This window comes from Emys orbicularis, chromosome 22 (assembly GCF_028017835.1).
Source record: "Emys orbicularis isolate rEmyOrb1 chromosome 22, rEmyOrb1.hap1, whole genome shotgun sequence".
In the NCBI taxonomy this organism is placed as follows: Eukaryota; Metazoa; Chordata; order Testudines; family Emydidae; genus Emys; species Emys orbicularis.
The window spans coordinates 11,243,247-11,313,527 of NC_088704.1; the positions used below are offsets into that span (position 1 = coordinate 11,243,247).

At 47.6% G+C, this 70,281-nt stretch overlaps 3 protein-coding genes across 4 annotated transcripts; 1 reads left to right on the plus strand and 2 right to left on the minus strand.

The window, feature by feature from the left end:
- Positions 1 to 2,514: 2,514 nt before the first annotated feature.
- On the minus strand, positions 2,515 to 16,036 carry MFN2 (mitofusin 2). 2 transcript variants are annotated; one of them, XM_065421165.1, is made up of 19 exons: positions 15,988 to 16,036; positions 15,000 to 15,138; positions 13,367 to 13,545; positions 12,569 to 12,704; positions 11,770 to 11,932; positions 11,307 to 11,431; positions 10,886 to 10,994; positions 10,691 to 10,798; positions 10,046 to 10,199; positions 9,734 to 9,801; positions 9,427 to 9,548; positions 8,934 to 9,060; positions 8,507 to 8,611; positions 7,809 to 7,911; positions 6,354 to 6,574; positions 6,048 to 6,203; positions 5,018 to 5,214; positions 4,428 to 4,562; positions 2,515 to 3,493 (listed from the first exon to the last, which is right to left on the minus strand). In XM_065421165.1, exons 3-19 carry the CDS (start codon positions 13,539 to 13,541, stop codon positions 3,424 to 3,426), a joined length of 2,274 nt encoding a protein of 757 aa, XP_065277237.1. In that variant the 5' UTR covers positions 13,542 to 13,545; positions 15,000 to 15,138; positions 15,988 to 16,036; the 3' UTR covers positions 2,515 to 3,423. The 2 variants fall into 2 exon arrangements, with proteins under 2 accessions (XP_065277237.1, XP_065277238.1); XM_065421166.1 differs by lacking the exon at positions 6,048 to 6,203.
- A 3,213-nt stretch (positions 16,037 to 19,249) lies between these two features.
- Positions 19,250 to 40,691, minus strand: PLOD1 (procollagen-lysine,2-oxoglutarate 5-dioxygenase 1). The gene is made up of 19 exons (XM_065421286.1): positions 40,610 to 40,691; positions 35,101 to 35,192; positions 34,231 to 34,364; positions 33,154 to 33,317; positions 32,236 to 32,348; positions 30,194 to 30,257; positions 27,630 to 27,727; positions 26,740 to 26,841; positions 26,455 to 26,586; positions 25,612 to 25,733; positions 24,618 to 24,722; positions 23,479 to 23,604; positions 22,585 to 22,726; positions 21,923 to 22,036; positions 21,516 to 21,581; positions 20,843 to 20,947; positions 20,136 to 20,282; positions 19,712 to 19,837; positions 19,250 to 19,405 (listed from the first exon to the last, which is right to left on the minus strand). Exons 1-19 carry the CDS (start codon positions 40,689 to 40,691, stop codon positions 19,250 to 19,252), a joined length of 2,190 nt encoding a protein of 729 aa, XP_065277358.1.
- A 6,423-nt stretch (positions 40,692 to 47,114) lies between these two features.
- Positions 47,115 to 53,498, plus strand: KIAA2013 (KIAA2013 ortholog). The gene is made up of 3 exons (XM_065421229.1): positions 47,115 to 48,114; positions 49,986 to 50,839; positions 52,757 to 53,498. Exons 1-3 carry the CDS (start codon positions 47,115 to 47,117, stop codon positions 52,772 to 52,774), a joined length of 1,872 nt encoding a protein of 623 aa, XP_065277301.1. The 3' UTR covers positions 52,775 to 53,498.
- The last annotated feature ends 16,783 nt before the right edge of the window (positions 53,499 to 70,281 follow it).

Genomic DNA, 70,281 nt, shown 5'->3' on the forward strand with positions numbered 1-70,281 from the left:
ACATCTGGGCCTGCCAAGAAGTTTTGCTGTGAAGAAAGTACAGTGGAGAACTCCCAAGTGGTCAATATGAAATTATCAACAATAGGCTATTAACAACAAAATGATGAATAAGAGCTATTCACTGTTACTCCAAAGCACGTTTTCTTCAGAATTTACTGACCTAGCTCATGAAGATTTTGTATCGAGATAGGTAGGACAGACACACAATTTTTTCCCCCCAATTCATTTTTATTTTTGTTTCCAATTTTAACTGCATTGATACAGGAATAATTCATGCAAATGTATCATCTTAAATACAGCAGAGAGAAAACTCACTGTTAAGAGGATTTAGAAGTTCCATCAACTCAACACAAAAAAATACCAAGAAAAAAAAAAAAAAAAAAAGGTAAATTAGCAGCAATAAAATAAAGTGCATTTAGCCAAACTTCTTTAATCTGAACCTGGAAGAGTCTGTTCTTGCAATCCTTTGCTCTCATACACAAGAGTTGATCACTCCCCATTAGGAGGCAGAGGCGAACTGTCTCCATAGTGTACAGCAACAGTGTGAACTCTTCCACCCGTCTGTATTAAAGGAGTTCCGTTGTATTTTGCTTTAGTTTTAGAAGAATCAAATTAATTGGCAATTATGGTTAACTTGGATTCTGTTAATATAACATGCATAAGGCAATCTTCTCCAGACTCTAGTGGCTAGGGTTAGATACTCTTAAGAACATTTATCTGCCTGCGTTAGCAATTTTGCTTTAAAAAAAAAGGTTCAAGTAATTCTTATCTGGCCTGTAGAGCGAGGGGTTTCACTGCCATAGTGAGAATGCCCAAGTCACCAAAAATCTCTGAAGAAAGCATTAGCAATATCAACTCAATAGCAAGATACCCTGTTTCGCTTCTACCAGCCTCTAAAGGGGGTTCAAAGACCACAATATAGTGTCTGATTTGAAGCCTATGCCACTTATCAGATTATCGCCTGGGGCCTGCACAAAGATCTGGCCACTTGAAGTGGTGAACGTCCCAGAAAGTCACATTGGCACTTTCCAGAGTCCCCATGTAACACAGCATTATCCTTCCTGCACTTGGGAAGGAAGAATTTCCTACTGCAGCAGGGATCTGCCTATTGTTTTGACTCATCAGCAAACCAAACAGCCTGCTGTAATGCTGGATTAGCAGCCCTGCAGTCCAAAGGGTGGAGTTTATCCAGAGGCTGCTGCTGCTGCCTCTGCTTACACACACAATGACCTGGAGAAACCACCTCCAGAGGCAAGAATTCAGTCTCTTTGCCTATTCAGTCTTTGACCTCAGGAACAAGTTACTGCAAGCTATGATGGCAATTGTGGTGGGAACGCACATTCTTTAGGAAACAGACTAAATTATTCCCATTCCCCAAAGGCTACTGAAGAGCCATCAGAAGGCCAGGACTTTCCAGTTTGAGTTGGATTTAAACCAGCAAGCTAGAAGTGAAACGTTCCATTATCCCATAGCTAATCCCCTGAGCCATCCCCTGGCAGAATCTATTCCCCTCTCTTCCATCCCAAAATGCAACTGACTTGCTTCTTGTGACAAGAACGTAACAGAACTCTCAGTCTGCCAACACTCTGCGCTAATCCACTGGAAAATCCCAACTCCTAGTGCTTCCAGGTTAAAATAACCTAACTGGCTTAATGCTACTTCACTATTTATCCTCCCTCAGACACTGGATAACATCTCCCTCCTCCTTTCTGGGACTAGATGAGAAGCAAGTACGCTGGTTACTGGCACATGGCTATCGACATCTGTACTTGAGCAAGAAATCATTCTAAAGCCTGTTGATACCATTTTCAAGTATCATTGTCAATATGACAAACTCCCTTCAGTCTTTCTAACCTCAGCTGGGACCTCCTTAGAGTTATCCCACAGGGACTCATTCTGGATTCTTTGGAGACATCTCTGACTTCTAGAGACATGCCATGGGAAAAAGAAAAGCCCCATCACTACACATGGTGGATAAGCATTTTCCACCAACGGGAGGGGGAATCTGATCCTGCTGCTATTGAAATCAGCGCGAGTTTTACCCCCAGTTTCAATGGTAACTGGGTCAGGCCCACATTGTTCTGAATATGATCAGAATTAAAACTGCAGTTAGGGCAAACCCCAAAACTAATCTGTTTACAAATAAGGAAAAGCTTAGAAAGTTATGGTGACCCATTGCTTCCCTGGCATGGAATTTCCATACCAATACACGTCTCCTTGGCTCCATATAAGCTGCACTGGATCAGCCCATCTTCATTCTGTTGTCTATCTACAAAAAAAAACCCCATCCAAACTGAACCATATTAATGCAGACAGGAACATCCTATGGAAGCTCTACATGAAGCAAGATCTCTTACAGCTTGTAATCTACCCTGTCCTAAAGGCCATGTAGTGATAATGGAATTCCAGAAGCTTGCATCCCAAAACACGCACTTTTAAAAAACACATTTGTCTATATATTTCATAAAGTAGCTATTCACACCCTGCCGACTGGCCTGTCGCAGATCCTGCTTATCTTCCTCAATAAGATACCAATTTACCAGGTCACCAAATGCAACTCCTAATTCCACTAACTCCACAATATCTAAATGACAACAGTCAGTTTTGTCTCTGCCATGATTTGTCTCTCAAGTAACACAGGGCTAAGCAAAGAGCTCTCTTAAACTGAAGAGCCTGCAGGAGGAAGATGCCCAAAACCCAAAGAGACCAGGAGAAGAAATTTACTACAGCAGGATCCCAACCCCCAACCAAAAAAGGATTTGTTTTCTGCTCCTGGGTCTTATTTGCACTAACACTTCTCCTTGGAAAGAAAAAGAGCAGCAAGTCTCTCTCCTGCTCTCTCTCCCGCAAGTCTCTCTCCCACTGTATTGCAATTGAAGAGTAATGGAGAAGTGTGGATAGGTCTCTGCATGGGCTGTCAGAGTGATATATGGGCCTCTAGATGCGTGGGGCGGGCGGGGGCGGCAATGGTCTGCGTTTAGATGACTAGCTGCTTTTCCCACACATATCGGATCTTGTGACTTTGTACCTCAAAGGATTATCAAGATCCATCTTTACCTATTAAGGTGATAATTCATCAAGGGGGAAGTTTTGTTAGACTAAATCTGAACTTGATGAACTTTGGTGACTAGTGAGATTTTTTTTTTTTCAACAACTGACAAACTACCCTACTTCATTCTGCATTACAAAAGCCTCCTGTAAGTGTATGAAGCAGAAATTCTGCCTAATCTCCCCGGCAGGCAAGAAGAGAGGTGTGTTGAGAGGTTGGACATGATACGGGAAAGAAGAATCCCATTGTTCACACGGGGATAGACCACGCAACAACTTGCTTTTGCTCGTGCTCCTTAGGGATTCCATCACCCACCACGTTCTCTGCAGCAGTTAAGAGAGCACTGAAGGGAAATGGTTTTTTGCCTTCCCACATTATCTGCTCTGCTGCAGGTACTGATGCGTGAACATGTTGAGTTCACTGTCCAGCCAGCCTGCTTTATTCCTGCAAGAAGGAAGAAAAAAGTCTCAGTTAGGCCTATGCACTGAAATTAGTTAACATTCACCGCCTACTCCAGTCTGAAAAGGTATGAAAGGGATGCACGAGTGGCAAAGAATGGAGAGAGCTGCCACAGAGTCCCATGACTAGGTGCCGCTACTCTAGGTCAGGGAGCTTGCATGGACAGTGATCTATAAGTTTTGGGGTTCAAACCAAAATCCTAGTTGCAAGTTTAAAGTGATCTCATCCTCTGTTTGTGGGAGTGGAATATTTGAGAGGGGAGCTCCCTGCCCATCTGGAATGAAGGTGAACAGCAGAAACTCACATGCCCTGCAATGAGGAGGGGAAAAAGGCCATTTGTCTCATTTTAGGAGATACGAGTGGTCCTGAAGAACCTTGTAGGACCCATAGTTTTCTTGGGTTTGTGATGATCCTGACCAGATCTAGAGTCAGAAGAAAATGGTGAAGTCCCAGATATCTGGCTAGTGCCAGATGACTAAAAATGTCTGGCAGTGGGGGGGGGGGGGGGGGGGGGGGGGGGGATAAAAAAAAAAAAAAAAAAAACCACCAGTTTTTCCTACAGAAGGAAGGAAGGGGCTGAAGGGTAACAACCCAACTGCTACCAAAGCTCCAGCAACATCCTGGAACCCTCTCTTCTTACAGGCTGAATGAAGGAAATGCCATCTATACGAAAGGACATACAACAGATCTATGTACAGAGGCAATGTAAGATCTGGTCCCTTAGGAACACTCATTGGCTACTTGGAAGATACAGAGATCAATGACCATGTTTACTTCACTTCCAAGCAGGAGTAAGGCACATTCTGACCTGAACAGTCCAGGGAAATCTCTACATTACATGTAATTGTGACTCCACTAAAGATGGCACAGTATACAGACAGTTCTCCATGAATTTGCTGTCAGGAAGCAAAGATCTCACCTGAGCAGTTTTGCTTTGCTCTGCAACGAGTCCAAGATTTCAATTTTTTTATTCATGACAGCAATTTCCTGCTCAAGATTCTCCCGTGTGACATCCACCTGCTGACACAAGTGAGCAAATGTCCCAGCAAGCTCCCTAAAAAAATGGAGAGAGGAGGGAAGAGAGAAGAGATCAAACTCAAAAGGTATTTACACTGTGCAATGATTTGATTATACTACCTCCAGAAAGCATAGCTTGACACTCTCTCTTCCTATTCCAGCTTCAGAACATTTCACCGTCAGTGGGCAACAGGGAATTTACTGCAAGTTCTGGACAGTGGCATAGGAACTTCAAAATTTGATACTCCTGAAGAGTTAGTGCTCATGTTTAAAAGCACCAGGTTACTATGATGACAGGTGCTTTAGAAATACATGTGATAAAGTTTCAATGCATGCTCATCCATCACTGTACATTTTTAGACCTGGAGTACAGACTACGTACAACAGACCAGTCATGTGGTAGCCAGGGTGACAGCTGGCCTTACGTGGCTTAATGTAGAGTACCTTGAAAATGGTGTTGTTTAAAAGATTAGTTGAATTGAGGCAACTCACTGTTGGACTTGGTGGCTGCAGTTGGAGCCCGTGTAGCTGACAATGAGCTGCAGTTTCTCACTCGCATACTCCACAAACTGGCGTTTGAAGGCTCTCTCCTTCGCTTTCATAGTCCAAGTGAGGCGCTCATATACATAAAGGAGCCCGTAAAGGCCAAAAGAGAGAGCAATCAGTCTCCAGCCCACAGCCTTCCAGACCTGCAATAAGCACAGTAGAAAGGTGGCATAAGTCATCAGCCAAGAATGATGCTAACTTCTTACAATGGAACAGAAAACATTTGAAAAAAGGTCCATAAGTGTAAGGGATCCCTTTCCTCTTCACGGTATCCCTGTCTCTGAAGTGTAGGCAATTAAGCAAGAGCCTTCTTAAAGAGATCTTCCATACCTCGACAGTGTGCTATATGGACTAGGGCCTTGGACTCTAGCTCCTGCTCTAGAAAGGATTTGCTGTGCAACTTCAGCACAGTTTCTCGACTTCTAATTTTGGATTCCCAGCTTGAGGCACGTAGAGCTTATTTTCGAAGGAGCTAAGCACCCACAACTCCAAATCAATGGGAGCTGCGGGAACTCAGCACCTCGGGGGGGGGGGGGGGGGGGGGGGGGGGGGGGGGGGGGAGAAAACAGCCCAAAATGTCTGAAGTTGGGAATCCCAAAAGTGAAAGTACACAAAACCAGAGACTGATTGTGAAAGTTTCAGCCTTCACCTCTGTCTTCGCTTCCCAGTCATTGAAATGGGAATAATACTTCTTACCACCCAGGCTCAGAAGAGTAGTAGTTAATGTTTGTAATGTGCTTTGAAAGTGTTATTTTATCTTAACAGCCCCGAATCCACCCCCAAACTTCAAGTGCAATAGTTCAGTGGATCTCTCCCTTTTGATGTTCCTTTGGATACAACACTTCGCTCTAGGCTCCATGATGGACGAATATCACATCAGTTACTGACTGAAGCCTGCAGTCTAAATAACTTTCCAAATCAAACAGCACAACTAGCTCTGAGAAACAATTGTCTGTACAGAGATTTTTCAACCCACCACTCCACCAATCACGAGGATCCCCATGGAAGTTCTGGAAGTCAGTGATGCCAATCCAGTCACCATAGACACCATGAGCTCTTCCTGGGTCATAGAACCCTGGGGTAGGGGAGGCAGACTGGGATTCGCTGGGGTTAAAGGTAAAGGACGTTGAATCTAATTAGAAGGGAAAAAGAAAAAAAGCCGCAGATAAAAGGGAGAATGCAAGCCACAGCTGTTTCTTTCAGAGCTTTGACAGCCACTGAAGTCTTCAGTGAAACCCAGTATCTACTACTGACCCACTGAACATTTAATGAGATGTCATACCTGGTCATTATAGCCCATCAAGGCCCGGCGACTGTTCTTTGGTCCCAAAAACCTATTCACAAGCATTGTCCACCCAAGAGAAAAATGGAATTCAACGTCCTCCTGGAAGTCGGCACAAAGCTTGTCACAGTTCAGGTCATAGCTGAGTGTGAAGCACTGCCGGGGGATCAGCATGTCTATCTGACCCCGTAGAGAGACTGGGAGAAGGGGCTTTAAACCATCTGCAGATGAAAAATGGGAGAGGATAGGGAAAATGTCAGCATAATTGAGAAGTACGAATGGGCTTGACTGGAATCAAACAGGCTCTCAGTTCTGTGCTCACCTTGTTTATCAGTTAATTGGTGTTTCAAAATAATAATAATAATAAATAATAATAATAATAATTTTAAAACAAACAAACAAACAAACAAAAACCACCAAAACCTGACCCAGAACAACTGGTAGGATCTGAAATTTATTATGGCCAAATATGGCACTAAGGTTCCACAGAGCAGTCATTCTCCAATTTTCCATTTTATAGACCACTTTGTGAGAGATCCTTCTGTGGAACCTTCCCTTGCTGCTTCTCTCCTCTTTCCCCTATCACTTCCCCACAGTTACCTAGAGCAGAGGTTCTCAAACAGTGGTCCGTGAGCGCCATTCAGGTGGTCCACAGATAGTTCCCTCTAATCTGTGGACCACTGAAGTCTATGATCTGTATTCTGAGAATCTCTGTTATACAGAAGTTGCCAGAGGTATTGTTTACCCCTTCCATCAATTATAGAAATTAGCACATGCTCCGACATTAAAAGAGGCAAATGCATCAAATCTCCACCATTTGGTTTCATTTAGAACAAATGACCACTTTGTTTGTCTTGACCACACTAAACCATAAACTATGTTTCATAAAATAATTTTGAAACTGCTTCAAGAAAAGTATGATTCCTACCAGCTGTGGGCGGGAGCTTTGCTAGAGCAACCGGCAAAAAGCCCCTGCAGTGGGACTAACTGAAAGTATTGTAAATTGTGCACATCACAATATCAAACCTTTTTGAGGTAACATGGAGAAGATTCCTATTCCTGCAATGAGGTGTCTTTTCCAGAGCATCTTGTCACAGCAAGATCTGCAAGCCTTTTAGTTAGTACCACTGCATTTTTGCTGCATAAGCCTCATCAAAAGTTCTATACAATTTCAAAAACAATAGAACAAACTGCTCCCAAGCAGAGGAGGTGGGTGTGAAGTTTCAATCTAGAATGAGTTCCATGACACGGAAAACCCCTGAAAACAGGTATTTAAGAGGGACCATGCAGACGCTCTGAACTACAGTGTCACTAAACAAGGCACTATTAATTGAGAAATTGCAACCAGTTCATCAGCCCTCACAGCCCATCTAAACCTGCATGGACACAATTGCCATGCTAGACTTATTGTCATTTGTCTGTAGTAAGGGCTGGTTCTTTACATGCTGTACTGACCTATCATTTCTTGTTGCATGGTTTGCAGGGAAGCAGTGATGGCATTAGAGCATCGATCTGACATGTTACGGCCCAAACCCTCCTCAATGTGTCGATGTAGTTCCTGAAACAGACAGAAAACAGAGGCTGACACTGAAGCAAATCCAGACACAAGATGCATCCTTATCCAGACTGCCCATTAACTGCAGGTGCTGGAATCTCCCAAGACAGGCAATTCTTCAAAATATGAAGCATAAGTTCTGTCTGCCCCCAATCCCGCCATCTGTTAATAGTAGTCCAGTATTGCAAGAGGGAAGTGAGGGGACAAGGAAGAATAGAACTGACCATATGCCCTCTGCTTTGGTGAAAATGCTGCTTACATTTCATCTACACCATACAAAGTGAAACAAGATACTAAGGTAACTAGTGCCTTACGGTCATGCCCTGCAATTAAATACTATATACTTTTATACCAGTCTATTACTACTAGTTGGAACTGGGGCTTTCCAGACTTTTTCTGGGATGTAATGAAACCCTCAAAGCACAAGAGACAAATATGAACTAACAATTTCTACACTACACAAAACTGTGCCTACCCCCTGTGCACTTGAAAGTTGGGTATTTTGAACAGCTGGTGGCAATTTCTGAGTCATCAGAGCAAGAAGCAAAATTGTTGAGGCGGTTGGTCCAACATGTTAAAAGCCAGTGTCGTTACTCACATTCTTGTAAACTTTGAGGACCACTGGAGATGGGTGGAAATCCATCTGGTAGTCATCTACCAACACTGAGAGCCGCCTAATCTCTTCAGCCATTGCATTTGACACCTGAAAGTGCAACCATATACTGTATGTACAGGGTTATCTGGAACACTAGCAGAGAAAACTCAAGACTATTCCCAGGACAGCTGAAAAAAGCTGTTCAAAAAATTGATTTGCTAATAAGCAGCCACACACAGATAAACCGGTTACCCCTACAGCAATGTCTCCACCATGTATGTTTTAGCAGAACCCCCGTGACTTCAGTACTTATTCAGTATGTTGTGTTTTCTCAGCTCCTAATCCGCCTCACATCTTCCAATCAACCCTTCACACCTTTCCTTTCATCCCTCTGATTGGCCTCTAGGCCAACAAAGCACCTGTTCCTTACCTGTCTTTCTACCTCTTCTGTGATCTGTTTTATTTTCATCTTGTAGTCTTGAGTGAGCAGCTCCAGCTGTTTGTCAATAAAACCCAAGCGCTCCTGTCGTTCCTCTCGCATCTCCAGGCAGTAAACCCTGAGAAAAGAAGGTGCCTATCAGAAAGAAACACTCGCACATTTCTGATCTGCAAGCTAAATGGAATCCCAGAGGTAAGACATTGGGGGGGCGGGTGGAGCAGAGATTCTCTTTCCCAGGGACAGGCAGTAACAATATCTAAGACATGTTACACACAAGTAACATACAGGAGAGATAGGAGGTTTCTCCATAATTATACATTAGATGCAGGAGTAATGGTATGTGTCCTCCTGTCCCCAGAAATTTTGTATGCTATATTGTGATTTTAAAAGCAAAGGCCTGATACTCATGTTTCCCAGACTCCCTCCCAGAAATATTCAGTGCAAGCTTCTGTCTTGTGTGCACTGAGTCTCTGCAGCTGCTCACCTCTGCTCCTGGGCAGCAATATGCAGAGAGTCCATGATAAGGCGAACATCTTCAGCAATCTGCTTGGCTCTCACTGTGTGCTGCTCAAACTTGGTTTTCACTGCAGACTGTGAGATACACTCCTGTGCACACAGAGGCAGCCATCAGAAAATCAGCAGCGACCAGAGGCATTAACATAGACCTCTCTCCTGCATCATTTACTGTCAAGACACAGCGTCAGCCCAAAGTTACAGGCTCCATTCTCCACCCCCCCACCCCAAGAGGACTGTGACTTAAATAGTAGCTTGGGCCGAATGATGGTGCTTACCTCAAATCGTCTCTCGAAGTTTTGAAACTCAAACATTCTTACTTGAAATCCTTCTGCCAATGCTCCACCTAGGAGGACACAAGGTCACCAGGGCAAGTTTACAGAAAGTGAACAGAGAATTTGAAGCACCAGTAGGAAAGGCAGAAACATCTCTGGGGCTGGTTCTACTGACCTGCCAGATACCTTCTTGTTTAATTTTGGCTTCTCTTCCCTCCCCCACTTTTTAGTTAAATCACCAATTGATTATTTGGGATAAGAATCTCTACCTTCCCGCACAAATGAAATGAAAGACAGAGCTGGTAGTTTGCCTACCTCCTTCCGGCATCCCTTGAGCTTTCTGGATCCTGGCATTTAGCACTTCCTTCGCTGACACAAAGAAGATGCGGTCCCCAGCCTGCGCTCGATCCACCACACCCAGTTCATCCACTAGAAAACTGGTGCAGCGCTCCATGTGCTGTCGACGGACCTGAAGGATAACACCCCCCCACACACACTGTTTTAAAGTCTGCTTGATAGTCCATGCCATTGCATTCAACGGGACCAGGCAACCAGATGCCCCCTGCAGGCCCTATGTAGCAATACCAGTCTACAATAAAAATATTTTGCTGTTCTAGCTCCTTTGTGGGTCTCAAAGCACTTTTCATCCATTAAGCCTCACGAAACCCCTGTGGGATAGTTGAATACTCCAACCATTTTACAAATACATAAACTGAGGCATGAAGACATTCAGTGATCTGTCACAGGTCCCCAAAAACGTCAGTGACAACAGGAACTCAGAAGTCCTGCATTCCAGATCCTTGCTCTAACCATTAGACCATACTTTCTGCCAGATGACTCCTCATTATGGTAAACAAAGTCCAAACTGTAAGAGAATCATCCTCTACTACCATTAGTCACTCCGCAGCTCATAGAACGGATCCCAGTTTGAGTGAACACCAATTTAAATATGGCACAAACCTCTTCCATGTATTCAGGTTCTGAAGCTGATGCATCCCAGCGGTTATTCAGGATAAAAATGTTGGGGCGAGACAGACGCTCGTTCACTTTGTGGAAGAACTGCTTCTCCTAAACAAAGAAATCACATATCAATATGCAAAATGTCAAAGCATTTACCCCAAACCAGCAAGCATTTACAAGTGGAATTCGAGTTACCGTTTGCATCAGTGTGGACTCAGAGTTTGCCACCAACACAAATACATCAGCATCCAGACAAAACTTGTCAATCCAGCTGTCCAGCTCTGTGGTTACATCAATGCCAGGGCTACAGATAACAGAAAAACAGATGTCACGAGAGCTGTGAAACTCCAAAAATACAATTAGACAGACATTCTCCAAAGAAGAAGAAGAAGAAGAAGAAGAAAGAAGCACATTTCATTTTCTTACAAAAGAGGCATTCAAAAGGTGTAGCTGCTGAGCACAGCTAATGTCCATACTTGGGCTACATTGTATTCTGGGACTATTTAGTTCAGGAAATGAAAGGAATTATTAAGTGGCACTCCATCTGCATTTCTCAACTCTGCTTCCAGGTCACTTCATGACAGAGTCTCTGCATGGGAAGAGTGAAGTCTCTCACCTGTCCATAAGCACCAGATCATCCTTTAAGAGAGGACATTTGGAATTGGGCCACATCACACTGACCAGGCTGCCAGCATTCAGAAATTCATTTTGATGGAGAGCATGAGCCAGTTGGTTGACTGTCTGTCAAAGGGAAGGGAGGGAGCGAGAAAAGATCGACAGGAGTATGTTATTAATGTCTGTTAACTGCTAGAATAATTATCTCCCCACCCTGAAATATTCACAGGCAAGAATAAGTCAAGACCCAAATGAGAGTCATTTTCTCCCTTTACTGAAAAAGGGGCTTTCCCATAAACCTGCACACGTGTCCCTGCTGAGAAAGGTCTCCATCGATTAGGAACTACTCAAGGGCAGGATTCCTCACACACATTACTGAGATTACCCTTAGCAAGAGAAAATTCCTTTCTGAAATCTCTTAGATTAGGACAAAGTCCATCACCATATACTAATTAGTATCTTACCTTGACACTCCTCTTCTCCTCTGAGCCTTCAGTAAGTAGGAAGGCATCGTGACCATCCGTCCCCTCCACACGCAGGAAACAATTAGTGGTGTGTCCAATCCCTGAGGGAAGGACTTTATCCCACAGCATGGCATTTATCACTGTGCTTTTTCCATTGCTTGTCCTGGGGTTAAATGCAGAATGGTTCACTGGGGCTCCCAAGACACAGCTGTGCTCTTTGCATATTATAGCCACTCAAATCTCATGTCCCAACCAGCTCCAGAAAGCGTTAGGTCATATATTAGAAGCATTCTATTGGTATAGGAATACTGAAATACTACACCAGAAAAGCACTCCTAATGTGGATGTTTTGTTCAGTATAGATTATTCTATCTCCCCTGGGCAAAACAAGCCATACCACTAATGGTGCAGTTTTGCTGGTATGTCTGAGTGTATTCTTGGGGCTTCTGCCGGCTCAGATATGTTGATCGGAGATCACACCGCTTCACACTGTCAGAACTGCGCCAGAAGCAGCTCCTCAGTGTAAACATGACCGTAGTGCATTAGCTGCCATATGCAACTTGCTGGTGAATCAGTCCTAAAGGATTTATTTGGGCATAAGCTTTCGTGGGCTAGAACCCACTTCTAAACGGAGTGAGAGATTCTAAATGAAAGTGAGAGAATACCAATGATGATCAGACTTTTACATTTCAGGGTCTGGACAGTTTGTGTTCCTATAAATACTTTTAACTGGCCATAATCCTAAAGATCCCAGTTGCTTCACTGAGAAGAGTCCAAGCAACACAATTATCCAACTCACCTGCCAAAAAAAGCCACTTTCATGTGTCGCCGTGCCAGCACCTCACTAATGCCACTGACTTTTGACAGATATCCTTTGACCTCCAATACCTGCTCTTCTGTGGTGACAGGGTCAAGTTCCACATTCCTGTGTGTTTCTAAAACGCAAATAAATTGTCCCCCTGAATTTCATAAGTAATTTACCTACAGCAAAATAAATCTGAATGAATCTAATCTAAGTCTCTGGAGTGTAGTTCTATATTTATTTGCATGGCAGTCAGACCCTGCTTGTTTGAGGGCCACACAAACAAGTACACCTTGCCAATGCCCTGAAGCCTGTTTCACTGGCTGTTGAACAGTGCCCCCTCTCTTAACTCTAAGGGTTGTCATGTAAAAGAGTGCCTTGAACAGCACACAGCTGACATTTCACACTCCAAAGATCCTTAAATACACTGCTGTGCATTTCTTAATCTGTTAATGCCAGAAGTTGGCACAGGTGACATTCACATGTTGCCAGCAATGAGATGTCAGGGCTGTAAGAATCAAGGGATTAAAAACAGAAAAAAACAATGCAGCCTAGTACAAGACTAATTTCCTTAATTTTTTTTTTTTAAATATCAGTTCAATGATAACTATAATCTGAGATCAACTTGAACATTCAGAAGCCTGTACCTTTATCCAAATTTGATGCAATTTTGTCTCTTTTATACGTATACAGGTCTAGTGATTGCATTTAATCTAGCGTTTTTTGTGTGACGTATCGAAATAAACAAAGCACTACTGTACACATGATGGCGGGCTACTCAGGGATACAGCTTACCTTCCAGGAATGTGGAACTCTCCTGGATATATGCAGCCAACTGTTCAAAGATGCCATTGATTTTCTTCTTTGCAGTGACAAAATGTTTCAGTGGAGAAGCATTTACCTCGGCCATGTGTCTTTTATCCTTCTTTACAGCAACTATGGACTTGGAGCGAGTGAACAACAGGGACATTGCGCTGTGGGGAAAAAACATCTAATAAGATACAATTCCTTAAACACTAATTCCTGCCCAACTAAAGTTTTTTTAATGTGTCTATTGCCCAAACAGCTAAAAAAAATAGCTAACACATTTTAAAGAACACTCTGTTACAAAGAGTCTATATATTTCACAAATATAAGTGTTGGAGTAGAAGATCAATATGAATCATGCCGGTTATTGCCACCCAGATTTCTCATATGGACAATTTAGATTTTAAAATCTAAATTTGATTGCAATTTTTGTTTCACGGGTATTTAAGCCACCAATCTACGATCACTGAGAAACTCACGGAATACATTATGGAACAATCAGCTACAGCCGTCTACTCCAGAGCAAGGAATTGAATCTAGGTCTGCCACTTACCATGCTAATAACCTAGCCACTGGTCATCCTTCCTTCCCTTTTTCTAATCTCTACTTCCTTCTAATATAGATAAAGTTCAGAAAAAAGCATTGGGAGTATAAAAATTTTACTTCCCATTTATGTTTGCAGTGTTGTTGTAGCAGTGTTGTTCCCGGGATATTAGAGAGAGACGGTGGGTGAGGTAATATCTTTTAGTAGACCAACTTCTGTTGGTGAAAGAGAAAAACTCTGTGCAAGCTTGAAAGCTTGTCTCTTTCACCAACAGAAGTTGGTCCACTAAAAGATATTACATCACCCACTTTGTGTTTCTTGAAATTTATAGCATTTTACTTTTTAGAGTACTTCCAAATGTTGGAAAATATTTCATAGGGATGTTGAAGAAGTGTTGTATCCCCATTGTACTGATGAGGAAACTGAGGCAAAGAGATGATGGGACTCTTTCCCAGAGCCAAAAATAGAACATAGTTCTTGGCTCCCTGCCACAGGCTCCAAGTCACTCTATTACCCATGCTGCCTTTGGAGCACAGAATCAAGCATACAGACACCAGCTGCAAAAACACAACTTCAGTCTCAGAAAGCAATTACAGTGCATTGGTGAAGCTCCCTATAGCACCAGAACAATCATTACTGCATTCCATCATAAGAACGGCCATACTGGGTCAGATCAGTGGTCCATCTAGCCCAGTAACCTGTCTTCCAACAGCAGCCAATGCCAGGTGCTTCACAGGGAATGGACAGAAATGAAGGACAAAAGGCATCACCCCAAGATTCCTAAAAGTGCTACTAAATAAACATCTCAGAAAAGTTACTTTAACAGCCCACCCTAGTGCCCCTACATCCAACTGCGTTGCAACATGAAAGAGTCTAAGCCCTTCAGAGGGACCCTTATGGGAAGAGGGAAGTATTAACACTGTGAGGAAGCCTGTAGCCCACTACATCAAGAGCTCATACAGAGACACCCATAGCAAAGTGCCATAGAGCACCTCACCTTCCATTCCTTCTGCCCTTTCATGAACCAGTGACTCTGCCCCTCCAGGGAGGGGGGAGAAGACTACAAACCTAGCTTACTTTCAGGATGAGTGTTAAGTTTTCACAAGCCAGGCATGGTCAGCTCCCTCTGTCCCACGTGCCAATGAGTGCTTTCCACAGTGCTCACTCCTCTGGGTGGGGCTCGGTCTGGCAGTTCCTGGGGTGATGTGGATCCAGCCTGTCGCAGTCACAGAAGGAGAAGGAGCGAGATCAGATGGTGCACACAGACCCGGGAGGGTTCGTGGTGAGTGACTGTCAGGGCAGGCAGTCCAGGGTCTTGCATGCATGACTGTACACAGGGGTAGATGTAGGCATTACATACCCTGACCCACCACCCTCCCCAGGAGGGCACACCCAGCACACACACCGAGTCAATGTGTCTTGTACACCTGAGTGCACACACCCTAACCCCTCCCTCCTCCCGTGCCCTGCACACAGTATGCACACCCAGAGCCAGCGTGCCACGTGCACCCTAACCCCTCCCTCCTCCCGTGCCCTGCACAGTATGCACACCCAGAGCCCGCGTGTCACACACACGTGTGTGCACTCTGACACCACCCTCCCCGTGCCCTGCACACAGTATGCACACCCAGAGCCAGCGTGCCACGTGCACCCTAACACCTCCCTCCTCCCGTGCCCTGCACAGTATGCACACCCAGAGCCCGCGTGTCACACACACGTGTGTGCACTCTGACCCCACCCTCCCTGTGCCCTGCACACAGTATGCACACCCAGAGCCCGCGTGCCACGCACGCGTGAGTGTGCACACCCTGACCCGGCCCTCTCCCCTCGCCGCGCGCCTTGCACACGAGGGGGCACGCAGGGCCTCGTACGCGATGGGTGGAGGGGACGCAGCCCCCACAGCTGCTCCCCGGGGGGGCGTGTCCGTGCGGCCCCGCTCCCCGAGCTCGGCCTGCTGCTGCTACCTGGTCCTCGCTTCTGCGCCGCCGCCGCCTCGCCTCCCAGCCCGCTCCCCAGCTCCCGCTCCGGGGGGCCCGGCCGCCGCCCGGTTCCCCCGGCCTCTCACCTTCACCTTCTCTCCCGCACAGCAGCCATGACACCCCAGCATCGTCATCGGAGCGCGCCAGGCTGTGTGCGTCACGACACCGGCGCGACTGGCGGGAACCCAACGGCCGCTGCCACACGGGGAACACCTCCAGGCTGCTCCGACCAGTCCCTTGTCCCCCAATGCATTATGGGAGGGGTAGTCCCGCCACGCCCCTTCCCCAATGCCTCATGGGAGCTGTAGTTTGAGGCAATCGCTTTAACCCAATGCCTCATGGGAGTTGTAGTCCTCAGAGATTTACCCTCCCCCCTCCTGCTCTTTACCTGGGCAGTGGTGGGAGCCGCAGCAGGGTGCTGGGAGGAGATTCATTTCTGCAGCCCCAGGGGCACTGTGCCAGCCTGGGGAAGCTATGCCCGCTGTCCTGGGTGTAATCCAGCCCAGTGTCACCCACCCATGCCAAGGGCGCTGCCAGCTGAGCTCCGCTCCCTCAAACTGCAGCTGTAGTGGCCGGAGGTGCAGCTGCTGGAGAAGCAGCAGACCCAGCCCAGGTGGTGGTGGGCAGGCTCCAGTAGGAATAATGCCCCCACCTGGAGGCCTAGCTGAGCCCAGGGCTGTGTCCTCAGCTGCAGTCCTGAGAGTGGAAAGAGGAACCTGAATTGAGCCCCCCGAAGAAGAAATACTGGCTGAAATATGTAGAGAAAAAGGCCTTCTGGGTAGGGTTGCCAACTTTCTAATGGCACAAAACTGAACACCCTAGCCCCGCCCCTGCATTAAACAAAATGTCTGAGCCTCCACTAACCTAGGCTGGACTCAAACCAGTAACCCAATCGTTGAAAGCCTCCATAGCCCAAAGCTAATCCCCCCAGTCTTTGGGAAGGGGTCATAATAACCCTCTTACACCAGCACTCTCTTAGGTAGTTATATTGAGAGATCAATTTCTTTTGTTTCCTTCTGGATTCTTTTAAAGACCTTTGCGCTTCAAAAGAGTAACATTAGGGGGCCATTCTTGAACTATTTAACTGAGATCCTCTGCCACAAGAAAAGCATAGGGCATACAGTCAAAATACAGTAAACAAATGGAACGTCTGGAAATACTTCATTGTGACGTGTACCACAAAAATTTGACTCTTAACCCAAGCCCTGGACAAGACTGTTACTAATTAGGTATTTTTTCTTCTTTACAACATGAAAATAATTTGAGGGTCACCATTTTCCAGAACAATATTCTAATATTTTTTAAACGTATCTGTTTTGGTAAGTATTACAGCTCCCCAGCATTGTAACACATGAACACCTCATGAGCATGAATGCATTTATTACAAACACCCACATGAGGGGAGAATAATTATTGTACCTTACTTCCCCCATCTGTAAAACAGCAAAGAGATTAGTCCTGGGATTTATCAAAGGTCCCATAGCAGAGCCCGGACTTGAACCCAGACTATCTGTCCTGATCTTTAACTACAAGACCGCTCATCTCCTCCTCATCAGGATGAAGGACAAATGAGCATGTAAAGACCCATGCTTAACCATAGTAGGGAGTGACATCATTTTTCAGCATCTGCTTTACCAGTTACTGTAGATAACTTGGTGGATCCCCAGTATATCAGGGCTATGTGTTCTGTCGTTAATGATATGAAGTCTGCCTCTCCCATACAATTTAAATATACATATTAAAGAATCAAATTATTGCACACATCATTTTGTTAAGTTTTAATGTAAAACTGGCTGTTTAAAACTGTACATCTTGTGTGAAATACTATGAGACCTCTATACTGATTTCAGTCAATTCCTGGGGCAGAAGAAAAAACAACAAATAAATGGGTAAATCTGTTGAATAAATACATACAACTCTTCAACATCTTACTAATGACTGGCCTGCACTGGCCATTCGTTTGGTGCAATTAACTTGATTCAGATTTTCATTGAAAATAGAAGCAAGTTTTGCGTTTTTTAGCTGATTGTTGGTGCATGGATTTCTCTCTCTTCTCTGTAGGTGTGTTTGTGGACATGCATGCGCCTGGGCCAGAAAGGAAAAGTTCAGTGTCCCCTTCTTCTATCCTATATTTGCTAATTAAAGTCAAAACACACATCTATCTACCCCAGTCGTGGAGCAATTCCTTCCATCTGACTGTAACTGCCTGGTATCAGAGGCAGTAGGCTCCACTACCTGGCAGTTATAAACAGATGGCAGAGTCACTCTAGTAACCCACAAAGAATTTGGTTTTAGAAGGTGGCTGTTCAAAATAACTTTTGCTGAAAATTTAGAGCTCAAGCAATATTCTAGTTTGGCAGACCTGAAGACTAAAGACTTCTATTTAATAATCAGAACAGATACAGCATGGGTGATGGCAGTACATGTTTCCCCTACACTGCCCAAGAAACATGCCTCAACCAAGATTCTTTTCTACATAGATTCTTATAATGGGCTCATCCCAGTAGAATCTTAGTCCCTTCCAGCAGTGCAATAAGCAACATGACTAACATCCAGTTCTCCACAGCCTCCCCTTTCTAAGAAGCCCCTTTTACACACACACTCTCTCTCTCTCTCGGTGGACACATTCCCTTCCAGCTGCAGCAAGATAAGGTTGGGATGACATCTTTCACCTCTTCAATCTAATCACAGAAATCAAGTATCATCAACCAACTACGGTTTGGCTAATAGGATCCATGGGGGTTATCATCATTGCTGTTTTTAACAAGGTGATGTGCTTCCAAGTAACTTCAAAGAGGTATGGCTAAGATGAACCTTAGGCTGGGGAAACTAAGTTTCATCGAATGCTACAGCTGTTAAGACTCCACTCCCTGATCCTGGAACCAGCTCCCTGATCCCACTCATGTTTGGAGCAGTGTCCAGAAAGGATTTCCTAAAGTCCATTTCTCTGTAAGATGCACATAGAAACAGTCTTGCTGCTGCTTGGAGAAGGGGCTTGTGGGGAGGGGAAAGAAATGTCCTGCCCCCAAAGAGCTGGATTTTCAGTCCAAGCAAGTAGTCCGGTAAGCCATCGCAGATAGTGAAGAAGTAAAGTCCAAGCACAGATGAGGATGAGTATCGGAATTGAAGGCACAAAGAATCTCTCCAAATTCTAGAACTACACTCCGACTTATTATCTGCAGTGTTAGCGGAGGCAATCTTCCAACAGTGAAGTCAAACCATCCTTAAAAAAAAACAATATCCAAATAATTTTGATGGATGCCTTGGAGACTCAGCAGCGTTCCCTACTCCCACTCACAGTCAGCAGTGGGTGATGCTGGGAAAAGGTCCTTCTCGTGAAGCATGGCTCTAAGGGTCGAGAAAGGACACTGCGATGTAACGGGTCCCTTTTGTGGTTGGAAGGCCCTCGTGATAATGGGTCAGGCGACCCGGGTGCAGGAGGGTCCAACCCTTCCGAGGAGCTCGAACGGAGCAGTTGTAACGCAGAAACCGGCAGCCTCCTCCCTGCGTGAAACAAAAAGAAACAGGCATCAGCCAAGTACCAGCAGAGAAAGGATCCCTGTATTATCCCAACAGTCTCCTGATTTTCTGGACTCCCTTGTGATGGGTTGCTGGAACGTTCTACCACCGATCTCCCTCATTAGAAAATCCTGAAATTCAAACCCAGTCACTGATTGCAGTCCCCTTTGGCATCAAGGTGCCCGAGATGGAGGTGGGGATGAGCTGGGAGGTGTTCTGGGTACAGCAAAGAGGAGAAGACCCTAGACTGGTCTGGGAGACTTCCAGACTAACCTTCTTGCAAGCACTTACCTCGTAATCTATCCCTACCCGGTTAAGGGCAATGTTGATGGTGAAGGTGGACGCATCATGGTGAGGCATTAAGGAGGGTTGCTCATCAGGTTTGTAACGAACGACAAAGGCCAGCTCAAACTGTGTCTGCAGGAGAGAAGAGAGGCATACACAGACAGTGCCACAGCACCCAGGGGGCATTCACTTCTAGGGGATGGTGTGTACATTGGTGTAATAGGAGTAACATACCCCTTAAATAAGGGAGAAAGGGGCATGTTCTTATTAAGAAGTATGGTGCACACCTTGATAACATACTCCAGGGTCATTTCCTCCATTATGGCACGTACTTTGGTACAGTGCCCCGATGATATTGCCTCTCCGTGGCCATGATCATGAAAGACGCGGAGCACTCAAATCCCATTGACCAAAAGTGTTTGATGCCTACCTTTGTATAGTATCCTGGGTAAAATTTCTCTGTGATTGGAGCAATATAGTGCAGAAGGAACCTGTACCATTCTCTCTCATAGCCAATTTGGTTCATGTGGATGTCAATAGTTGGGACATTTTCATAACCCCCTAGTAGCCTGCTGTCCTGGAATAAAACCATAAGATTGATTGGGGACAAATATCTTAGATGATAAGTATGAAAAACAGTTTGACGGTAACCAACAAACATAATGCTCATTTATAGGGCTTTTCAGGATTGTAACGCAGGGAAGGATTATCTACATTTTATAGAAGGGAAGTCAAGGCACAGAGGAGGTTGGAGCCCAAGTTTTCAAAAGTGGTCTACTGACTCTGGATGATCGTAGTTGTCCAACTTTACAACCCCTTGGTTCTAATCTTCAGAGGTGCTGAGCACTCCAGTGCTCCAGTGGACGGCAGTGGAGGTTGCAGGTACTCAGGGCCTGCGAAAATGAGGCCTAGGGGATCTCAGACTGATTTTCTGAGTGCCCAGCGACCACTTTTGAACATTTGGGCCTAAGTCCAAGATCACACAGTGAGTCAAGAGCAAAGCTCAGGGGTCCTGACTCCAGTGCCCTGCTTTAACCACAGGATTAAAACTCCCGCCTGTAGCAGGCTGCAGCCATGCCCAAGGACTCTGTGTGAGTGGTGGGAGCTGTCGCTTTGGAAGCTCCAACTTTTTCTTACCGTGTTATCTCCCTTGGACCACTGGCCAAAGTGCTCCATTTCCTCCACCAATTCGTCACAGGCAACGTCAGTGAATATAGGGAACCAGTAAACATCGGGGCAGGGCTGGAGAGACAGAACACACAAGAATTCAGACAAACAGAAGAATGAGACAAACACAGACAGACATCGGGGGCTCTCCAGAAGCTACATAACACATGGGGTTGGGGGAGTTCCTTAATTTTGCAGGACAGCATCACGGGGCTGTTTGTTTCAGTTTTACAAGGGGGTGGTTGGGTCTTTTTAAAAAAAAAAAAAAAAAAAAAAATTACCAAACAATGTGTTATGTAATTTATGAACAGTCCCTAGTCGGACAAGAGGAAGACAAGTCAAGAGGAGGGAGACAGGGCTCACTGGAAAAACAGCTAAAATGTTAAAGGTTGAATCCTGCCTTCAGATTCACATGCCTTGCTCCCAGTAAAATTAAGGAACCTGGACAGGTGCCTCTGAAGGAGGGATTTGTCCCAAAGAATACTTTCAAATAATGACAGATCACATTCTCTCTGAATCTGAAGTTCTTTTAGGCAGCACTGTCTCCTGTAAGCTACCTATTTCTGAGGGCGAAAGGCTGAAATCATATGATAGTGACATGCCGTTCTCTCCTCCACTGAGAGACAGCAGCAGCGTTTCTTACCGTCTCCACCAATCTCCCTTTCAGAGCTAGTGTGTAGTTTTCATGGATGTACTTTTCTTTCCAGTCCTATGGTTAGAAAAAGACAAGCAAAGCGGTCACTTTTGTGGCACGTGGCTACGGATGTGGTGCCCTGGCATCACCCTCTCTCTCTCATCACGGAAAGGGGAAGTGGAGCAGTAAACAGCAATTCACAGCATTTTCTCGGCTTTGAAGCTCCAGGGCCCAGAGGAGTTTCTGAGTGAAATGCTTTCCCAAAGCCCTGCAGTTATGCACCTAGGGAACCCCATCAGAGGGATGTCACACAGCAAAGCTTGGATCCTCCCCTTAGAGACACGGCTAGTAGCAGCGTTATCTAACAGGGAGGCTAGGGGCGTATCCCACAGTGACAAGCCTGCTCAGCCTCTCACCTCAGGATTGCTGAAGATCTCCCAGAGGTCGTTGTGGAGGTGAGTTGTCTGATAATTCTCCAGAGAGAGTATGTGTCCAAATTGGTGCCGGTTTGTCACGAACATGAAGACCCTCTGTAGGATGGAGGGAAACCATCAGGCTGCAACTATCTACAGTGGGAGCTGCTTCCCAGTGGCCATGGCTCCATTCCCTCTGTCCACCCACCTCCCTCTCTAATCTTCACACTGGGCATCCCCTCCCCAGTGAGCCTTTATTGTTAAACCCAGACCCACCCTGGCTGCAGAGAAGACTAAACAGTCCTAGAGAGGGCCAGTGATGGAGGCAGAACCTCTGCACGTTTCATCAGCTATAGACAGAAGCAGGATAAAATAGCTCACAAAGGGTCACTCGGCCTGTGGCTATGCGCATGTAGCTCCCACTGACGTCCACCGGAGCTGCACGAGTGGATCCTAGAGTATAACTGAATTTAGTCCGTGTTTCTCAGACCACAGGAAGAGATTCCCCCGACTGCATGTGCCTCGGGAAAGGCATGTAGGCTTAGTTGATGCCAGTTCACTTCTTTCCACCTAGGCATGTACAGTTGTAATGGGTGTCCGGAAACCTGCCTGCAGAGTTGATTCATCTCCACCCTTGCTCCCTGCAGCCAGCTCCCTCTACTGACCTGATCCCGGACATTATGGCAGAAAGCCATGTCTGCATCTAGTTTGCCGCTGTGGAAGAGGTCTCCCTGGTTGAGCTGGGATCTCAGGGTGCTGCCTTTTATGACATAGATGCTGGAAATGTAGGGAACATTCCAAATCCCACTGCAAAATGGGGAGAGGGAGATTTAGACACCAAGTAGTAACAGGACAGAGCTTACAGGATCAGGCCGCAAAGAACTAAGGGCTAGATTTAATTGTGAATGTATTTAGGGGGGAAAAAACAACAACAACAAAGCATTGCTGTTCTTTGGAATTTGGTTTGTCACAAAGTTTAAAGGGTCAGACTCAAAACCCCAAAGCAACCGAACACAAGGACCTACACAAACCCAAAGAGGAGCAAATCAGGAATGCAAGCCGTTCCAGTAATCAGCCTTTGGACATCTACAGCACCTTCCATCCAAGCAGCACACAGCCCTTTACAAACACTATTTAAAGAAGAATGACAACCCTCCTCCCCACCCACTGTGGGACAGTTCAGCATCACATTCTCTATCCTTAGCAGATGGAGAAAACAAGGCACCAGGAGAGATTAAGCGGTTTGGCCATACAGTGAATTAGCAACAGGGCTGGGAACAAATCCCAGGGCTCCTGACTCCAAGTTCCCTACTCTGGTCACCAGACCTTACTCCCGCTATTGCATATGGTATGTAGAGGACAGATACATAAAACAGCTCCCGCCTGGAAGGAGAGACTTCCCTTCCTTCTTTAACCACAGTGATGGTCTGGTACTCTTGCCCCAGGATCCCAATTGGCTTTAGACTGATTTCGGGGGTACATGCTCTCTAGCCACTGTCTATTCAGCAAGCCTTGTATTTAGGGGATTCTGACTGGCAAAAGTCCCTCGCAATACTCACACCCTCCGCCCTTGAACAATATCCACGTAATCCTCCGAACGGGCATAGTACCCATCAGGACTCAGCGCACCCCAGAAATTCGACCACAGCTTTCCGAGACGGCTCACCAATGGGGCAATTACCGGCCTGCAGGCACAAGAGGGAGAGATGATTGGAGGGCAGGACGCTGCCAGGGGAGGAAACGGGGAAGATCCCAACGAGAGTCTCCGGGTCCCGTTTTGCCTTCGCTGACACAGATGCTATCCCCTCTTGACACCTGTGTAAGTAAGGGCAAACTGGGGCCCTAAGCTTATATCTAAACACACTCAGCAGTCAGTCCCCTCTGAATGGGATCTAAGGAGTTCTAGCAGCTGGAGACAGAGCTGGAAATCTTTCTTCTTGAGGAGCAAGAATCATTTCAGTAATACCACTTCTGTTTCTCTGCTGTGTATCCAGCTCCCTTAGACTGAAGCCCCAGCTAAATCTCTGAGTCAGATACAGACATAACCAGGAATAGGTTCTGTTCTCTATGAAGCCCCAATGTTTGGAGGTTTTTGATGGGCCTGAAAAACTCCCTCTCTCAGATGCTCAGCTGTTGAAAGTCGGTGTAGCATCACTGAAATCAATTTACACCAGTCAAGGATCTGGCTTCTTGGATCCTACACTCATGATCTTTAGGGATGGGGAAGAAAGAACTTGGACTCTGAACCTGGATATAGATCCAGATTTTCCAATGAATCCCTCCCCTTATAATGGGCTGAAGCAAAACCTGCATCTGAATGTACCGCCTGGGATGTTTGAAACGTAAATCCAAATCCAGACCTCAACCCTGTGGCTTGGACCCACTTCTGGTTTGGAAAAAAAATGGTTCTGATTCTGGCCTCTCTGTTCCCAATGGTGTAGGCTCTGCTCCAAAGAGATAAGGGTAAAACTAGGGGTGGTTTACATCCAGGGCCCACTGCATCTGAATCCAATAATCCAGGGAGGGGAGTTGGATAAATGGCTCCAGTTTGGGTCCATCTCTACTGGAGAAAACCCTTAAGTTTCATTCCCAGCAATGCTCTCTCTTCTCAGCCTCTTACACATTTCCCAGGAAAGAAGGAGCTCCCTATCTACGTTCCTGACCTGAAACCTGCCCAGTAAGGATCACTCAGACTCACTTGTTCTGTTCAATCAGGATCCGTAGAACCTTTGAGTTCTTCAGAACCACTTCGGCATCCAGGCTGAAGTAATATTCACAGTCAGGATTCTGTCTGCACAAATCCCTACAGCCAGAGAGCCCACAGGTCAGAGAGAGAACAGTGACAGGACAGCAGAGATGACCTTCACTTTGCGGTCAAGGGGGCCCTCTCTTCTGGGATGGGGATGTTTATCCTTTACAGTCTGGGTGCAGAGCCCCTGACTAGGGTTGGGGGGAAGAGAGGGTTAAAACCCCATGCCTGAGTAAAGGAGTAGCAGGTGGCTGGCCCCTCATGGCAGGGAGGAGTGGGCCTGAGCTCCGGGGAGGATGTTTTCTCCATCAGGAAGGTGGACGAGGAGGGAATGGGTACGGGGAAGCATTGCTTTGGAAGTTGAACTGAAAGGGGAACAGGCTGCACCTGAGGCTAGAGAAACTCAAAGTCCTCTGGATGCAGAAGCCTTACTGCTTCCGTTTGTTTGGCCCCAGGCGGTGGACGGCTGTACACTTAGCCTGGGAATCTAGCCTGGCTTTAGCCCGTGTCGGCTGGACAATAAGCATGGGCTAAGTTCATCCCTGCCATGGACAGGTTGCAGGAAGATGGGGAACGCGGATGCAACCTGGACAGAGGTTGTTCTTAGCAGAGGGTTTGAGAACCCCTTTGGCAATGAGGGCATCGAAGTGTGTTTGTAATGCTGTCACCCCAGATACGTTGCATCTAATGGGCATGCATTAGGGCATATGGCAGGACGGGAAAGGGGGAATGGTTTGGGGTGTTACACAATATACCACTGCTGCACCAGCCATTGTTCCTGCAAAGCAGACATCTATGGAGGAAGCTTCTGCTGCTCTGCCCACAGAGGCCTGTTATCTTGGATGCAAGAAGCCTCTCCCTTGTGCTACTGAGCCCAGACAGAGGGTGGGGTTGACTCCAGTATCCCTATCGTCTGGCCTTTCACACCGGCCTTTTCACTTACACGCCCATGTTCCGAGCATCAGCATTCTCCACGTGATCTTCCGGCCCAATCACTTTGACCGCGTGATATTCTTTGCCATGCTCCTTCACAAACGTGTCCACCCGAGACAGGTGATGTTGCTCCTGCACACAGAGGGAAATGACACAGAGCGAAGAGTAGGTTACATGAGCTTAACACAGGCTGTCTGGCCTCAGCTAAAGCCAGGCTTGCCGGCCGCCCAGCTCTCAAAGCTCTGGCAACACCAGAGCATGTGAGCTGCATGTACCCTCACCTCCATGTCTTCGTAGCTGGAGGTAATTGATGCACAGGCTTCTAGGAAAACAAAACATGAGTTGTACTTGTCTTCCAGGTCCTGGCAGTCTGGGGAAGTTGCAAAGACTTCTGGGATATGGGAGGATATGACAGAACAAGGAGTAATGGTCTCAAGTTGCAGTGGGAGAGGTTTAGGTTGGATATTAGGAAAAACTTTTTCACTAGGAGGGTGGTGAAGCACTGGAATGGGTTACCTGAGGGGGAGGGGTGGAATCTCCTTCCTTAGAGGTTTTTAAGGTCAGGCTTGACAAAGCCCCGGCTGGGATGATTTAGTTGGGGATTGGGCCTGCTTTGAGCAGGGGGTTGGACTAGATGACCTCCTGAGGTCCCTTCCAACCCTGATATTCTATGATTCTAGGAGGAAAGCCATCCCTCACATGGCAAAACAAAGGGACAAGGTTGGTGCGGTAGTATCTGTTATTGTTGGCCCAATAAAAGATATGACCTCATCCACCTTGTCTCTCTAGCATCGTGGAACGAACACGGCTACAACAACACTGCATAAGACAATCCAAGGCAGATGTTCCTTACATGGTTGTGGATGAAGAGCTGAGTGCGTTTCTTTGGGTACTGGAGGTTCTGAAGCCTCAGGAAGAACTGGGAGAGAAATGGAGTGGGCTGCTCGATGAAAATTCCAATCAGAACCAACGGCAACACATCATCCTGCATTCGACAAGAGGGTGAGAAGCATGAGGGCTGCTCTCCAGCTCCAGAAACCTGGCTACACCCTCACCATCTCCAAGGTAACCCAAAAACACAATGTATTCTCTTGTTAGCACTAGGCCTCTGCCACTCTAAATATGCATCAACCCTTACCTTGAACCCTGTGAGACTTCTCAGGCCTTCATCACACACAGTGCAGCCTGTCTCGAATGTCCAGGCCCGAGGAATATAGTTTCCCAGGTAGTTCAGCTGCAGCTGCAAAGAGAAATCCCCCAAGTGCTTAATTACAAGGCAGGAGAAAATCTCAATCAGGTTCCATCACCAGCCTCATCTTCCTTCTCTCCCTGGGAGAAGGGGAATGGAATAGGATGCAAATCTGCGGGTCTAATTTCCTACGGTGGAGGATACTGATGTGCTGGGATAATGCGAAGGGGTGAGAGCACTTTTCAGTCTCCATGGCCTGGTCAGTCCTTGGCGTCTAGGTGCAGAGACTGGCAAGAAGGGGACCAAAGGTGGCAATTATTGTGATGTGAATACCTGTCCACCAACTCATTGCACATGTAACACGACAGACCACAGTCATCGGGATCGAACCTGGGATCTTTGAAGCTTAGTGCATAAGCCTCTACGACATGAGCTAAAAGCCAATTGGCTGTTAGCTAAGGCTATACAGCAAAGTCATTAATCTCTCTCTCTCTAAGTGGTCTCGGTGCCACTAGGTAGGACAGAACACCACACCCAGAAGGTGTGTGGGTTACATACGCTGGCCAGTCATTCCTCAGGTGGGGACGCTTTCAGTCACTGCTGATCTTGGTCTTGATTTGACCCAGTGACCAAGAAGTAAAGAGCTCCACATCTTGCTGTCATAGCAGGGGGCCATTCAATCCCCCCATCTGTGAATTTATGCGGGAAGAAGTCAGCGCGTGAGGGATGGATGCCTGATTTCCCAGCATTCTCTGGGCAAGTGCTTCACCACCTCAAGCCTAAAGAGGTTATTTGCCTTGGTTTCATACCCAACCTTCTCTTTCAAGGCTCCTGCTTACCTTGGTGGGTCCATTGCCGTGGATCAGGACTGGGAGGGTGTCGTACTCTACGTTTCTTGCTCTCACGCGTGCATTTTCAAACTTCAGAACCACCTCATCTAGAAATCACATCACAGCAATGTTATCTGCAGGAGGCTTTAGGAGCAATTTGGCCACACAATGCCCTAGCCATCCCACACAAGCAATCCCTGGGAAGCCGGGAGAGTGGGGCTGGATAACCATCTATCATATTTGTGGGGCACAGACAATCAACGGAGGGAGAGGAATTGTTTAGGGTGGCCCAAAGGGGTAGAATTAGGAGTGATGAGATGGAACTTGAGAAAGGACAGGATCAGGGGTGAAATCTATTAAGCCAGGGGTGGGCAAACTACGGCCCGTGAGCCGTTTTAAGCCAGCCCGCGAGCTCCAGCTGGGGAGCTGGGTCGGGGGCCGCACCACACAGCTCCTGGAAGCTACGCCATGGCTCCGCTCCGAGGGTCAGGGGCCGCTCCACGCCTAGGAGCCGGAGAAGGGACATGCCACTGCTTCCGGGAGCCGCTTGAGGTAAGCGCCACTCGAAGCCTGCACCCCTGAGCCTCTCCCCATGCCCCAACCCCCTGCCCCAGTCCTGATCTCCCTCCCGCTCTCCAAACCCCTCGATCCCAGCACGGCGCACCCTCCTGCATCCCAAACCTCTCAGCCCCACCCCAGAGCTCACACCCCCAGCCGGAACCTGCACCCCTTCCTGCACCCCTGCCCCAATTTTGTGAGCATTCATGACCCGCCGTACTATTTCTATTCCCCGATGTGGCCCTCGGGCCAAAAAGTTTGCCCACCCCTGTATTAAGCTGTAGGGCAGTCTCCCATGGGGAACTGGTAAAGCCTCACTGATTGCATCCTTTAAATCAAGACTAGGCAAAGAATATGTGGTGAGGAACAATTCTGCACCAGCAAGGGGGTGGGGAGAATCCAGACAAAAGCAGCTTTTCCGCCTCTGAATTCTATGCTCCTCTATGTCTGTCTGGCACATCCCCAGATGGCATTATACAGTGACTGCAGAGTGACCAGCCAAGAGGTCTGTGTAACTCAGCTATCCAAAAAGGGCTAAAGTTCAGGCACAAAGACCAATCACCCACAGTAACAAGGCCCCTCACCCCGGCACCGCCCCCTGGTGGCCCAGTGCAGTGTCGCCATCGCGTCTCTGCCTCACTTTCCCCAAATGAGGGTTTTAATAAGTTCGCTGACGCTTGTATCTTGAACAGTGCCCCTTCAGGGGTCTAAGCTTGTTCAACCCCAAAGGCGGAACATCACACAAAAATGCCTCCCCCTCAGCCTCTCTAGCGGGAGGAAGGAGGGCCTGAGTCAACCTTAGTCTGTCAACTCTCGTGATGTCCAAGGCCCCTTACTGGTGAGGCCTTCATGACCTGGAACCCTCTTCTGGAGTCGGGGCCTCCTGTCTCTAGCAGCAGAAGGGTCCCTTTTCCTGGGTCAAGGTCTCCCCACAGAGGCCAAACCACAAAACCTCTTCCTCACGACATCATATAATTCCTCTCATCTAAGGTTCCTGCTGTTGCCTGGTGGAATCTTTCCTGGGAGCCAGGCTTCTCTGAGACTTAGCATTCACAGGCCCTTCCTTCTGGCCACTCTCCCACTCAGGAGCATTCTCCCCGGGTTTCCTTTGCTGGTGAACCCCTCTCACCAGGTTCCCCCCAGGAAGCCTTCTATGTAGACATTTTCTCTTCCTGCAGTCTGGGAACTCTTCCCCTCCCTCAGGGCCCTGTTCATCCAGCCCTGTCCTGCTGGGAGCAGCGTCCTTTTATCTCACTGAGGTGCTTCCCTGTCTAATTGACTGCCTCTCAGTAACTCAATGAGTGACCTAGTCCCCGGTGAACCTGAGCTGCCTCACTCAGCCATCAGAGATAGGCTGGGCTCCTGACCCCTCCACAGGGCCAGCTACTCTCTGACTCCCACCCTTACCAAGATAAGAATGGGACCCCAAAGTCCCCCCCCCATGATAACTGCCTAGCTAATTAAAATAAGGGGAAGGGGAGAAGAGATAAACTAAAATAAATACCTATATTTCTCCGCTCCGGGAGAACAAGTGGATAAAACTTTCCAAGGGTGGAATAACCGACTGGCCAAAAGCACGGTACAGGTGAGTGAGTGCTCGTACACAGCCCCTGAATGCATCTCATCAGCTTCCCACCTTTCAGGCCATTCAATCCAATGTACTGAACCAAGAAGGTAGGCAGGTGGCCCTTGCCCTGGGCTGTGTGTTGCTAGCTCCCTACCAGTTTCACTCCCCAAAGCTTGTGTACTTTGACATGTGTGGGGATCAAAGTGGAGAGGAGGTGTGGTACGGAAAACCCGACCTGCAGGCCTAACTGTGGAGCTGGCATTGCAGTGAGAACCAGGCTGGGGATTGCAAATCAATTCCAGGAGTCTGGGCAGAGGTTTTTAAACAGAAACCTGCTCTGGGGATGGATTCTGGACTTTAACCACTTCAGCCTCAGTGTGACTGTTTCTAGCTGCCCTTCACTCTCCAAGGAGGAATAAGCTCGCCCCCCCCTACCCCCCCATCTCACCTAATGCTCCATTCAGGTTCTGGAAAATCCGGCATCTCTGATCCAAAGTGATGTTGATATTTTCCTTTAAAAGAATGAAATAAAGAACCTCATTTAGAACACACAGAGGCATACGCTCTGCAAACAGATGGGTCATGCCAGCCCTCCCACTGCCCCTCCATTCATTGCAGAAAACACTATGAAACCAGCCTCCCTTGTTTCTCAAACCCTCCATGGATTTGCTTCAACCTCCCTCACGGATCTAGGCCCAGGTCCTTAGCTGCTGTAAATCAGTTTAACACCATTAACTTCAACCCCCTAGGAGCCCTGAACCTGCTCCCTGGTCCCTCCACTCATCACCACAGGTTTCATCTCTGCCCCTTCACCCAGTCTCACCACTGCCAATGCAAGAGCCTGCTCCGCTCTATCTTCTGATCTCTAGAATAGCCTCCTCCACCTGCAGCAGATGCTCCGTCTCTTTTCAGATCTCCTATGAAAATAACAACTCTCCTTGCCTACGTTTCTTCATGCTTCCCACCCTGGGCTATTGTTGATCTATGTCACTCATTTTAAAATACAGTTTGTGTGAAAGACCATGTGCTAAATGAAGATGTATTGTATCATTCTGATCACTAGCATGTCCCACAGGCTCCAAAACCTTAAATAATCCCAGTGATCCCCCGTCCCACCTGAACTTTAGCAGTTCTCCCTTTGCTGAAGCACCACCACCACCACCTAGCTCTTACATGGCGCTTTTCAGTGTTAGATCTCAAAGCGCTCTCCAGAGGAGGTCAGTTTTACTATCCCCATTTTACAGAATACGGTTTTTATAGTGCACTAGGCAAAACCAGATAACACGAACTGCTTATAGCTTCCCAGGGCACGAAAAGACGACAAATAACAGCACACTGATGGAAATATGCCGGCCTGCCTGCACAACAGCATATGAACCACGTGTCATGAACCACAGCCAGGAGCGCAGGTTTGGCAAACATTTCTTTTGTGGTCAGTCTCCAGCTTCTATCTATCTTCCAGTGACAGGGTTGTGCTTGTCTCAAGTGCTGCTCATGTTAGCAGTGTTAAACCACAACTTAGCAATGGTTTAAGACTGGGTGGCAGATGTTGCATTTACACCAGGCGGCTTCAAACCATGGTACATTGGATTTCATCAGAATCCCACTCAAACCTAGGTCTGACTTAACAGTTCACTGCCCCTCCAAGCATCACCTAAGATACATTAGAATAACTCTCAGAGGGGGAGAATGGATGTAACAGTATCTGGATTTTGAAAGCCCTGTCAATAGAACTATTCAACTCTGGTCTGGCTTTGCGCCAGGACTTTAGCTGAGATCATTAAAGAGAAACTATCATGGTAAAAGTTATGGGCCGGATTCAGACCTGGGGATAAGTACGTGCGACTTTACTGGCTTCTCCCGGCTTTTTGCAAATAGCAGACTTCGCTTTCGCTTTTCTTTATCGTCACAAGTTTCACTTCCTGGTTCCTATGCTCTCGCACAATCCTGCAATATTTGGGTCACAAACACTCTAGGAGAATGTTTCCTTGTTCAAAGATAATGAGCCTTTTTAAATGTTATGATGCCATTGCCATTGGTATTAAGTGACATGAAACCTTGTTTTAAAAACTCCTGCCATCTGGGTCAAATCTGATAGGGCAGTGACCCTTTCGAGACAAAAATTGCAAGGATGGTACAGTGGGGGTGTGTGTGTGCAAGGAGGCACATCTGCCTGAACAAAATGGGTCACTGTACACATAAGTGAACATTTACATGTGCCAGTGCCAGGGTAATCCTTATTGGGGCAAGAAAGAGACACCTAGGGAGACATCCTAAGAAGAAGGGGAAAAAACAGGAAAATACTGCTGGGGTGATAGGCTCACCTGGGGACCTATCACTTACTTGTGTGGGCTGGGGAACGCCACACAAGTCTGGAAATGAAAAACACACTGCATGCCCCAGAAAAGGGTTCAGGCTACCAGGGATCACTGGCACTGGCCAGATGCGGCACCCAATCCCTCCTAAACTGCATTGCCTACTCACACGTACCCTTTTTTCTGGATCCAAGAAGATATTGGTGTAAAAGAGCTGGTCGCTATCATTGTCAAGTCCTTTCCAATCCTCCACAAGCTTGTTTAGGTTAGGAGCGTAACCTATGAAACCTGCGGGAACAAGGCAAAGGGGGAAGAGAGCCAGCCTCTCAATCCAGCCAGCCTGGAAGGGAACATTCTCAGGGACTCAGACATGTGGACAATGTCTCAGTCCCTTCTCCAAGGGGACATATACACTGTCTCAGTGCCCCCCTGCAACACAGCACAGATACACAGTTTCAATCTCTCTGCAAAAGCATGCGTGCGTACTCACTCTCCCCTGCCATGGGTCATCAGTGGGGATAGAACCCTTAATCTTCAGCACCCAAAGCACAGGCTGCTGTAACCTGAGCTAAAGGAGTATCCCCACTAGCTAAGAGTAAGTTGCAGGTTCTTATCATAGAATATCAGGGTTGGAAGGGACCTCAGGAGGTCATCTAGTCCAACCCCCTGCTCAAAGCAGGACCAATCCCCAACTAAATCATCCCAGCCAGGGCTTTGTCAAGCCTGACCTTAAAAACCTCTAAGGAAGGAGATTCCACCACCTCCCTAGGTAACCCATTCCAGTGCTTCACCACCCTCCTAGTGAAAAAGTTTTTCCTAATATCCAACCTAAACCTCCCCCACTGCAACTTGAGACCATTACTCCTTGTTCTGTCAGGATCTTGAGGATACTCCTTATCCGCTACATGGGCTGCAGTCAATGGAGGGAGACATATTTGCAAGTGCCTAGCTTATGTGCTGTGCACGTGTACACACACGGTGTCAATTCCCCTCTAATTGCACAGTACTTTTCTGCCGCCCCCACCACTCCATCTTCTCCAAGAGCCCTGTCTCCCGGAAACACAAAGCTGGGAGACGCTGACCTGTCTCTTACCTCCAGAACCCAGGAAACGCTTGCCATCTTGCACCGGAGGGTACTTGGCTTCCAGCCTCCGGTCAGGGTAGATAAAGGTCTCTGCTGAGAAAACCACCTTGCTCTTGGCCTGTTTGAACTTCTTCAGCAGTTCTGCAGGGCCCGATGCAAAAAGCACATCATAGCTACAGGAGCAGCAGAGCATGGCAGAAAAGAGAACAGAACAGGTCAGGAAGACAAGAGTGTGAGAAACAGAAGATGCTCTAGGAATCCCTTTCTTTTAACCCTGCGCTACGGCATTACAATCCCTGCAGTCGTTACAGGCATCAGTATGGTCCAATAATAGCCCGATGGAATCCCAACACCGGAGGTTTTAAGACCACGCTGGACAAACCCCGGTCAGGTATGGTCTAGGTTTACTTCGCCCTGCCTCAGTGCAGGGGGCTGGCCTCGATGACTTCTCGAGGTCCCTTCCCGTCCTATTTTTCTATGGTTCTGGGAATACTCGTCGAGCGGGATATGGTACTAGTTCCAAACTAACCTCCTGTGGGTGAATAACATGCTGAGCTTGCAGGTGGATTGTTCCTTACATCCCTTAACACCCAGGGGATTTGCCTCTACAGAGCTTTCCCTCCACGTCCTTGGAGCCTGCGGCAGACGCTGGTATCCCAGACCTGTCCATTGTGGGTGCTGGGACGCCAACTCTGGCATCTGTCAGCCCACTCTTTTATTTCTCTTCAAGAAATAAAGGCTGCCGCTCGCCTGGCTCTCTGCCTCTCCTCGCCAAGCAGACAATTCCACTGGGAAAGGCCAGGCCAGAATGGCAGACTAGCTCACTGATCCCTTGGAGGCCCAAATTCAGTCTGACGTAAGCAGGGGTAACGCTATCATCCTTACACAAGAGTTGGATTTGGTCCACTACAGTCAGAGCTTCCCAGCTGGCACTGATGCATTTAACATTTGCAGTCAGCATGGTGCAGGGAATCCCAGCAGGCAGGAATTCATCTTCCCCAACCAACCTCCTTCAGCGTTAATCACCCCCTGTTAAGAACCTGCCTCTCGGCTCAACTCATGGCAAATCCCTTCGGCCCCATTTACCTTTCTGTGACGAGGATGATCAAGTCCTCCTTATCCGCATACTCCTTCAAAGCTGACTTCAAGAGACGGACCTTCTGCCCACCTCCTGCTTCCGCCTTGTCCTCACCACGCCACTCCTCATCCAGCCCCAGCACCTAAAGGGGGACAGGGTATCTTTTAACAAAGGGTTCATGCTACACAGGCAACAGCTTGTTTCCCCAGCATGAGTCACTGTAAGAAATGGGGTAGGAGGACCAGCTGCCAGAGAAACTCACAGCTACTTCACTGCTGGCCTCCGGTTAGACTTTTGGCAAGGAGCAATGGTGCAGGGGCGCTGCCTGAGGAGCAGCTCAGTTACACCCGTCCTGACCTTTCCCAGTGCAACTCACTGTGGGCAAGGGTGTAAGGACACTTGCTCTGGACACACAGCTACTGCTGTGCCATCCTCTGCCACTGAGCATCACCAGGACAAATGGTGCGGGAGAGCTGGCGGCGACGAGCTTTCACGGGGGTCTCTCTGTAGGGAATGATCAGGGACAGGGGCTGGCTCGCCGTAGCGGTTTTTGAGTCACTGCGGCGGGATGCTGCGTCACAGCAGCGTGGCTTGACGCCACCATGAAAGCTTTCTGATGGAAACATTGTGTTGGGGCGGGTCCCTTTGGAGCAGCTCCCGAGGATCTCCCCTCAGCCCACCTATGGGAATGAGGAAGGGAAGCCTGGTGTACAGCAGTTCACCGTCCCAGCCTCTGTCAGCCAGAGCTGTCCCCGGGAATGCCCTCCCTGGGTGAGTTGTCTATGATCCCTGAGAGGACATGCCCCTGGCTCCCTCCCTCTCAGGATAACCATCTCAGAGTTCCCCTTTCACTGTCCACCAGAGGCTGCAGGCTTCACCTGGACTTTATAGTTGAAGAACTGGGCTGATCTTTTGAACCGTTTGAATCCCTCAGTCTCCTGGGTGGCCACAGTAAGAACCAGCAGGTTTTCTGTCGGCAGGAGAAAGCACAAGGTAAAGAGAGACGTTCCGCCCTTATCTGTTTCACAGTTTAACAATCCACCTTCAAACAGAAGCTTTGCTATTAGAAACAGGGTCAAGGTGGGGACTGACAGCCTGAAGGCCCCAACTGACTTCATGAAGGTAGGTAGTGTGGGGAAAGTTGAGGCACAGAGGGGACGTCTACACTGCAGCTGGGAGCGAGCCTCTCGCCCAGGTAGACAGACTCGCTCTAGCCGGACTTGAGCTAAAAAAATAGCAGTGTGGATGCTGAGGCTCGGGCTCTGACCCCCTAGGCTTGAGAGCCCAAGCGGCTACGTCCACACTGCTTGTTTTAGCATGCTACCTCAAGCCCCGCTAGCGTGAGCCTGTCGACCTGGCTTGGGAGGCTTGGTCCAAGCTGCCGTGTAGACGTACCCCCCAAGAGGTTAAGTGACTTTCCCAAGGCCACATGGCAAGCTAGCCACAGATGCAGGAAAAGAAACTGACAGAGTCCTGATGTCTTCTTCACTAACCACCCAGTCTGACTGCCTCCGCATAGCCTCTGCTTTTCATTGCGACAACATAGTCCTATGAAGCACAGACTAAAGCAACGTCTGACTTGAATATAGGGTCAAATGTTTGCAATAGCAAAGTCATGCTCCACTGCAGACTCTCATCTCCTAAGTTTGGACCAAATTCTGCATGCCCTACTCTACTGATTTCAATGTGGGTGGTGTGCTTCTGTCCCTGGGAAAAGATGGCTCCTAAATAACGGTCAGGATTTGATTCACAGCCTGGAGTCCACTGGTGGAAGCCGGGCTGCAGGCCAGCAACGGTGGAAAGCCATTCTGGAGGTGCACCACGGCAACGCAAGATGCCCACCCACAGCACTGCTCCACTGGAGCAGCCAGCCAGCGTAGCCCCTGAGTGGGGCCAGTCAGAGACAGAGCATGGCTAAGGAGCCCTATGCTAAAACGAATGAAACCAGTGTCATTACATTGCCTTTACACTGGTACAACCGAGGTCAGAAGCTGGCCCTGCACATGAAGTGTGATACTTTACAAAACTATCATTTCATTGCACCGCTTGTGAGACGCACACAGAGAATACAACTTACTGAGGGTTTCTCTAGTAACGTCAAACGTAAGCCTCACTTTCCTCAGACGGAGTTTAAAGAAAATTAAACATGAAGATAAAAAAATAACACTGCCATCAATGAAAGTGTGTACTTGAAAATCATCCACTTAGTTTAAGTGCTTCCCTGCAGCATTGCTCTCTCTCTCTCCACTCAGCATTTACACCGACGTAAGGAACTGCAGCATTTGGCCAGGTAGCTGTTATTTTTCTCTTGGAAGCGCCTCTGATTTTCTATTGTGTTACGGATCTGTATTCCAGATGTCTACTATATATAATGTGGATTTATTCTGTCACAGTCTCCATCCAACATTCTCTCCCTACTGCTCTTGATTTTTTTGGTTTCCAGTTTCTTAAAATATGAGGCCAAATTCTGAAGTACTTTTTCAGTTTTTGCACATACTTATGCTGGCAAAACTCCCATTGACTTTGATAAGAGCTTTGTCTGAGGCCTGGTCTACACTACCCGCCTGAATCGGCGGGTAGAAATCGACCTCTCGGTGATCGATTTATCGCGTCCCGACAATCGATCCCCGAATCGACGCTCTTACTCCACCAGCGAAGGTGGGAGTAAGAGCCGTCGACGGGAAGCCGCGGAGGTCGATTTTGCCGCCGTCCTCACAGCGGGGTAAGTCGGCTGCGATACGTCGAATTCAGCTACGCTATTCGCGTAGCTGAATTTGCGTATCTTAAATCGACCCCCCCCTGTAGTGTAGATGTAGCCTAAGTAAAAATGGAGTAAAACTTTTAGGATTGGACCCAGGATTTCTTTGATGTAACTGAATGCTCTACTTTTTGGCAGGTCTTCATGTTAACACTTTCACCTGGATAGGAATGTGCCTGGGTCCTGGCAGCAGTGTTTAAACAGGATCCCTGGCCATTTGAATGGAACATTGGAAAATTCCAAGAATAACTGATTCCACTGGAGGAGCATTTTCTTGGATCTAGCAGGCTTATCCAGTGACACTGGAGGAGTGAATTTCCTAATGGATGTACCTGATGTGCATCCCCAATGCATCCTGATAGATTTCCTAGGCACACAGAGCCCAACGCCTCTGGATGCATGAGAAAAGCAGGATCTCTGGATGGATCTGGTAGACCACTGAGCATAAAATGGCTATTAGCCGGGGTGGGCAGGGACGGTGTCCCTAGCCTCTGTTTGCCAGAAGCTGGGAATGGGCGATGGGATGGATCACTTGATGATTTCCTGTTCTGTTCATTCCCTCTGGGGCACCTGGCATTGGCCACTGTCGGTAGACAGGATACTGGGCTAGATGGACCTTTGGTCTGACCCAGTATGGCCATTCTTATGAAAATGGTGAAGGGCTGATACTAACCCATAGCAATTATCCGTCGGAGTCCTTGGGATATGGATGAAACTATAGTACAGTTGCAGAGAGAGATCTGGGGCAGGGGTAGCGAGGGTAGAGATAAGTTTGGGATTTCTAGCTGAAGGAGAGAAGGGGTTTTAACTAGAAGTCCATGAGATCCTTTATTCCCATCAGAACAACATGAAGAGAGATTACAGGTCAATAAGAGACCATCAAGTTGGATTTCAGTATATTTTGTTAGAGAGAAGCTGAGTGAGATAATATCTTCCATTGAACCATCTTCTGTTGGTGAAAGAGACAAGCTTTCAAGCTCCACAGTGCCCTTCTGGGCTATTTGTTAGTCATTTAGGTACCACAGTGTTGAGCATGAGCCAGATGGATGGCCAGACCGATGGACAAAGCTACAGAGGAATTTGAATGATGTTTTTAAACTCAGTTATTTAGCCAGCATAGTTGGGGCCCTAATTACACTCCTGCTTTGTATGTTCTGTGGAGTCAGAAGATGTAAACAGCGTAGGAAAGTATGCAGTCCCCCAGGGACTACGCTAAAGCCGGCAAGTCTCCAGTCATGTGACAGCGTGCAGAGCACCAGGAGAGCCTCCTGTACTAGGGAGCCAGGAGCTCGGGCTTTCCTAGAAAATGGGAATCAGCCTGCTGGTGAGAAGGGATGCAAATGTGGAATATCAGGCAGGGGGCTGGAAGAGAGACTTTAAATTCCAGCCCCTGCTGTGAGAGCTGAAGACGTAAATTAACTGAATAAGAAGGAATAATTTACAGGAGCCCACTACTGGGCAGCTATTCCAGCCTGAATTCTCTCCAAGGACCTCAAACCAAACAAGGCAGGAATTCATTTTCACGCCACCTTCCAAAGACAGTCAGCAAACTGTTCACACCCAACTTATGTGACTTCCAGAGTTTTCCTGCACCAGATGGCCACTCTGGTGGGAGTGCGAGAGGCTCTAGCGGATGGCTGAGGAAGAGGTGTCATATTTCGGAGATAGAAAAAGACCTCACTGTGCAGCATATAAATTAATTAGAGCGAGAAAAAGCCAGTGCAGAGCCTCAGTCCTCCCCACCCAGACTCTGGGCCGAATTCCTCAATAAAGATTCCCCTTAATTACTGATCTGGAGGGGAGGAACAACTTTGAGAGATGCTAGCTAGGCTTCACTTCTGTGCCAAGAGACCTCTAGCTGCAGAGAGAGCTTTCCACCCACGAGGCATTCTTTCAGCCCAGTCCTGGAAGTCTTAAGGCTGAGCTATGCGGCCTCCAGCCACCTTCCCCTTTTACTCTTTTCTTTCTTCCTCAAAGTCACTGCTGTAAGTGGAATGGTCACTTCCTAAGCTGCAGTAATAATCCTTCTTTTTCCTTCCTTTTTGCTCTATAACCAGCAAAGCCCTTTGCTGGGTTCCCCGAACGCTCTTCTCTTTCTCCACTTCACCATTTCAAATCCTAGCTCCCCTCTCCAGACATAAATCACGCAGGGCCAGATCCCCAGCTGGAAATCACTGGATTTACACCATCATTCAAAAGCCCTTGTGAGCAGGGTAACAGATGTTTGGTATCTCGTGGAAGCATTTAAAAGCAGATTTACTCTTTCACATCTTCTGTCCCACATTACAGAAACACTGACTCCTTTCTGCCAAGCAGGGTCATCCAGACTCAGCGACGCTGAGGGCCACTCGGACAACCAGAAACCTGAGAAGTTACAGTTAATTGTATAACCACAGGGTACAGAAGCAGTATGGATCAGCAGATCAGGCACTTGACTTAGATTCAGGAGACTTGGGTTCTACCTCCCACTGACCTGCTCTGTGACATTAGCATAGCACTTCACTCTCTGGGCCTCCATTTTCCCATCTGTATAATGGGTATATGATGCTTACCAACCTTTCTAAAACACTTGGAGCACTGTGATGAAAAGAGCTATGTAAGCAAAGTATTGTCACAGAGACACAACTTTTAGATCAATAATAAATGCAAACAGCAATACTACCAGGGTGGACTTAAATGTTTCTCCACATAAATAGTTAGAATCTGCTTGCTGGAGGAATTCAGCAGCAATAGACAATGGCTACACTACGCAGCTTTTAGCGACACGGCTGTGCCGCTACAGCCATGCCGCTAAAAGCCGCACAGTGTAGTTGCTGTTTGTCAGCAGGAGAGAGTTTTCCTGCTGACAAAAAACTTCCATCCCCCACAAGCAGCAGCGGCTTTGTCAGCAGGAGAGCGCTCCTGAAGCTCATGTTACTCATTCTGTGCTGTGAGACAGGCAGTGCCCAGATCTCTCTGGGCAGGGGACACGGGCCCGGGCTGGCAGTGCCCAGATCTCTCTGGGCAAGGGACACCAACCCGGGCTGGCAGGGCCCAGGTCTGTCTGGGCAGGGGTCACCAACCCGGGCTGGCAGGGCCCAGGTCTCTCTGGGCAGGGGACACCAACCCGGGCTGGCAGGGCCCAGGTCTCTCTGGGCAGGGGACAACGGCCTGGGCTGGCAGGGCCCAGGTCTCTCTGGGCAGGGGACACTGGCCTGGGCTGGCGGTGCCCAGGTCTCTCTGGGCAGGGGACATGGCCCCGGCTGGCGGTGCCCAGGTCTCTCTGGGCAGGGGACACCGGCCCGGGCTGGCGGTGCCCAGACCTCTCTGGGCAGGGGACACCGGCCCGGGCTGGCGGTGCCCAGACCTCTATGGGCAGGGGACGCCGGCCCAGGCTGGCGGTGCCCAGACCTCTATGGGCAGGGGACGCCGGCCCGGGCTGGCGGTGCCCAGGTCTCTCGGGGCAGGGGACGCCGGCCCGGGCTGGCGGTGCCCAGACCTCTCGGGGCAGGGGATGCCGGCCCGGGCTGGCGGTGCCCAGGTCTCTCGGGGCAGGGGACACGAGCCCAGGCTGGCAGAGCCCAGATCTCACTGGGCAGGGGACATGGCCCAGGCTGGCGGTGCCCGGGAGCTCAGAGCCCCCTTCTTACCCTCCTGCTTGGACCCGCAGCTCCCCTCCGCGATCAGCAGCGTGAGGACCAGCCCGGGCAGCAGGAGCAGTTGGGGCAGCATGGGGGCGACTTCTGGCGGTTCCTGGGCTCCCCGAGTCCGGCTCCAGCCGCGGTGCTGCCTGCAGACCCGACCCAGCCCTGTGCACCGGGGAGCGGGACAAAGCGGGCACCCACCCCGGCCAACTCCCGGCGCTGCGCGGCTCTCGCTGCCACGCACTAAACCCGCCCCTCCGGGGGGCTCCTCCCTGCAGTCCTGGCTCAGCCCCTTCCCTCCAGCCCGGCCGACTGCAGCCTTTCCGCCCGCCCGGCGGCAGGGGCGGATCGCTGGAGCCGACTGGGACAAGGGCCCAGCCCCCCGAAAGCTGGGGAGTCTGCCCACCCCACTGCCTTCCGCCACCCCTAACCCGCTCCCCACTAACCCAGCCCGCGGGACCTAGAGCAGACAGGGTTCCGGCTCCAGTCACCCCATCCCCACTGCCCCACTTCAGGGGGGCTTTCTGGACACACCTCGTTAAGTATTGCGGGCGATTTAGGCATGAGAAATGCTACACAGAGAGATCCTCTCTATTACTATTTAGAAATGAACTCATGTGGCAAAGTTCAGATCCCAACTTTCCCAAAGGGTGTGTGTTGAGGGTGGAGGGTCTTCAGGGGAATGCCGGGTTTGCTTTGGACACTCCCCCATTGTGACTGTACATCCAGTGGTGCTGGAGCTAGGGGGGTTGCAGCTGGGTTAAAGTAGTAATAACAGACACCAAATAACATGGTTTCCATCCCCAGCACCCCCACTGTTCCAGCCTCCCTGTGTGTATCAGGACCCAAGGGATGGATTTGTACTGAAGGAGCTGAGGGAAGTGGAGCATTTAATCGTGGTCAGAGATGAGCCACTAGAAGTGGGAGGAACACTTCCCCCCAGCCTCATCCAATGCATGGTTATCATGTGATTGTAGGTGATGGAACTGTGGGTGCTGCCACACCCCTTGAAGTGGTTTCCATCATATACAGGGTTTACAGTTTGCTTCAATGGCTCTCAGCACCCTCACGACAATAGAACCTCAGAATTACGAACACCAGAGTCAACCACAAAACCTGATTTGGAAAAGAAGCAAATACAGTACCGTACTGTGTTAAACGTAAACTACTAAAAAACAGGAAAGCAGCATTTTTCTTCTGCATAGTAAAGTTTCAAAGCTGTAGTAAGTCAATGTTCAGTTGTAAACTTTTGAAAGAACCATAATGTTTTGTTCAGAGTTATGTACATTTCATAATTACAATCAACCTCCATTCCCGGGGTGTTCGTAACTCGGAGGTTCTACTGTATACAAATTGTTCCAGCACCCCTGCACGTGGTTTGCACATTTGCACAGACATTAAGCATGAGAAAGTTGCAGCAGAAAAAGATTACACACAGCTCTGGAATTTGGGGATCATTATTAAATATTTTCCTTCCACCTGTCAGTTCACATTAGTCATCTCTTACTAGCATAGTATAAAATCTGTTACAATACTCACATAGATACGTGGTGTGTTTCATCAGCTAATGTTTACTGCTCATTTCTCCTTTTGTTTACATTTATTTTTCTGTTTATCATTAAGAACCTGGTTAGTTCATCTTTAATTGTTTTGTTGTGCAAGCATTTCCCCCCTTGAAGTCCTGCTTAGTTCTGTAACAAGGCTATTTTATATGTTTGGTTTGCCTTATTGGTGTAATAAAAATATACTAATTTAAAAGGATGAGGCGGGGGGGTTCTGGTCATTTTTGTAAGGTACTGAATGTTGCGCCGAGTAGACCCATCTCTGATACTGACTTGCTGTGTGGCCTGGAGCAAGTTATTAAATATTATTTATTATTACTACTATTTATATTGCAGTAGAATCTAGAGCAGGAGTGGCCAAACTTACTGGCCCTCTGAGCCACATACGACAATCTTCAGAAGTTCAAGAGCCAGGGCACACCTGCCAGGAGCCGGGGGGGTAAGGCGGCTGAAGCCCCGAGCCCTGCCAGGTGCGCCCTGCAGGGCTGAAACCCCAAGCCCCTCCTCCACTCAGGGCTGAATTTGGCCCACTGCCTGTATGTGAGGATAGGAAATCTGTCAGGGTAGAGGGAATAGCACTGGGTACATCAACAGGGGTATATGAAAGTCAGGGGCAGAGAACTGGAGATGGTAGAGCATGTGCATTGGGATAGAAAAAAGTGCCATTAGTATCAGAGAGATGGGGAGTGCTTGATTGAGGATAGGGAGCAAGTGTCAGGAAATGTACAGCGTGTGTCAGGATATTAACATCAAAGTAATGGGTCAGATGCTGGATGCTTCCTGATACAAAGCTCACAGTTGTAAATCAGAGAAGAAACACACTCAGTGATGTAGATGCTGTCTTTAGGCAGGCAACACAAACTTGCAATCAAGTGGAATTTTAGTTCCCTGAGGACTATGGGCCTCTGCAGGGGAAACCTGAGGAAGCAAGATCTTGAAAGGGAAGAGAAAATATGAAGTACATCAAAGATATCCCAGAGAGATGTAGGGTCTACCATTTTATAACTAGTTGGGGCATTCAGTTTTGCTTCATGTAAGAATATTGGCAACCCTGACACCTCAACAAAGAGCCATAGATCTGATTTTGTTTGTGCAATCAAAGTAAATGCCTGAGTGTGTTTAAATCACCTTCGATTCCAATCCCTGACCTCAGAGTAGGGATTTTCTCGATATAGTTGGGCAAACAGAAAAGTCTTCAGTATAAAACAATGCACCACAGCAGGTAGCAATCTGATAGGCTATGGATTCTCCCTAGAGAACCTGCCCCTTCAAACCTGCCAGGTCTCATTCGTTTTATTTTTAAGGAAGATTCTTTCACTTGGGATTTGTTTAATTAGAGACAAGCCCCGAACCAAAACCCTGGATTCAAATCCCAAGCAGCTCAAATCCATCAATGCCCCCCAACCTGTGTGTGACCTTTAGGTGCTATTGCAATATAAATACTGAATAAATATCTATGTAATAACGCAGATCCAAACCCCAGATCTGGACACACCAAACACTGGAAAAATTTGGGTCTGGATTCCAACTCTCTAGAGTCAGGGAAGTTCAGATCCCAGGTTTTGGTTGAGCCCTTTATATAGATTCAAATTTCAAAGCTGTGAGTTCATGTTTGGAGCCAGGTCTTACGTTCAGATCCAGGTTTTGATTCAGCACTTTACCTAGATTCAAACTTTGGATTCAGCTCCACAGTTCATCTCAGATTTTTGGAACAGGCCTATCTGTCTCTCATTTTAAGTCAGTTTAAGTATCTCCATTCTAAGATGAGAGATTTCTCGGTGCATCTAAAACCTGAATTTGTCATTGTTTATAATCTCCCTTTATTCAAACTGTCCCAGCTTGGCAGCCTTGCTTGCATTCTGCAGCTATACCAACCATCCCAGTGAGTGTATGTTTATTTCCTGGTTCTCTGTTTGTCCTCCCCTTTGCCCTCCTATTGGAATTCATTGCCTGTCTTTTTAAACAGCAGAAGCTGCCAATGCAGATGTTCCAGTGAGTACGTGCAACACGTGCTTCATGTGAAGCATCAGCTTGCCAACCGATTTAAAGAAACAGAACTCAGTTTTAATAGGTCCTCAACCAAAAAGTGGATACTCTGGATGAAAAATCGTGGCCCTATTTAATTTAATCAGAGGGAGTTTTGTCATTCACTTGATGGTACTGGGATTTCTCCCTCCATTTTTTGAAAAGATCCCAGGTGCCATAAAGTCAGTAATGTATTTACAGGGAGGAAGCCAAGAAATTTTCCTCCTCTCTTTCCCCTCACTAAACTGTCAATTCTCTGGCTCTAAATAGTTAATTTCCCACCCAGTGAACACATTTCCTACCCCACTTCTGCTCATTATATTTCTCTATGATTTGTACTGTCATTTGAAACCTATAGTGCAAAGCACAATTTGCATTGGCTTGGTCTGTAGATTTCAGTCACAGCATAAAGCTTATTTTTTCCATTCACTATACAGTGTGGGCAAATATTTAAACCTAACAGAAGAGAATCCACCTTTTTCTCCCTAAGCTTACAGGCTCTGCTAGAATAACAGGAATAAAATGTAATTAAAAACTTGTATTATGAGAAAAAAATTGGTTTCGTCAGTAAAGTCAGCAGATTTAAGGAGGGAAAATATAATTCCTTACATTGAAATGTGGCCATGACTCCTTGGCTGATACAAAAGATACCATGAAATCGTCACATGGCCAAGAATTTGGTTTGAAGAAAAGACAGTATCTTCAGCCGTACAGCACGCTCCATGTTGGGGCACTGATTCAGTACTGACTCTAAATCACTGACACCACTTCCTGCAGCAACTAGATGTTCTCTGGAGTAGACTCATCCAAGTAACAACTAATCCTCAAAAAAGAACTGCCTGGCCAACTTTAACTTTATAAGCAAAATAATTCTTTTTGCCTTGAGACTGGTGTAAAATCTCCAGAAACTACAGAAATGTATTTGTAGAGCAACTTAAAATCAAATGAATGAGATTTAAGTGGCTCATTTGAGCCAGCTGCTTAAATATCATATTTCAGACCAACATGATGCTAAGTGATTGAGATCTAGATGTCTGAAAAGAGAGATTTATAATAAGAAGCTGGTGGTATTCCAGCAGGGCTGCTCTAGTAATGCTCTATCAGTAACAATATCCACTTTATATTATAAGAAACCTATGCCAAGTCAGGCTGTTTTTTAAATTAGACTCTGGAAGGCTGCCTGATTTGGTATGTGTCTGTGCAGAGCAGCTTTTATCAATTACTAATGATCCAATCCAATGGATGGAATTGCTCTGTGTGGATCTTCCATATTCCCATAGTAGAGATTTGAAACAAGCCCCTGATATGGTAGGGTCTACACTGTGCTGAAAGTTGTTCTTTGCCTAACTTAACTAGTGGTGCAACCACATTTAAAAAAAAGTTGAGCTTGAAGAAGTGGGGGAAGGAGAGCAAGAATGAAATTCAAGCGTCCTTCAGCTACACTGAGAGAGTAAAGTTGAGGGGCACATCTCTCCTTGCCTCTCCAGTGGCTGCATCTATGTCTGACACTTTATGATGTGAGTGTATTCTGAACATATCACCCTATTATCACCAGAAATATAACATGGCAAATTGGAACTTTAAAGAGTTTCTGACTGCCCAGTTGTGCCACACTTCGTTTCAAAGCACATCTCCAAAGAGGAGAATATCTACTCTTCATTTTATCTCCGTCACTTTCTGTTTGACCTCTGCCAACAAAATCTAACAAGGAAGTCACAGCCGGGAGCAACAAGCGCAGGAGTTAAGATTCTCAGAAAGAACTGATATCCTTTATCCTGTAACTAATCATGGACTTCCTATGACACATATAACCTAGCAGGGTCACACAGCTCTGGTACTGCCTGAGATAGCTGGAGACTGTTCCACAGAGACACACATCTAGATCTTACATGGGCCCCAGCAGCACAAAGCCTGGCACTGCCCCCACCTTCCCACCAGCATATCATGAGCTCACCACAGACAAAGCCTAGCACTGCTCTCTCTATCTACACAGACACAGCCTGGCATCATCTTCCAGCCCAGTAACCCGCCATTGCAGCAGAGCAGTCTGGCAACCCCCACATTAAGACAAGCGGAGACCATCGCCAAATCTCAGCGCAGACATGCTCTAGCACTGCCCCCCTGTCTCACAGTCTGCACTGCTTCCCTGGCAACCACCATCGCACACAGCCAGGCACTGCCCTATTCCATCAAACACACACCAAGCCTGGCACTGCCCCGCCCCCCCAGCACGCCCCCAGCCTGGCACTGCCCCACCCCCAGCACGCCCCCAGCCTGGCACCACCCCGCCCCCAGCGCACACCCAGCCTGGCACTGCCCCGCCCCCCAGAGCACCCCCAGCCTGGCACTGCCCCCGCCCCCCAGCGCACCCCCAGCCTGGCACTGCCCCGCCCCCCAGAGCACACCCAGCCTGGCACTGCCCCCGCCCCCCAGCGCACCCCCAGCCTGGCACTGCCCCCGCCCCCCAGCGCACCCCCAGCCTGGCACTGCCCCGCCCCCCAGAGCACACCCAGCCTGGCACCGCCCCGCCCCCAGCGCACACCCAGCCTGGCACTGCCCCCGCCCCCCAGCGCACCCCCAGCCTGGCACTGCCCCCGCCCCCCAGCGCACACCCAGCCTGGCACCGAACACTCCACCTTCCCGGGCCTCTAAGGGTTAAGCCCGGCCCTGCCTGTCGTAAAGTGTCGTGCTCCGGGGCAGGCTCCCCTTTCCGGCCGTGGTGGCGCTTGGTTTGCGGCAGTTCGGGCAGGCGCGGGCGGAAGCGGGGGTCCGAGGGGCGCGGCCGGAGGACGGGCGGGCGAGCGAGCGGAGGGAGGCGCGCAGGCCGGGGATGAGGGCGCCCCGGCGGGGCGGCTGGTAGATCCAGGCCGGGGACAGGCCCCGGGGCGACTCCAGGCCCCCCCCCCCCCCGCTCCCCGCCCCCCATGTGGCTGCAGCAGCGGCTGAAGGGCTTCCCGGGGCTGCTCTCCAGCAGCTGGGCCCGGCGCCTCCTGGCCCTGCTCGGCTTCCTGCTCGTCGCCTACTGGTACCTGGGGGGCGCCCGGCTGCGCCTGCCCTGGGGCGCCGGGGAGCCGCGGGGCGGCGAGGCCGGGCTCTGCCTCCAGGCCGAGACGCGGACCTGGCCGGGGCTGGAGGAGCGCGGCGATGCCCTGAGGCTGCGCCTCCCCGGGGACGGCGCCCAGGAAGCTCCCGGGGGGCACCCGGCCCTAGTGGGCAACGGCTTCCTCCTGCTGGACGTGGCCTCCAACCGGCTCTGGGTGTCCGCCGGGGCCTCCGCGGCCGGCCCGGCCCACGCCACCGACTACCCGGCGCTGGTGCAGCTCAAGGCGGTGAGCGGGCAAGCTGAGGCCCGGGCCGCGGCGGTGGTGCTGAGGGACGGGGCGGTGCGGCGGGTCCGGTGTATCCAGAGCGGGCAGGGGGCGGCTGCAGCGCAACCCCCCGCCCGCGACTGCGTGACGGTCCGGGAGGAGCTGCTGGCTCACCGCAGCCGGCCCCATCTCTACCTGCAGCGGATCCACATCTCCAACCCCACCGAGAGGGTCACCGCCTTCGAGGCCTCCACTCCTTCCTCCCCTGCCTCTGCCCAGGGAGCCAAGTTCGCCACCAGCCTGGAGAAGGTGGGGGACCGGCAGTTCCTGCTCTCCTCTAGCCGGGTGCTCCTTGCTGGCAGCTCCAAGGTGGTGCTGGTGGTGGTGGCCGCCAAGAAACTGGTGACCCGGGTGCAGGTGGCGCCCAAGTCTCATTTCCACGAGACAGTGCTGTCCGTGGTCTACACCTCAGAGCCCATAGAGCCTTCCAGCCTGGAGGAAACCTTCAGCAAGCTGAGGGAGTTGGCTAAGAAGGAGATGCTGGAGGTGATGCAGATGGGGGTTGAGGACCTGTTCCAGGAGCACCAGCAGACGTGGTCCGATTTGTTTATTTCAGGTAAGGAGTGCTAGGTTCACTTGACAACCAAATAGTGAGAGCATCCCCTTGCATTAACAGGTGAGCCCCACCCACAACATTCTGGTCACTTATGAAGCATTTCAAATCACATGAAATTTCATCCTCCTTATGAGATGGTTCGAGGGACAGTAGGGAGGTCTCGGGTTGTTAATAACCTAACGCTTTTTGCTCAAAGCACTTCAAAGGTAGCTAAGCATTATTAGATAAAGAAACTAAGGTTAAGGAGAGAACTTTAAGAAGTGATTTCTAGTCCCTGCTCTGGATCTGCCACTATCTTGCTGTGTAGTTTGAGGCAAGTCAGAGGCTAAAACTAAGTAGCCTCTGATTCTGGCTGCTCAGTTTGAGAAACCTTAGGCTAAGCACTTCAGAAGTGCTTAGCACCCACAACTTTAAGTTAATGGGACTGGTGGGGGCTGAATACTCAGACACACTCACTTAATAGGGCTGGAAGAGACCATCTCATCCAGCCCTGTGTGCTGCGACAGAACCAAGTATACCTAGACCATCGCTGACAGGTGTTTCTTAAACATCCCTTCTTAAAAGCTTCCAATGATGGGGATTCCACAATCTCCCTTGAAAGCCTATTCAAGTACTTAAATACCCTTAAAGTTAGAAAGTTTTTCCTAATATTTAACCTAAATCTTTCTGGCTACAGATTAAGCCCATTACTTCTTGTCCTACCTTAAATGGACATGGAGAACAATTGATCACTTCCTTTTTATAACAGGCCATAACACATCTGAAGATTTATCAACTCACTTATGCCCCCCGGTCTTTTTTCCCCCAAGACTAAACATACCCATTTTTTAACCTTTCCTCAGAGGTAATCTATTGTTACAGGCTGGAAATCAATTCCGGGGATCAGTAGGATGAGGCAACAAAGTACCTAAATAAATCTGGTAAATTACAGTTTGTAAACCTTTTCAAAAAGCATGGAAAATCCAACTACATTAATAAGGAAGTTAGTCACTGTTGCACATACATCCACAGGGTCTCAAAGCAGCAGAATTTCCATTAACTAGAGAGAATTCAACCACAGACACTCCTAACCGAGAGCACCTTGGTTTCTCCAGGAACAATGTAATAGTCCTGTACTTGCGTTAGACTGGGTAGGGTTGGTTAACACTAGGTTAACCACTAAGTGGGGGGGAGGGATAGCTCAGTGGTTTGAGCATTGGCCTGCTAAACCCAGGGTTGTGAGTTCAATCCTTGAGGGGGCCACTTAGGGATCTGGGGCAAAATCAGTACTTGGTCCTGCTAGTGAAGGCAGGGGGCTGGACTCAATGACCTATCAAGGTCCCTTCCAGTTCTAGAAGATAGGATATCTCCATTAATTTAAAAAAAAAAAAAAAAAAAAAAAAGTCAGCTATGTGAGTGTACTGGAACTGAAGTAGGCTTGAGGTGTCTCCATGTGTTATACATGTGTACGGTTCTAGGGAAAGGGAGTATGTAAGTCTCCTTTCACAGGATATGTATCTTGCCCATTAAAACTTCCTCTGGGCTGAAACTTAGTACAAGCTCTCCACATAGCAATTTTTTTTAAAATGAGAAAAATGCAACTTTTCCTGTTTTGATTTATAATAAATGGGATGTGATCAGGTCCCTAATTTGTTCCATTCACTTCAGTGTTTTCAAACCAAGTTAAAATGGAAGAGACCAGGGTTAGAAATGGCTGAGCACTGGCAGCCAAGCCTAAGCGTTTACATTCAGTTCCTTGTCACCCCCACACCAACATCTGTGTAGCTGTTGGCACCAGTGTCTGCAAATCTGAACTTCCAGTTTTCTCTATTTAAACGCTTACCGTCACACCTGTTTCCCAAACTGAGCGGGTTTTTTTCTCTATATTGCAGGGGTCGAAATGAGAAAGATTACAGATTCCCACACACCATCCAGCAAGACCGTCAATATGACTCTCTACTATGTCCTATCCTGCATGCCAGCTCCTCTGCTGGACCCGCTCATCAGTGGGGAGGACAGAGAAAAAATGGAAGCCAACTTGAACTATGCCGACCACTGCTTCAGTGGCCATGCAACCATGCATGCAGAGAACCTGTGGCCCGAGAACCTGTCCAGTGTCCCTCAGATCCTGCAGCTCTCAGACTTGTGGAAGCTGACTCTCCAGAAGCGGGGATGCAAGAGCCTGGTGGCTGCAGGGGTCCATGGACTCATGCAGGGGATGGTGCTCAGCTTTGGAGGTCTGCAGTTCACAGAAAACCATCTCCAGTTTCAGGCTGACCCTGATGTGCTTCACAACAGCTATTCCCTGCGTGGGATCCACTATAACAAGGACCTGATTAACCTGGCTGTTCTGCTGGATGCTGAAGGAAAGCCCTTCCTGCACGTGTCTGTGAAGTTCCAGGACAAGCCAGTCAGGCTGTATGCTTGCGAGGCAGGCTGCTTGAATGAGCCTGTGGAGTTGACCTCTGAGCTGCGGGGTCACACATTCCCTGTCATGGTGACTCAGCCTATCACACCATTGCTTTATATATCTACAGACCTGACCCATCTGCAGGACCTGAGACACACGTTACATCTGAAAGCTATCCTGGCCCATGAGGAGCACATGGCCAAGCAGTACCCAGGTTTACCCTTCCTGTTCTGGTTCAGTGTGGCCTCCTTAATCACACTCTTCCACCTGTTTCTGTTCAAACTCATCTACAATGAATACTGTGGGCCAGGAGCCAAGCCACTCTTCAGGAGTAAGGTATAAAGCTGCCACTCCCCACTGCTTTCTTGGGAGCCAAGTCATCGGCCTGGTTTTCTGTCAGCTGTTCCTGGGGAGGTTCTCTCTGGTTGTGAAAGGGTTTGGAGTCTGTCTTGAAGTGTGTGTGTGTGTGTGTGTGTGTGTGTGTGCGCGCGCACACTTGCACCGAAAGGTGACTCTTCCTGCAAGACAGTAGGATTAGGTCAGAGAGACTGCAAGAATAGGGCTCACTCAACCATTAACAAAATAAATCCATTGTTGTTCCTTGTAAAAATCTTTGGATGGCTGCCGTTTAAAGCAGACACCCTCTTTCACCGTAGCAACTTGGAGGTTTGTTTGTATTAACACCACAGTTGCAACAGTGACACCATACAGTGTTTGTCCTGCAATTATACAGTAGTGGAATGCTAGTGACAAAGCTGCTGTGCTTTTTCCATGGAGTACTCTTATCCCTATTGTTATATGGGCATTGCTTGCACACTTGTCTGCTGTGAGTGAATTGTGTAGTGTGGAAATTCACACACATGCAAGCTCCTGCCATAGTACATAGTCCAGATGCTTATTTGTTGTGTCTGTGGATAAATATTCTAGACTTGTAGTCACTGCACGGTTCTCATTGAATGTCACCTTTACCAGCCTCAGTTTGGATAAGCGCTAAACCAATATTAGTTCTCCTGCTATTTAGACTAAATATGCAGCCATCCTGAAGGCAGGACAGAGTGTTCTTTCCTGAAAGCTGGGGATTTGGGCCCCAAGATTTGTTGCACCTCCCAGCTGCATAAGGGCTTTGACTACTTGGTTTACGAGGTATAGTCAAGGGCAACAGCAGACGAGATAGAAACTTAGTACAGAACAGAGACTAGAAAACGTTCTTCTGCTCTTAGTGCCAATACTTTCTAGCTGCACCTTACGGGCATGGAGGGAAGATGGAAAATTAGACGGATTTGCTGCGTGAGCCAAGTGCATTGTTCAAAACCTCCTCTCTTTAGGATCAATTGCAAGACTTTGTGTGTTTATTAATAAACAGTCACCAAATAGAGATGTGCTCAGGGGAAACATTCTGGCTTCAGATTGTCCTGCTTTTCTAAATCAGAAAAGCAAATTAAAGGAAGGTTAGCTGAGGCTGGATTAGACACTGGACTTAGTTTAATTTTCACCAAATAAGAGGGAGTTAGAGATGGACTTTCAAGGAGATTCTCTCATCTCTCAGATGCAAGTAACTTATTGGCTCCCTGACTGCTGTTGGGAGGCTGATCCTGAGTGGTGCTGAACACTTGCAACCCTGTGAGGTCATTGGGAGTTGAAGGTGCTCCAGCAGCACTTGTGGGACTCCAGCTAGACATAGGAAGATGTAGATTAAAAGTACTGCTCACAGAAATCTGCAGAAAGTTGCATTCTTTCTCCAGGCATTACCCTGAGCTCATGATCAAAATATTAACGCAAAGGGAAAAGTGCTCAGGAAGTCATTTGTATTGTGGTGCGTGCTACTACATCCTGGAACTCAAACTAGCTCATGATCCTTATTCACTGCTGTCTGTATCTCTCTCTGCCTTTGCTACTGGAGGATCGGGGAGACTCACCTTCTGCCTTTTACATAATGGATTGTGTTCACCATTACAGCTTATTAGCACTGACACTATCCACTGAATTACTGAGAAACTGCACAGCCATAGACTTGGAGCTGAGTAAGCATCTGTTTCTTGCATTGGTGCTCTTTGCTTTGCAAGGAGTCGTGCAATGTACAGCAGATTCGCTCATTCAGTGTCCTGGGCTGGAGCCAGCTACAATGAAGATGGTGCAGAGCCTCTGTGGTCTAATGACAGCTCAGTGCCACAGAGATGAAGTGAAATCTATTGCTGAAATATAATGTTTCTGTAGCTGTAAGCAAGATAACACCTTGTTTTATTAATTGCACAGGAAGATCCCAGTGTCTGAGCAAGTGAACTAACAGTCCTGCTTTCAGCCTCCATTTACACAAGACACCTAGTGCCCGACAGTTCTGCGGCTGAGAACAAGGATCTTCTGAAAGCAACAACCCTTTTGTGCCTTGTTAAGAGGGGAAACCGTGACTTGGAAAGTTGATGGTTATGCAAGGGTTTACACTAGAATCTCATGTATCACTGGGGTGTCTTTCTGACGTGTAACATGTTCAGTTCCATAAGATTAATCCATTTGGTGAGGAATACTTGAAAATATAATGAGTCCTTTGATTCTTTTTAACTTTACAGGAAAATAAAGAATGAGCATTCCCTTCAGAATTAACCTAACTAGAAAACTCTTTAATTCAATGTCACTTCTCCTTTCTAGTATGCATTTTAATTTATTGCACTGCAGGGCAGGGGTGGGACAGGATGTTAATTTTGCATTCAACTTTGATAGCAGATAACAGCCACTTAAACTGTATATATAAGGGCTGGTGTCACAAGTTTAGTTCAGCCTTTGTGATTGTAGAATGCAAAATAATCAGTTTAATGAAATGATTTTGGGGTTAAATTTGGAAATGCTGACCTGTCAATTTTCTGTTCTGAGGATAATATTGAGACTTTGTGCATTGGTATGTTCTGGCTACTGGGGAGGCGTCCTACTTTGTAGTGATTTGAAGATTGTTTGGTTTTAAAATACCAAAGCTGTTGTTTTTAAATAAATACCTTTCAGTCTACACGTGTTATGGTTCACTTTTTCCGTAGGTTAAAAAGAAAAAGCAGCACCTTTTGAAAACGGAGTGCCAGCAGCTCTAGTTACAGCCAGAACCAAGTACGTTACTGAAGCGGGTTTGGATTTAAGGGGAAAAATAATTAAATAGGAAAAAATGGTGGGAAAAGGGGCCAGAACTCCAAACTTTCTCTAAATCATGGGTAAAAGTAAAATTTTGCACACAATAGCTAGATGTTGAGAAACTTATTTCCAGGCAATGATCTTTTTAGAAAGAACAAAAGATGCTATTACTCAGTACTTTAGGAAGCAGAATAAAGAAAGTACAAATTTCAGCGTTGCACAGTATAGTTCCATATCGAATGGGGGGGAGAAGGAATCACCTCTTAATATAAACTTGTTTTTCTGTGTTTTCCCTGTTATGCTATAGGCCAAAAAAGGATCCCTTTAGCCCACTCCTGAAGACTTGTCCCTTAAAGCAGTAATATTTACTCATTTTATATTCTATTTTAAGGTTGAGATTTTCAAGCAGTCTAGGGGATTTAAACATCTTCCATTAATTTCAAATGTCTAGATACCCTAGTATCTGGGAAATCTCAACCTGTGTTTTAAAGTTCATATTTTAAACTGAACTCTCAGAAGGTATGTTGTAGGGAAATGCCAAACTAATGAGATCTGATCCTGTGGTATTTCTGCCGTCCACTAAAACAGTACAAGTTTAGTTATGTGAAACAGGGTCATGTCCATGGTGTCAGTAAAAGTTTCCTCCGTTATCCAAACTTATTCAGTGCTCCTGGTGCCATTTAGATGACCTAGGTAGTACTGTGAGAAGACTCGCTTAATTTACATACACACCCCCGCCTTCCCCCCTCCACCCCCCAAACATTGCTCAAGGCAGTTTGCAAAACCTCTCAGGGCAATAATCAGATAGTGCCAAAAAAGGGAATAAGATCAACCTATTTACTAGCTGTAAGAGAACACCACACCAGAGACTAGTGCTTCTGGAAAACCTTTTTATGTAACAGGATTTTATCTGAAGGACTGATCAATGGTTTATCTGTTCAGCAGCAGCGGCACCTTGTATCTTATTTCCCCACACAGTATTGAAGAGAACATGATGCTTCTGAATTACAAGGAAAGTAGACTCCTGCTTCTTTACTACTTAAAGATCATGGTCAGGGGTTTCTCAGTGTTAAGTTCAGTACTTTGTTCTGGAAACTAAGCACAAGGTTGGTAACTGCCAAGGAATTTCTAATGAGAATAAATGACCTGTCTTCAGAGCAGTATCTCCAAGTAAAATGAGGTGCTTGCAACACTGGGAAGAAACACATTACCAGTTCTGCTAAGGTAGATAGCAGCAGCAGACAGAGCATGCTCAGTAGTTATAGGCAGGGCTGCTAAGGTTGCCCAACACTTTCCATTCTAAGACCCTGTTTTCAATTACTAATAACAACTTTGCCAAACTTTTAGCATTCAGTTTGAAATTTTCCATGCTGCGTGTTGCCTCAGGCTAATTTTGGGGGGAAAATGTTTCTGACAATGAGGCTAAGGGAAATTGTTTCTTTGCACATGTTTAAAAAAAAAAAAAGTTGACCAGAATTTCTTTTAACAGCTTTAGTGCCCCCCATGCACTTGAGCAGGGGGGTTGAAATTTGGGGAGGGGGTAGCCTTTGTGTCAGGGATGTGACTTTTCCTGTTCCTGTGAAAATCCATCCAAATTTGGCCAAGTTAGAAGCTGTTGAAAAATTGCTTCTCACACACTCAGAGACTTAACAGTTTAGCAGTTAACTCCCCTGAAGATTCTATCTGCCAAGGGCATGCTCTAGCTTTGGGCTGGGCAGGACTTTCCCGGCACTTGCAGCTCTGGTTGGTGGGAGGCCATGCTGGCTCTTGGCACCTGAACTAAGCACAGGGAGACATTCTCATTGACCCCTTCCTGGCCCAGCAGCAGGATTAGAATGCAGAGGGGACAAAAGCTGGACTGGGGCAGAGGGAGTAGATTGGGACAGGGAGCCTAAGTGTGGAGAGTGGGACTGGAGGCTAGTGGGACGGGACAGGGAATTGGGAGCCAAGGGGTGGGCTGTGACTGGCTGGGCAAAGAGCCGTAGCTGGGGGGTGGGGATTGAGATTGGATGAGAAGGCAATGGGGACTGGCCGGGCAAGGAGAATGGGAACTGGGGTGCGGTGTGGGGGAGAGGTAAGGACGACCAATCTGGCAAGGAGCTAGGGAGAACTGTGACTGGCTGGGCAAGCAGACTAGGACAAGAAGCCCGGGGGATGGAAAACACACTGAGATTGGAGGGAGATGAGGACTGGGAGCTAGCGGGGATGGGGAATGTGGGTGAGGAAGAGAAATCAGACTGGGGAGGAGGCTGGGAGTTGAGCCTGGCTGAGCAGAGGAATGGGTACTGGGACGGGACTGAGATCAGATGAGGTGGGAAGAGAGAAATTAAAGTACTGGGGAGAGGAGACAGATCTGATTAGGAACCAGAGGATAATTGGGACTGTTTGGGCAACCAGACTAGGACATGAAGGGGACACAGATTGGATGAGGAACCTGGGGAGGGAGATAGGGACTGGTGGGGTGACTGGAGGCCAGGGCTGGGGAGAGACAGATCAGATGTGGGGGGTGGGAGTGGGGAGACTGGTAATTTGGAGGGATGGGACTAGGACTTGCTGGCAAGGACACTGGGCTGAGACATCTGAGGAGTGGAGACTGGGATCGGCTAGGTCAGGAGAATGGGACTGGAAGGAGGAGCCAGAGATGAGAAAGGGGCAGGTTGGAGGAGACAAGGAAGAAAGTATCAAACTTGGGGGGAGCGGGCAGAAGACACTGTGCCCACTAGAACACACATCCCTACAGAGCCAAGAAAGGAATTCCCTCTTCCCTCTGCTGTCAGCAAATAGCTGAAATGCACTGGCAAAATGTCCCACCCCAGCCCGTGCTGGTCCACATGAGACTGACAACCTACTACTACTATGGGTTACTCAGTTAGCTCTTTGGTGGATCTGAGGGTTCCACCCATGTTGATGAGCCATGAGGATGTTAATATGCTCCATTGACTTTGTTTATTCAGTTTGCTTTTTTCAAAGCCTCAGAAATCACACAGAGCTCTGTTAAAAGCTCTGGCTGCAAAGTCTAAGGAATGCCAGAATTAAGGTTACCTGTGTAACCTTAATGTAGCCATCTTGTGCATATGCATCATATGACCGTCTTTAATTACATAATCAGGCACTATTTTTTTCACATGAGACCTGCCTCTTGCAGTGCACGGGATGGGCTTGTTCTGAGAATGAATCAGGGTTGTGTAGTAAAGATTTATTTGTAGGACCCCGGCCTAATTTTTAGCAGAAATTGGAAGATGTGTCCAGATGAGGCAGGGGATTGGAAGAACAGAAAGGATGGTCTAATGGTTAAAGAAGTTGAATGTTGCCCTGCAGAATTAGATTCTATCCCTGCCTCAGCCAGCGAGTTCCTGTGTGATGTCGGGCAAGTCACTTAAACCTAATTTTTATAGGTGGTCACTAGCTGTGTGTTCCTCATTTTCTGGGTTGAGTTGAGTCCTGGGGCCTGATTTGTTAAAGTGCTGAACACTTAAAGCTGCACCTGAAATTCACAGAAACTGTGCTTTGAACATGTGAAGTGCTACAGAATGCTAAGTACTCTGAAAAATCAGATCCTAGGTGTCTCAGATTTGGCATCCCAAATTAGTGGATACTCTTTACCTTAATCTGTGCATCAGTTCCCTGTCTGTAAAATGGGCATAGTAGCACTCCTCGCCTCACCGGGCATTGTGAAAATAAATATTAACATTTGTGAAGCATTCAGAGCGTATAGCGATGAGCACCATAGAAAAGCCCATGAAGAATTAGTAATTCTGTCTTCAAAGCAGGATTTGAATAGTGTGCACTAAATAAGGCCTGGGGCCACACGCTAAACAATGAGGATAAACAAAATAGTGAATATTTTTTCATTAAATAAGCACCCTTCATTCTGTGCACTGAAGGAGGCCAGGGTCCTGTGGAAAAAAAATAGTATATGATCATGTAATTGAAGACTGTATCACAATGCATATACACAAGGGGGTGAATTAAGGTTGCATGGGCAACCTTAATTCTGTCGTTTCCTAACTTTTGAGTGCTTGGTTTTGGCAACCTCAGCTGCCTTCACCATGGTCCCCATCACCACAGATGCAGTAAGAGCCTGAAGACTCTTAGATTTCTGTCATCTAAGTTTATTATATACAAAATAATTCCCCAGGGCCTATTGCAATTCGTATTCCAAGCTAGTTGCCTTACATCCCGAACAGAGCACCAGACAGCAGCAGTGGGGCAGGGTAGGGAATGCAAAGCAGAGGGGAGGATGAATCACAAGATTATAGGAACTGGGCAGCAAAAAAAACAAAGCCAACACGCACAGGCCACTTCCACCGGCCAAGCTTTTGAACATGCCAGTCTGTTGAGAAGGGAGCAGGGAATTGCCAGGGGCCAACTTCAGGAGTCATTAAACAAGCAGTGACATTGGAGCATCTAGTCTGAACCTATTCACATTTACCCAAGTGTTAGACATTATTTTACTCAGCCTTCTGCTCCCATCAGCAGCCCCCTGCATCCTCCTGAGCGGGGTCTTATTGGAGAGATCCAACGGCAACGTTGCTCCTAAGAGATCCATATTGCCATGGGTGATGGAAAGTAGAACGGGGCCCACAGGCCTTTCTGCAAGAGCCCTGAGCCTATTGCAGAGGTCACAAGGCGCTCAGGAGAGTTGTGGGTTAGGTGAATCAGACCCCCTGTGGAGACGCAGGTAAACTAACAAGCCGATTTGTAGGAAAGCTGAAACTCCATTCTCTGGCCTTCCTGAAGGGCATGGACAGGATTTGGCCTTGAATCTTATTTGTTCTCCATCTCAATGAGTTGCACCCCGTTGCCTTGGAAAGTAAGCTATTGAAAAATCAAAGTACAGTTTGTGGGAAATCTTCTGAAAAGCAGATTTCAACACCTACTATTTTAATGTTTTTGCTACCCCAAGAGCGAATGGGCTAACGGGGAGACAGCAAGTGGCAGGCATTATAACTCTTCAGATAGTAAGAACTAAGTATATTGGAAGAAAAAATTGTTCTTATGCTTCAGTAGAATCTGCACACCCCAGGCAGTCCCTGCTCTGGCTTTTTCTGAAGTTCCATGGTGTGTTTTGGGTCTGTGCAGCAGCTGGAATGAGAGGATGGGATGAAAAGACTCTAATGAAGCTGACATGAGCCTATAGCAGCCCTCTGTGAATTGGGTCCTTGATCATCATTGGCCTCAGCTGCAGTTTGGAGCTTTTGGCCTCTCCACCAATGAACATCAAAAGAGTTTCTGGGGCACAATTATTCCAGGGAAGCTACTTCAGCTCAGTTAGACTTGCTTACATGCATATTGATGACTAGACCTGGAAAGAGGTGGGCGAGCTGTCAGTGCCGATCACAGGAGGGAGAAAACAGAAGGCTTTCAGGGGGTTCTGCATTCAAGAGACATTGTGATCTATCTGCCCCTTTGTCTGAAAACGTCCATGCCATTCTATTATATTGTAAAACAATGGCTCCAGTGCTCCCTTAGGGAACAACAGCACCAGCAACTCTAACAACCGCCAATCAGTATATAAAGTACAAGGCCCTGATAATCTCTACAACAGGGAGCTTGCACACAATTTCTTAAAAGAAAATTTGTGTTAAGGAATCAGATGCCACTTTTAAGAACTCCTTGGAATCTTATAAAGCACACCGAGGAAAGTATTGCAGAATACCTTGGCAGTGTCAGTTCACTAGGCAGCAATGGTACCACTAACAGACATATAGCTGAGTTGGAGAGTGATTTGGAAGCAGACACACATTTGGTCAAATTCCCTTCTTGGATACACTGGTGAAACTCTGGAGTAACTCCAGTGGAATCCCAGGGCTATAAATCTGGAGCAATAACAGATGAGTTTGGCATTGATTCGTTCAGATGTTTAAGCTTTGAATGTTATAATTATTTTAGTCTGATTTATTCAGTTTTGCCTGAGTAAGGAATGTAGGATCCAGCTTTAAATAGACCTAATAACTAATTTTCTCTTCTTCCTTCTTGAAATGTCTTGCCAAGCCCCTGCCTCATTTTTCTTTTCATCCCAGATCGGAAGGGTTTCACACTGTTCCTATTACAATTGCTGGAGCTCATTTTTTGAATTGAATGTGATGGGCTCTCAGATCATTGCATCTGCAAGATATCTACTTACAGGCTGATGAAAGAGAAAGGACCTTTCTGGGTCTATATTTGTACTGGTGGGGTTATTCATTTAGCAGGGGTGCAGAACACTGCCTGAGTCAGTTGACACTCAGGTTCCCTTACAGAGGTCAGCCCCTTTGCAGCAATCCAGCTGTTCAGAAAATGAGCAACCTGCCTGAGAAAGGAGTTAGTGAAATCATTCGTTAAGTGAAACTGGTGAAGAAGAAGGGATGAATCAAAGTGTCGCCATTTGGCAGCCGTGGAAAGAACATGACATCAGAACCTTTGCCTGGCCTTCCCACCACCAACTGTTAAATCAGATCAGTCAGAACAAGAAGCTAGTGAGTCAAAGACACGTAAGGTGGTGATTGAAAATAGTCACGTGTGTGTGAGAAATCTAGTGCTTAGAGTTCTGGGTTCTCTTCCCAGCTCTACCTCTGCCTCACTGGAGAGTTGGGCAGTTTCTTTTCATCTCTCTGTGTTTCACAAATGGACAACAGAAAATTAGCTGGCTCCCAGGGGTGTTGGGAAACTCAGCTCTAAGTGCCTCTGTGCTATAAAAGAGACACACAAATGAGGCCATTCCCTTCCCCGATAGCACAATCAAAATGATCATCCATGTTAGTAAATGTTCACAGCAGTTAATGTTAGTGAAATAAATAGGCCATAGTAAAAAACGACACTTTTTCTGTACACCCAAACCTCCAAAAATTGAATTCTGTGTCCTACCCAGATAAATTCATCGCCCTAGAAAGTACGGATTCAGATTAAACAGTAACATGATAGTCTCTGTTCACTCAGCCTGTTTTAACTCTTCTTCAGTGCTGTTCTCTGTTAATAAAGAGGAGGTCTGATGGTATCCTTGCTGGTTTGACAGCCTCTTTGTTCCACGGGATGGTTTCTGGGAAGCATCTGAGAATGGTTCTTCCAAGAGGGGCAGTGTGGACAAGTCACCAATGGGAGTCACAATACTGCCTGTGAAATAAGTGTACAGAAAATCAGGTTTCAGACTCCCCTCTGGTAGTATTGTGTCCCCATGCTACATGGCTGGTAGGTTTTGGGGGGGTGAAATGCTGGAGCTTTTTTGTTGAGATCTTTTTCGATTGCAAAAATCTGAGGCAGGGACTGTGTCTACCTCTGTGTTTGAACAGTATCTAGCACAATCGGGGTCCCATCCTGATTTTGGCATATGGGTGCTACCATATAAGAATGTAAGAGCTGCCATACTGGGTCGTACCATGGTCCATCTTGCCCAGTACCCAGTCTCCAACAGTGGCCCATACACAGAGATTCAGGAGGAGTGTACAGAACAGGGCAATTCTGAAGGGATACACCTGTCTTCCACTCCTGGCAGTCGGAGGTTTAGCATCACCCTGAAATGGGGCAGCCTCCCTGACCATCTTGGCTAATGGACATTGATGGACCTATCCTCCATAAACTTATGCATAAATTTTTTTGAGCCCAGTTACACTTCTGGCCATCACAACATCCCCTGGCATTGAGTTCCACAGTTAGTTGTGTGAAATATACACACAAGTAATGCAACACAATAATAATAATTTTCTGGGTGCTTTATAGAGGGAAAGTGAAAAGTGGGCATGGCTGGTTCCTATTCCTCACCCAGTGCCGTCTATAAGATGAAATAAACACTTCACATTGGGTTTCACCTTAATCTCCTTATCAGAACATCTACCCACATACCTACGCTAGATCAAAGTCAACAAAACTGTGGGGAATAAGGACATCAGAAAGCAAACTTAGGTCAAAGTTTCCAAATTTGGGTGCTTGAAGTTAGGCACCACAATCCATATTTAGGCCCCAATCAAGCAAAGATGCAAGCCCATCACTAACTTGGTGCAGGTGAGTAGTCCCTTGGTGTTCAATAGAACTATTTACATGCATAAGGACTTATTTAAATGCCTAAGTGGACTGTCTTTCAGACATGCTGAGGGCCTGCAGCTCCTACTGAAGTCAATACTGTGAGGAGAAAGCAACAGCCTCAGTCCACATACCATCCCCCTCACAGGGTGAATGGAGAAAAAGGCATCAGGCCTTAATCCCCAATGCTGACACAATGCAGATTAAAGGTGAATTTACCAGGTACTGTTAAAATGAAGCAAAAAAAGAGATCGGAGACCATTTTTTTCCTCAGCTCAAATTTCAACTTTGTTTTTTTGATTTTGCGGGTGAATTTATGCTTCAGTACCAGACATGCTTTCTGATCCATATTCCCTTGAGTAGAACGGTCCAGGCTTTCCACACTAAAATGCATTTAAATATTAACAGGCTGTAAACCTGAGTTGTCCCCTTTCCTCTGCAAATTATAGATTACTGAAACCACCAGTGCACACAGGAAACCAAAATTAAGGGCTTAATTTTCAGGAGAGCTGAGCACAGTCAGTTTGCCCATTGACTTTCACTGTAGGTGCTCAGCACGTCTGAAAAGCAGGGCATAAAAGCAAGTAGGGAGCATGGTCTAGTGGTTAAAGTGTTAGCTCTGTGAGCTGGGAGACCCGGATACAATTTCCTTGCTCTGCCACACACTTCTTGTATGACCTTGGACAACCATTTAGTGTCTTTCTGCCTCACTTCTCCATCTGTTCAATGGGGATATGTGCACTTCACTCCTTTGCAGGGGTGCTAAATATTAAATGAAAGGTTGTAAAGTCCTCAGGTTTGGCAATGGGATTGCCTACGATAGATGGAAACCATACAACTAAGTCATCATAAACCATCCCCAGAAAGACACGGCAAATAAGAAAAATATGTCATTTTCGGTTTGATCCAACACATAACTGAGGGGATCTCCTCAGGGATTCAAGCTCTTAGGAGAACGTTGACACAAGCTGCAGGGATGTGCGTAGGTGGTGGCGGGGGAGCGGTTGGCCAAATTTTGAAGACATTGACCAACTGTTCCTATCTATTATCCAGAAGGGTTTGTTTGCAGCTTTACTGATGCTCCCAGTGACCCTTATGACCTCTCCCAAGCTGCATGAGAGTGCGCCTGGCTGGGCTCTGTGATTAATGTGATCTCCTGGAATATCTGTGCCATGGGGGTGAAGGGTTGGGAGTTGGTGGAGGTGCCAAAGGCCTCCATTAAAACCTAAAAGCGCTGCTTGCTTACAGAAAATGAGTCTGAGGTGGTGACAAGCCATGTGGATGAACAAGGCACTGCTTAACTGCAGCTGAGATAAGGAAAGCAGCTGGGGCATGAATCCCACCATTTGAGGAGGGAGAAATTAAAACCCGTAGACCAGGGGTAGTCACCTGGGCCCACCACACCCTAACAGAAGCCAACCGAAGTCAAACCATCCACACTCTCACCCTTACAACCCTACTAGGACTATACTTTACGGCCCTCCAAGCCACAGAATACCAGGAAGCTCCATTCACAATTGCCAATGCCAGATGCTTTTGAACATACCCCAGGATCTTTTTATTTACTTACCTTTTTTATTATTTTCCCTGGAGTCTGGACCTTGACTATACCTTGGTCAAAAAATCTGGACCTTGACCAAAAGTAATTGACGACCCCTGCTGTTGACCTATCCAATCCCCTTCGAGCTCAGGCCTAGTCCGTCTTGGGCGCTTCAGCACCAAGGACAGAGGTCCTGGCTTCCCCCCCCCCCCGGACCCCTCCAGCCGCCCCAGCGCCCCTGGCTGGAGCAAGGCTGCTGCTCAGAACACACTCGGGGTCAATCCGGACCCAGGATATGTCGGATTCACACCTGCGTCGCCGGAGAGCTGCACTTTAGGAGTCACTCTCTACACCGCCCGGGTTTGGCGCTGCGTAAAGCCCTTGAGACGAGCCAGCCTGCTTCTGATTCTGCCGGGCTGCTGGTCCTGATGCAGTGAAGAGCTGGAAGCCTGGGGGCGGCCGGGGCCTCTGACCCAGGCCCACAGGGACACGTGAAAATACTGACCCTGGCTCATCGCAGCCCCCTTCGCCAGGGGAACCTTTGGCCCTGGCTTCCTGGAGCCAGCACGGTCCTTCCAGCCCGAAAGGAGAGCGCGCCAGACCCCTGCGATGATCTCCCGGGGAGGAAATGGGCCCTCACAGGTCTAGCCTCTCCCCAAGGGCTGCGCCGCTGCTCTGCGCCTCACACCCAGCCAGGGGGCTGGGGACCCTCCAGGCCTTTCCGCCCAGGATAAAAGAGCCAGGGGAAGTTCGGGCCGGACTGGGTCGCAGCTCGCCTCTGCCCCCATCACTCCTCTTGGCTCCTGGGCTGTGGATGCCTCGGACAGCCGGCTCCCATGTCGGGGGCAGGCAGCAGGGGCCGCTTCCTCTCCTCCGCTTCCCTGGGGGGGAAACCGACCGACAGGCAGGCTCAAGAGGCAGCCGGAGCACAGAAGGGAAGGATCGCGGAGCAAGGGGAGTCCGGCCTCTGCGAACCCCGCAGGTGGGTTCGGGAAGGGGGCGAGAGAAGCCAGGGCTGGTGGGGCAGGCGGGGGGGAGGGGGCAGGACAAGAGAGGAGAAGCCAAGGCTGGAAATCTAGGGGGTTCTGGGGGAAGTGGGAGCTGAGGGTCGGACTGAAGCCCAGGGGAATTTGCCCGTGGGGGGGGGGGTGCCCCAGTGACTGGGGGAAAAGGGGGGACTTCGTTTCACGGCAGCGCAGGATGGGGTACCCGGTGCGTGGTTTCCTCCGGGACCCGACGTGCTCCGGGGGGAACGGGGGAGAGAAATGGAGGGATGGGTTTTAAACCACAGAACCCCGGGGCACTTTCTAATCTCCCCCCTGCCCCGGGAATTGGGTTTCCTCGCCGCTACAGCCCATTAGTGACGGAGACTCCCCGAGGAGGGTCGGAAGAGCTCAGAGGTGCCTCATCGGGGTGTCCCACATTTCCTGCAAAGACGTTGCTTCTGGGCCCGTTCGCCCGGCGCGTTTAGAACCTGGGGGGTCGCCGTTCGGCTGCGGGGTCGCGCCCTGGTGGGTGCATTTGTTCGCGGGGTTAGCGTCACTTACACTTTCTCAATAACGCCAGCCACGGAGCGCAACGCTAGACGCCGAGGATCGCAACCCCACCGCGAGCTAATCCCCGGGGGAAGACTGGGGGGGGGGGAGCCCCCACCTTGTTGGAAGGGGGAGGAACGAGTCTAAACAACAGAAGTTAGGATAGCCCCCCCCCCCCCCCCCGTTGCTGAGAAATGGGCGAAACCCGGGGCCCCGATCCTGTTGCAGCTGAGATACATGGCACAATTCTCACTGGACTTTAATAGGACAGATCGGCCCAGTTTTCCTACGGGCAACGAATGGCTCTTGAAAGCGGGGGAGTCTTGTTCCGTTACAAGCCCTCGGCCGGGATAAGGGAGACCTGGCGAACAAATACATTCTACCCGATTTGACAGAGTCTATTCGGTACACTCCCTTCTTGGGGAGAGGGAATTATTCCCACCGAGATCACACAAGTCTTCGGGGAAAGAGCTAAACCTCAAGCTACCTGAGCTTAAATATTGTCTTTACCCTGCCTGATTTTATACCTGTGCTTAAAATACCGTGATCTTTAAATACGCAATAACCCCCATGCGTTTAACAATCGGAATGATAAACTGGGATGTTTATTACGCATTTTAATTTATATTATTTTAATCCTGAATCATTGGGTAAAAGAAGGCTCATATCAAAATCCGAAGATACTGTAAAATAAATGTGGACATAAGATTTGAGTACAGTCCATGGAAATATTGAAAAATGCTCAGCCCAGAGTTTAATATTCAGTACTGAATTTCTGCTCGAATAGCATGGCTGATTTAAAGTCCAGTTTGATGCTGTTGCTTTCTAACAGCGCTGTGATAGCTGAGAGGAGTTAACAATCATGTTAACCGAGTAAAACATCTAGCGACCATTCAAACCATTGCATCTTCGCAAACGCATCTTAATAAAACGCAAACAAACCCATCACCTCTAGCTTTGTGCTAACTTAAAAAAAAAAATCTGTCTGCAATGACCAGTGTGGGCTGAAAAGCAGGCGGTAAAAAGTCAAGTCAAGGTTTTATTTTTTCCTCCTAACATTTATGGATAGTTTCAAAAGTAATAAAACGATTGACTAAAGGGCGGGGGCAGTTTATATACAAGCAACCGTTAGAGAGGAAAACAAAAAGTGAATAATAATTCTGAGTATAAAGCCAGCTGGCTCTGAAATACATCTGTCTGGGTGTATGCTAGTAGTATTTTTTCTGTGTTTGATATTAGATTGGTAAATGTCAGTAATAAGGAGCATATTTACATGACTATTTTTCATCGGCAAGGACAGTTTTTCTTCTTCTTTATAATAATGAAAGCCAGAGAGATCAGGAGAAGTGTCTGATGTGCCTGAGACCTGCCTGTGCTGAGAAATACTGTTTTAGGGTATTTGTAATGCTCCTTCTGCTATAAATCCAAAGCCATCCATCCAACGCAATAGGAAATCTGAGGGAGGTTTGGCATGTGAGTTTTCTTAAATTCACATTTACCGCATACAACAAACCAAGCAAAGAAGGAGAACTGGACAAACGGTCTCCTCACTGGAACAAATGTGAACCTCTCCAGCTCCCAAATATCTGTATCAAGGACCGGATCCCGTGTCCATAGAAGTAACTGGCAAAGCTCCCATTGATCAGTTCCCAACCTGCTTCTCGGTTTGATCAGAGCCATTCAAATAACAGATGATGGAAGACTGATTACTGGTTCTGTTCCATATTACTGATCACTCTGCCATAGAACGGATTGAGCATGGATTATCCCAGCAGCATGGATGAGAATGGCACAATATTTACAAGTACTATTTTTTAAATAAAAGCACCAAATATCTAGTTCACTTATTCACCAGCATGGGGACAACTGGGGAACATTCATCCAAAGGTCTACATGTCCTAAAGGTTTCACACATTTTAGCACAAATGATTCTACAACTGAAAATTCACACCAAAAAATTAATTCTCCTGTTTACCATGTTTCAATCATCCCGAGCCAGATCCAAAGCATCTTCTCCTGGACTTCAAAGGGACTTGGATCAGGCCACCAATGAAGGAGCAAAACCAAATACCATGTGACTTAGGTTACCAATCCTAGAATACATGAGGCCAGGACAGCCTCTATGTGTTCTGTGCTGCACAGAGCAGGCCGAGAGAGCTAAACAATCCCCCCACCAAGTTTCCATTTCAAGCAGCCTCATGGAGTAAGGCAGGGTAAAAGAAATAAAAAATATTTTAATAGCCTTTGAAAAATTCTCATGATGCATGTCCCCTTGTGCTCTACATTTAACACATGCAAATTCTGAAGTGTCTCCAATTCTGCTAGTATATTTCCAGTGACTGGAAGAATTATTCCAATGATCCAATTCCTTCTTCCTCTCTCTCTCTCTCTCTCTACTAGATGTTCTCCCAACTTAAACTCTGGAGGTAGAAGAACAGTCCAGAGGATTTTGGCAGCATGCATGGTCTCCCTGTTTACCCTCCTAGGAGCCATCTCTCTTGATTTAAGCAGTAGTTTTGAAATGTGGAGAAACACGGAGAAAGCCCTTCAGGAATTTTCCTCTTGTGAGAATCTTTTGGCTTTTCGCCTTATAGTTCTCCTCCAGGAAGAAAGACATCTCTGCTGTTGGGACCAACCAGCTAGGAGGAATGGATCTTGGCATGTTCATCTACTGGAAAGGTTAAACTCTCTCTGCCAAGAGACATTATACAGCAAGAACCACCAATGCAAGGAAGAGAAAGGATCTGCCTGTGGGATTTACATCACTAAAATGAGACAAAGATTAAATAACACCTGGGATGTTGTTGAGCCTGGTGTGGTGTTGTCTGGAGTTATCTCAGAATTGCTGGAGGCTTTTGATAGCCCCAGTGAGGACCTCATAACTGTGAGATCCAACCCTGACTGGGCAGATGTGATGTCCCTTAGACTCATACTTAGAATAAAGGAAGTCATCCTCCGAGCTCATGAGATGCCCAAGGCATCACCACCACCTAGAAGCTTGCAATCAGCATGGCAGCTGATCACCACCATTCTGAACTATGCCATCTTCACATCAGAGAATGTACAGACGTGCTGGATGGAGAACATGAACCTGTCACGCTATTTCACTCACTATGAAGGCATTTCTCTTTTCATCCCATTCCTGGGCTCGTCCCCACCAATTCCCAGCAGAGGCCTGGCCAAGGAACTCAATTACGTACAGAGCTGCTTATTACAGAAAGGGCACGAAAAACTCCACAGGAAGTCTAAGGAAATTGTCTCCACAATTAGCCTTAAGATCACACTACTGGTGATAGCCTGCCTCATCTACCCCATAGTCCTGGTGTCCTTTAAGCAAATGACAGATTGGATCCAGAATTATGCCAGGAGCCTTAAGGAAAGGACAGAAGACTTGAAGAGGGAGAGGCGGCTGGCTGAGGACCTCCTGCACCAGATGTTGCCAAAATCTGTGGCAAAACAGCTGAGAAAACACAAACATGTTCAGGCAGAAAACTATGACCAGGTAAGTCCATAATGTGTAGTGTGACTAGCAGAATCACAGCAGCCTGGATGGAAAGGTATGATGGATCTGACTTTATTTAAAGGAGTCTCTACCTGGTTTCCATTGTTGTGCGTGTGATTCTGCATCCATCGTTAACTGAGCGTGGAAATCCGACTAATATATGCTTTATAAACGGATTTGCAGAATCGGCTGGTGCAAAAAGAAAGGCTAGTTTTTAAAAGTCCAGCTCTAACTATCAAAGGCCTTGCTTCTATAAACTGTTCTGTTTGGGCTTAAGGGACCACGCACTTGGGTCGGCTTGCAGGATGAAGTCCTAAGTCTGAACTACCCGGTTCCAAGATGAAGAGAACCACCATGGCAGACTGGGCCAAAATCTGCCTTCAGTTACACCTCTGTAGCTGCACATCAGTGGGGTTGCCTGGATGTAACTGAAAGCAGAATTTGGACCAGAAGCTTTGACAGAAGGACAACAGGGCCAGACTAACTCTTGGTTGCTATTGTACTGAAGTCAATAGGGTTACAGGGATATAACCAAGGACCGAGTTTGGCCAGGATCTCCTTTCTCTGTAACATCAGATAGCACCACGTGTTCTCTTGCTAATTCTGCATGTATGCAGTTGGCTGAGGGCTGGAGCTGGGAGAACACCACAAATGTAATTTGCTTTGGCCATGTCTATAATCATCTCTTAGCCAAACGAGCTAAGTGTGTGTGTCGTTCACTCCATCCTTCTCAGTCATTTCGCTCAACCAGGTTTTGTTGTTCTCTGAGCTCTGACCAGTTTGTCAAACTGAGTTCAAGGAGATCTGCCAGAGGATTTCCCCCACCTCATGCATGTGGCTGCTACACAAAGACAGCTAGTGGGACATTTATATTGTCTGCACTGCAGAGCCCACAACAAAGATCATCACCCTACAGAAATCCTGTCTACTGGACACTCCTTTACTTTCAGCCGAGACACACAAAAACTGAATATTTGCATTTAATTTCCAGGTGTCATTACCCAAATAATAACCTATAATTAGATAATTACATATAATTAACCATAGCTGTGCCATCAAAAGCAGCTAACCCAAGGCAGAGGGGGTTTAAAATAAACCATCTGGCATTATAATTGCTACTAACATAAAACAAAAAAAAAAGCCCCAACCATCAATTGCAATTTAAGGAACTGACACTGATCAGGTGCTATCACAGGATAGTGAATTATTTGTCAAGGGCACTAACACACATTTTCTTTTTCATGCCAGTTGTGAAGGGTTGTTTTTAAAATGTGTCTTCCCTTCTCAGTAAGTTCTTTGATTAACAAGAATAGGAAAAACAGGCTTTATGTGAAGGGAAAAAATGCCCAGTTATTAATATTTCCTAATGTGAAAAAAACCCACAATCTTGAGATTTTATTTCTGAATCTCTGCAGATACTTGAATCCAGTCACCACAATTTGAATAATGAAACAAAAATAGGCCCCAGCTGCGGAAGGGGCCTGCTCACAGAGCTGAAACCTTAGTACAGCTTGTTTTAAAACTTCCTGCTAGTAAAAGTAATTTAAGTTGATACAAATGAAGAATCTTGGAAATCAATGGCCCGATTCTGCATCCCTTTTCCAGGCAGGCAGTTCTATTAAAGTCCTTGAAATACGGCTGCAGTGGTGCATACACCGGGTGCTGGTCCTTCACACAGAGGTGCATTTCACTCTGTATACGGGAGTTTCAGCACCTTTGTTCATCATTAGGTTTGGGAAAATTTGGGTCCTGATCCCAGAACCATTATTCTGGTAAATCAGCCGTATGCCTTCCAATGGGACTACCTCGCTGAGCGGGGATTGCAGAATCAGGTCCTTGTTTGTAGTTTTTAATCCATGTAAGACACACACAGACTTCAAAAGCGCTGCCACCTTTCCTGGCAACCTTAGCTTCATGCCACCCATCTCCCTCTGCCAGGTGACTATCTTTTTCTCTGACATCGTGGGGTTCACTAGCATCGCTGCCTCCTGCACCCCCCTGCAAGTTGTCGAGATGCTCAACAACCTCTACAACTGCTTTGACACCAGGATCGAGGCCTATGATGTTTACAAGGTGAGTGAAATTCTTTGGTGGG

What these genes read in the sequence shown, in the direction of transcription:
- PLOD1 (XM_065421286.1), bottom strand. Translation starts at nt 40,691, where the DNA reads ATGCTGCCCCAACTGCTCCTGCTGCCCGGGCTGGTCCTCACGCTGCTG. An exon ending in TCTTCAACTATAAAGTCCAG is followed by an intron (nt 34,365 to 35,100) that starts GTGAAGCCTGCA and finishes GTCCCCCTTTAG; the next exon opens with GTGCTGGGGCTGGATGAGGA. An exon ending in GCCATAATGTCCGGGATCAG is followed by an intron (nt 22,037 to 22,584) that starts GTCAGTAGAGGG and finishes TCCATCCTACAG; the next exon opens with AGGGTCTTCATGTTCGTGAC.
- KIAA2013 (XM_065421229.1), top strand. Translation starts at nt 47,115, where the DNA reads ATGTGGCTGCAGCAGCGGCTGAAGGGCTTCCCGGGGCTGCTCTCCAGC. An exon ending in GTCCGATTTGTTTATTTCAG is followed by an intron (nt 48,115 to 49,985) that starts GTAAGGAGTGCT and finishes TCTATATTGCAG; the next exon opens with GGGTCGAAATGAGAAAGATT.
- MFN2 (XM_065421165.1), bottom strand. Translation starts at nt 13,541, where the DNA reads ATGTCCCTGTTGTTCACTCGCTCCAAGTCCATAGTTGCTGTAAAGAAG. An exon ending in AACCTGAATACATGGAAGAG is followed by an intron (nt 10,200 to 10,690) that starts GTTTGTGCCATA and finishes GTTATCCTTCAG; the next exon opens with GTCCGTCGACAGCACATGGA. An exon ending in ACTTCGAGAGACGATTTGAG is followed by an intron (nt 9,549 to 9,733) that starts GTAAGCACCATC and finishes CTGTGTGCACAG; the next exon opens with GAGTGTATCTCACAGTCTGC.